The 72089-nt window shown below is 47.7% G+C and overlaps 1 protein-coding gene across 1 annotated transcript; it reads right to left on the reverse strand.

The window, feature by feature from the left end:
- Positions 1-3068: 3068 nt before the first annotated feature.
- Positions 3069-16101, reverse strand: LOC129199978 (chondroitin sulfate synthase 3-like). The gene is made up of 3 exons (XM_054811231.1): positions 15200-16101; positions 13104-13387; positions 3069-4151 (listed from the first exon to the last, which is right to left on the reverse strand). Exons 1-3 carry the CDS (start codon positions 15915-15917, stop codon positions 3921-3923), a joined length of 1233 nt encoding a protein of 410 aa, XP_054667206.1. The 5' UTR covers positions 15918-16101; the 3' UTR covers positions 3069-3920.
- Between the last annotated feature and the right edge of the window lie 55988 nt (positions 16102-72089).

The raw sequence follows: 72089 nt of genomic DNA on the forward strand, positions 1-72089 counted from the left end.
TTTCCATGAGTATTCATTCTTCCTGTCCTAGATTACACCACCTACGGTATATAATGGTATATAATTTATGTGCACTTCAAAAAATGCCCACACTGGAGACAAAGGCTAATATATTTCACACGCCCATACATCAGTATTTTTATTAAATACACATTTAAATGAATTTAATGAAACTACTTTAAAAGTCTGCTGCTAAACTTGAAAGGGAGGCATTTATATTACACTTGCGTCATTTTTTAAACAGTAGCTCATCCATTGTCAGCTGAAGAATGATGCGTACTGCCATATAAACAGTGATGTTTGACTTTACTGAAGCTGAAAGAAAGAAAACAGTAATTCTGCTTTTGGTGTACAGGCCTCAGCATTGATTCAAAGACCATCTGAATATAGTGGAAGCCGCTGCCTGATCTTCTGCTTAGTTTCATTTTGCTGGGAAAAAGATCGCTGTTTACACTAGCCAACCCATTACTGCTTACAAAACCAAGTTTTCCCGCACCCAGAAGCGAAGACTGTCCCGCTCAAACCACCAACCATTTATCAGTCCATAGCTCCGCTCTCTCAGAGGAGCAGGCAATAGAAAATGAAAAAAGACAAGCACTCATCACAACAAACCAGCAAAACTACCTGTCGCGGTGGAGATTTTGTTACAGGGCTTTGGTTTAGCAGCAATTTAGGATTTATTAATATTTTTGAGAGTGATCACAGGATTAGGTTGTGTAATTATTAACAGCACTTAATCATCAGCCACTTTAACAAAGCAATTCAATGGCATTTGTTACAATCAAAATAGCGACTCAGTTAAAGACTTGAGGGTGGCGAGTGTCACCCGAAACTTACAGCAGGGTTGCACACACAGATGGAGGTTAAATCAGGTCACACGTACAGGCAGGCAGGCAAACAATCACGAATCAAATTACACACAGACAGACAGACAAATAGTTCTGCACTTAAATACCTCCTTAGAGTGTGTGGATGAAGGCAAATATCAACCTGTTACACACAACAGTGTTGCTGTTTTATTATCTGTACTGATGAAGAGATGCCAAAAACTACTGGACATCTCTCATTACTATGTATTGATCCCCACTGAAGAAAGAACAATAATTACACTACAAAACAGAGAACAATTTTCTCGAAACTGTTTAAAAAATAACAGAGCAACACTGTATGAGTCTATCCTTGTACTAGTCATTAAAGCTTCTCTTCCCATAGAACCGAAACACTTAATCCAGCAACTATTTTTGTTACCTACCTACATGTGGTAGGGATGAAAGGGATGTAATAAGGATGAAAAGTTACTTCGTTTGTACAAGGTAGTATCTAGTCTGCAGAGAAAGACTTATTTTCACCAAGCTGATTAATATAATTATGGCTAAACAGAAACAACTCAATAAAAATCAACAAGAAAAGCACAAATCCCTTCCTTCCCCAACCCAGGGCGTCACATTTTATCTTCTTTCAAGCTTGAAAGAACACAAAGTGTACCTACACTGAAGGTAACATGGATATTAAAACTGGTGAAACCATCAGCTGGTTTGTTTTCATTGGCCACTCCACAGATTTATGGCAGAACCTCCAAATAAATCTTTTCAAAGGCCATTTCCAAGGAAAACAGTAGGTCTCCAAATGTCGTTTCGCAATGGAAAATTAGCACTGAAGTGAGGTACTAAAATGATGAGTTTAGTACTAAGCCAAACATTCCAATTAGCAAGGGCAAAGTTGTTTTAAAATGAGATGAGCGGGAAGCTCCTGCAGTTCTGGACTTACCTGCAGGAATGCTACTACCGAAGCGTATTTTTGGACACTGAAGTAGGTATCACCAATGCTTAGAAGTAAGAAAAATTTGAGAGGTCCTTTTTAATCAAGTCAATAACTAACCTACACTCAGGAACATATTTTAACATGGTTGTTCCGAGGGCCTCAGTTCAATTTTTCCCCTTCTGAACTAATGAACTATTACCAGCATTGTATCAGCAGCATACACCACTAACAGACATACTATTCAGATCAATGTGGGAGCGTAAATGGTTTCACATTCCTCAATGCACTAACAAAACACAGTCAGTAGGCGAATACTTTAGAAGGTAACTGGCATCTTTAGTAAAGACAGAATAGCGCAACACTAGATTTGCACATGGGAGTGAGGTTCCTGCAAGCCCACATAGGTCTAGGCACAGCAATTGTTATCGTAATGATCAGTCTCCAGAAACAGCTGGTAACAAGTTAATGACATGAATGTAATAGTCTTTATGACTATTCAACGCTCAAAGTGGAGCAAAAAGGCAAATGTCAATACATTGCATGACTCCTAAAATACACACACACCACCATCCCCACACATATATACACATCTACACACATACACAGAGAACACTGGCACCACATCCTTTTTAATGCACAAACTCATGAAAGAAGTCTTACTTGCGAGGATGCAACTCCCAGTCATGAACAGCTTATTTGTAGTAGCTGTTTTCTAACACGCCAAACTCAACAAAGTCAATCTGTTATTCCAACCTACCTTCTTCCAGCATTTCCCTCTCCTGCTTCTAGCATTTTGTGTAGCTAAAATAATAAAGCCACTGCTGTTCAAAATACTTTTCCAGTGACAAGTTAGGAAGCTCAGGCTGGGCTGGAAGAGTTGATAAGCATACTGAAGAAAGACCAGCCCTTACTCATTCAAGGCTCTCTGACCCATAAAGACCAGACATTTCTTACATCCCTCTACCATGACAGAGTTGTCATCTTCAAGTACACATTAAGAACAGAGTCTGAAGGTATGTTTATTCTTGGGTTTAGCACAGTAAAAACTCAGGCTAACAGGTTTGGAAGAGGGAAGTGAGCACCAACTTACCATGCCCAGGATGGAGGAAAGCCCAATGCATAGTTTCTGTACAGAATTCTTTCTTGAAGGTACAAACAATAATCAATTTTTGTAAAGACATAACAGACATGGTCTACAACTCCAAGCAAACCCCAAGCATCAAAAGCCACAAAAGAAATATACATACTTACACCACCCTCCTGGATACACTAATACTACATTTCCCAAAATTACCACAGCCAAATATTAAGAAAAAATACTTTTAATTGCTTGACAATATTTTCTATTACAGTTAGTTATTACCCTCACTTAGGTGCAATTATTTCCCCTTACCACATGGAGAAAAATATCTTCAATCACAAAAATTTAGAGTGGAAGAAAAGAAGAATCCAAAATACTAGCGCCTGCTTTTGTTCATTCTAGCAGGATAGATTTATACCTATAAAATTGTTTTAAAACAACAATTAAAATATCAATAGCACATAACAAAACTGTTTCATTTGCCGAGTTAAGCACTCTCCTAAAAGGTATGTCGTCACCTACATCTGTTCCAGTTAATTCCCTGACTTCTGGAACTGAGTCCTCATGCACTTCACGCACTTCAGAAAAGTTTGCACAAAGTTGATAAAAAATGACAGAAAAAGTCACTGTGTTTTATCATGATCAACAATAGGAAGCTGTGCAATTCTGGCAGGGTGAGAGCTGGTCCATCAGAGAGTCCCCTTTGGTGATAAAAAGTTATTATGATAATAAATGTGCTACAGTCTATAGCTAGAAAGAAAATGCTTTCAAGGAAAATAGCCAAAAAACTACGTTAAATTGAAGCTTGAAGCCAAAATGTACATACATACAGAAGAGAAATGCACAGATATAACTATGAAGAGACATGAAGAACAAGCTGAAAGCTAAATTCTTAAGCTTTACAGGAGAGATATTGCAGTAAATACCTGGAAGCACAGCTTAAAAGCTCCAAAGGACCTTCACTCATGCCCCTGGGAGCTTGGTTATCAACTAGGCACAAGCTTTAAACATATGCATATGTACGTACAAATACACAGCTCCATGCACACAGATTTACAGTGTATGCCTCGTGTAGCTGTTAAGGCCACACAGACTTCCACGGCATTGCGGCCACGTGTACAACTAAAGAAATGCTGCATTTCTCTGGTACAGCTGCTTCCATGCCATGAGGAGCTTGTTCACACACGCTGCACTCAGAAAGAGCCCAGTGAACAAACACCTCCCTGAGACCAGCAAATGCAGAGTCAGAAGGAGCATCGTCCCTGGCGATCAAGTTAACATCCTTCAGATGTTCATTTGCCCTTGAATGCTTGTAAAAAAATAATAAGAAAGAAACAAAAAGCAAAAATGTTTAGGGACTCAAATGCACCATAAAGCAGTCTTTAAAAATATAAAATCCTTCCAAGTATCAAGTGCACAAAAAAACAAGGCACAAAATGACAATCCTATTTGAAAATTATTAAAAGGAATACTTCCAAGTTTCTAAATCAAATATTTTATCACAAACTAAATATTAAAGAACCAAAACCAAGCAAACAAACCATCTGTCCAGTCAGTAGCTCAGGTTTTAATCTTCAGTATTCTAACTGCCTGGTTAAACCAGCACATTCCAGAAGAGACTTCAGACTTTTTTTTCTTTTTTCTTTTTTCTTTTTTTTTATTTTCAAATGTTCTCAGAGGTTACTTTACTGAAGGTAAAACTTCAACCAATGTGGAAAACAACTTTGGAAAATTTGTCTTGAAAGCACTAAATAAAAAATAAATGAAAAGGTAACCTTCCCTTTCCTAGGCTCGTTTCAAGACTAAGTCATACATAAAGCAGCATTCAAGAAGCCTGTATCAGTTACAAGGCTGCTTATCATCCTCCAGATTTCCTAAAATTATACCCCTAGTTTAAGATGTTCTTTGTTTCCTAAAGTATACATATGATTTAAAAGACTTCTTAAAAGCAGGCCAAAAATCTTGTCTTAGTGTGATACTCAGGAAGCCAAAAATACTGCAGCCGGGGTGGGACTACACATTTACTTGCTGCCCAGTTTCAAATGTGTACTAAAGAATAAACAACCTGGGCACTCACCTTGAGCTTAAATCATCAGCCCACACTGGTCAGATGGAATAAACTCCTCAAAGCGTAGCAGTTCTTGCTACATTTTAAATAATGTATGTATTCTTTGAATACTTCATGTTATATAATGAAATCCAATCAGTAAATAAAAGCATATTTTAGAGAATGCGTCAGAGCAGCATATACTGACAATGGCTTAATACATGTCATACCTTCTCACATAAGAACTGAAGATAGGTGGAAACTAGTTTGGTAATGAGAGCCACAGAATAAATAGTAATAAATAAATAAAGTCCGAGGACTAGCTGCACTTCACCCCTATTTGTCTGCTTCCAGAAAACTCCCAAGAAACATACAGAATTGGAGGAGAGCTTGAAAGCTTATTCTTCTAAAAAAAGAAACATATCCTATCTTTGATACCCAGTGAAATACCACGGTAAATAGAAGTACATCTAATTAGCACCTATTTCAAGTAATTTCTGTAACTCTCCTTGTTTACAACTTCCAGCTTCACTCTTTGTGAGCATTTTCCATTTCAGTAGAAGCACATCATTTGATCTCATCAAAAGACATGAATCTGGCAAGTGAAAGTCAGGAAAAAGTTATCTCTGGGAGATTTCTAAGTCAGGACAAGAAGAGATACAAAGAACAGCCCAGGAAAAGGAACAAAATCCGTCAGCTCTGGGCGTTGGGAGGGAACAGGAGGAAACAACCTGTGGACTGTCAGTGTCTTTGAGAAGACTATACACACTTGGAGCGCCTCTGTACTATTTGCTTTACCTGGTAACCTGCAACGAACACTTCATCTTCAGAAAGGCTCAAGCAGGACAGTTTAACAAAACATTTTCTCAAAGTATGACCAATAACCACAATGAAATCTGTACACGTGAAAGGGAAATTTATTTCTGAACACCTAGGAAAGACAAAATTTTGAAAATAAAGATAATTCTGTGAGTATCTATAGAAACTAATGTTTCGCATGTGGTTTGGTTTACTTGATTTTAAGGTAAAGGATCGAAAACTATTTCAGGGTAAACACTAAAAAACATTAGGGTTTCATTGTGCTTTGTTTCAGGGATTCACTTAAAGCACTGAATCCACTGTTGACCCTAAAGCCAACAAGTTCTTCACCTGTAAGTCTCTTTTGAAAAATCAAGCTTACTCCTTGTCTAACGTGACAGGCACTGTCAAGAATGATGATGTGAGGGGTTTAAATGAGATGACTCTTACAACAGTTGTGCCACAATTGTGTCATCTCATGTCAAACTGTTTTTAAACACACTTGACCAGCCAGCCTTCTGCACTAGACTTCTATGGACATACCACCTCCAATATAGCAATTGCACAAAAGTCTGGAGAAAACATTTCCAATAAAATGAGAGCAAACATGAGAAGAAAGTGAACATGGTTAGGTCTAAATTTCCATGTAGGTTGAGAGATGGTTCATGGTACCCATATGCAGAATTAAAGACATATTTTTAATAATTTAAGAACTTTTCCTAAGGTTTTCCTTTTGCTTGTCTGTGGGATGCTTTGGTAATTCAAACAAGAGCTTATTCTTAAAGAGGAAAACCTTTGAAATATTTGCTTTAAGAACATACAAACATGCAACGCAGACCAGAAAGCTGTTAGCTAGCCCACACAGTCCTGCACATAAACAGCTGCTGGCATCTTAGAGGAAAGTGCGTTAAGAGGAAGGTGTATCCACACTTTCTTTACATCATGGACATGCAAACACATCCCCAGAGTCCTCCTGCACCTCGTGAACTCAGCACCAGGAGTCAGAATTACACAGCTGTCAAACTCCAAATAGGCACAAGCAGTATTTCCTCTTGGGGCACCCAATCTGCAAATAAGCCAGAAACCTATGACAAGCTGACTCTCAGTCAGGCTGAGAAACACCCCCCTAGCTCTTGGCTCCACAGCTAAGATGCCATCATGCCAGGGACCACAGCCACGGGCTTGTGTGTGCTGGTGCACACCTCCACGGTAGCTGTGGGAATACCTTCACAATAAAAGCCCCCAAACAAGGTATCTCCAACTCTTGCAGTCCTGCTGAGCCACATGGGGAAACACTTAAGACCCTCAATAACATGTAAGTACCAGAGACAACTCTATTTCCTCACCACAAACTTCCTCAACTCCCAGCCAAGCTCATCTTGCAGGACGTATGGGGTATGGCTGAGATGGAGTTAATTTCACCACAGCAGCCCTCCTGGTGCCGTGCTGTGTATTGGTAGCTAGCAAGGTGTTGATAACACACTGGTGTTTTGGCTACTGCTGAGCAGTGCCAGCACACATCAAGGCTGTCTCTCCAACATTTCTTCCCCTCCTCAGCAGTAAGCTGGGGGTGGGCAAGCTCCTGGGAGGGGACAAAGCCAGGACAGCTGACCCAAACTGACCAAAGGGATATTCCATACCATATGACATCTGCTCAGCAATAAGAAGCTGAGAGGGGGAGGAACTGGGGGCATTCGGCTTTTTACATTTGTCTTCCAGAGCAACTGCTACGCATACTGAAGCCCTGCTTCCCGGGAAGTGGCCAGCATTGCCTGCTGATGGGAAGCAGAGAATAATCTTTTGCTTCTGCTTTGCTCCCAAGTGCAGCCTTTTGGTTTTGCTGCATTAAACTGCCTTTATCTTGACCCACAAGTTTGGGGTTGTTTTTTTCTATCTCATTTTTCTCCCCTCCCTGTCCAGCTGAGGAGGGCAGTGATAGAGCAGCTTGGGTCAACCCACCACACAGGATGAAGAAGGGGCAAGAAGACAAGGAGTCCCCAAGGACCCCAGGGCAGTCTCCCCAAATTCCCGGCGTAAAAGAGCAAATGAATAACAGGAGGTTACTTACAAAGCCAGAGAAAGAGCAAGGAGTCTGCACAGTACAGCACAACAGCTCAGATGAGACCAGAGCCGCATAGGGCAAGAGTAATGAGCCAACTTTAGCACCACAGTTACTGCAATAGGATATGCACTTAACGACTTGCATTTTATTCGGTATCCTGTACACACAGAAATACTATACTACAGTGGTACGGAAATAGAACTCACTTTTCTAACCAACTGAGAATCGTTTTGAAGTAAAAAAGCTTCGTAACTACCTTTAACGTTGCTGTGATCAGACAACTCTTAAAAACAAATAGCTAAGAGAGCACATCCCATGTCAGTAACTGGCCATTTATGCAAACGGTTCTGAGGCCTCTGTGACCATCCTGTTCCTCTCCAGATACCCTCAGAGACCCCTGCTACAATCTTAATCATCCACTCTTCCATGCATTTCTATTCTAGGGTTACTGATAGCTCGCTCTATGCTTTTCGAAAATGATGGCTGCATTTATGTAACTACCTAATGAAGCTGACCAAAACCAAGAGCTTAAGTGGGGGTGGGTACTGCTGCTTCAAGACTGACCATTCCAGTACCCAAATGAGCAAAATGCCATCTGGCCATCATCAAAGGCCAATACACCTCTAATGCTTCTGTTTGGTGGAGTGTTCTAGTCAAAGCTGAGTTGTGATCCACCAACATCTTCACCAAAGATAAAGACAAAACCTCAAATGAAAAAAATAAAATTATTATTAATTTTAAATTAATATTATTAATATTATCTGTATTTTTAAAGAAAATGTTATAGTGATGAGACTGTATTCTATGGTTGTCACAGACTTGTGACAAACCCAAAAAGGAAAACACAATGGGAAAACAGATACAAACGTTAATGTGGACTGCTGGTATGTACAAAGTGCACTATTTTCTTTCAATATCAACGTACATATTACCAAAAGATCAAAAGTATATGGGGTGTTTTGCATGAATGTAGTTTTTTGCATGAATGTAGTTTTTAAGTTTAAAATGCATGTAGTGGGTGTTGGACTTGATGATCCTTATAGGTGCCTTCTGATTTGAGATATTTTGATTCTATGATATTTTCCACCAGAGAAAGGGAAAAAAGGCTACAAAAAGAAAAGCTTTACAAACTTAACATTAGAACAAATGTCCCAAATACACTGAGGAATGATCTTTAAATCTTTTTTATGCTGCATTTGTCATTTTGCATTTTCTGAAGAGAAACCTTCTCTGACAGTCGGTATTTATACCCTGACAATGTTTGATATCTGCTTGAATTGTTATAGCCACTTAATTCATGTGTTGCATTTTAGTTTGGCCTTTTGTGAAACAACACTATTTGATCTGTTATAAACTTAGGTTACAAATTACAAAATGGTCTTCTAGACCCAGAAACATCATTCCAAAAAAAAAAAAAAAAAAAGCGTCAGGGGGACAAATAAAGCAATCAGCCTTTTTCCAAATGGCCCTCTGTAGGCAAGTCCCTCCTAAACAGCAAAGCGAGGTACAACACAGCATCTCAGGTTTTTAACTATATTTGTGCTTCCAAAGAATAAAATTAGTATGAGTCACTAAAATCAAGCTAATCTCTTCATTCATTTAAAGAAAAATGTTTCAAGGATTTAAAATTAGTGGAAGAGAAGGTGCTAACTTGAAGTACGGATTTGGAAAGCACAAAAGCAAAAGGCCCTTTTTAATCTCTACTCTTACTGATTTGGGGAAGCAGAAGTTGCTAACACCTCTCAAAACCAAAAAGGCATTTTGCAGAAATATTTTAGCCAAATTTCTCAGGTTTATTACACCTTAATCATTACAGCATCATCAAAACTGGAGGATAAATTAAGATATACTTAAAAAACGTATCAGAACAAGGATGGATCTCCTGTAGAAAGAAAATCATCCACTCAAAATACAACACTTCTAGCTGATAATTCCTCATGGAGCAAGGAACTAGATTTAGGCTGCAGTTCAGTGTTGCTTCCAGCCAATTTGAAGGTAAGCTGCTGCCAAGACAGGCAGTTTGGCACTCTCTTGCCCCTTCATTCCTGGATGAACGTGACCACCTCTTCGTTCTTCTGATGCTTGTGCTCAGCAAAGCTTTGCCGTGAGTGCTGATTCAGCTGAAGAAAACACTCTTGGTCAGGTCCAGGTTACAAGTGGATCCCACCCCTGCCCCAGCTCACCACAGGGCTGCACAAGTCCTGCAGAACAGGACAGCAACCGAAAGGAGCAACCACCCTTCAGCCAAAGCCCATATTTACGTTGGCTTAGAGCAACTGTCAAACTGCAGCCCGAGGGCAGGTTTTTATCTCCTCCATTCTGCACAACTGCTCTAAAACCCCTGTTATTAGATTCACTCGCTCAGAAATCCAATGACTAATTCTTTATTCAAAGTGGAGAAGCTCCATCAGCAGAGACCAGGAGAGACTCATCACCTCAGCCATAAGTCATTTCGTATGTGGGAGACCCAGCCTTTAGCCCCGGCCTCAAATCTGGCAGAACAAGAATTAAACTCTGGAAAGCATCAAGAACAAGAGTGGCTCATTGCAGACTTGTACACCTCTTCTTTTCCTATTCATTCTGACAAAAAAAAGTCAAAGTTGTAACCCTCTCCTTGCCAGCAAGCATATTACACATATAAACTAGCGCAGCTTACCTGCAACCTCTACAAGGCAATAGAATAAACCCTGACAGGCAGCCAGTCTTACCTACGCCAGCTGAGCCACCCAGCAAAGATCAAGCATTTCAGGTTTTCTCTTGAACTCTTTGATTGCTTTCATCCTCACCAAAAAGAGACTTTCCGTTCCAGTTCTTAGAAAAGAAGTCTAGTAAAAAATGATGCAACAGAGATTCAACTCTTCTAGATCTTTTCTGCTTCTATGAATGTCACCATCATTGTTTTCAGTTTATATTAGTCTTCAGCAACATCCTAAACACAAGTCATGCCTCTTCCCAAAAGCAGTGAAGTCCATAAAAATCTTGCAGCTCAACGAGGCTCAGTTTAATACGTAAATACAACAAGAGGACTTCAGGACAAAAGGGCAACTGCCTATGCAGAAAGTCCTGGCCCCAATCTCAGGTTTTGCACACGTGTACCTGAGGGAATAATTCCCCTTCTAGCACACAAAGAGCGCTCCTGATCTAAGGCAGGAGTGAAAAATCACACAGCAAGAGTTTCAGTGCCCTAGGAAAAAAGTCACCCTTGTCACCAATTAATTTACCAACCCACAACAAGCCAATCTGTTCAGGTACCCTACTAGATTGCTTGAAACAACCAGCTACACAACACAAACTATGCCAGAGCATGAATGCAACCTCTCTCGCCTTTCACTCTATTTCACTCCTTCCCTTCCATACACACTTAACGCTGGCATAGCATCCTAAGCAGCTTTGGCTTAGTCATCTGCATCTTCCGGAGCATCTCCTGTATCGGCCACAGAGTCAAAGATTCTTCTAACAGACGGAAATACTGATCAGAAATGAGCAGCTGCTATTGCAATGCCTAACACATTTTCTTCTTTTTCCATTCTTTATTATATAGACCTCGGGCCTTCAAGAGTAACTGACAATCAAGACTGGTGTCAGTCTATTCCACATCCCATAAAAACACATGCTTTTTCCAAAATGGTTATGCTTTCAGGCCCCAATCCTACCATGAAAAGCTGAGCTGCTGGACAGTCCTGTAACGCAGTCTCCAAAACAGAAGAAAGTAAACATAATTTTTCACTCTATCCCACTTACGCTCAGTGCCTGGAGCCAAAAACTCCTGACATTCAACATCAAAATAAATAACAACCAATGCAGTGATAATGTTATCTATTATCAGTTTTCTTCCCTTCCCAGATTTCTTCCCAAGAAGACAAACCAGAAAAACAAAACCAAAACCCCTTCCAACATGTAACTGTCAAGGCAGAATCATAATTCTGCTGATAGAGATCAGCAGGCATCACATGCCCATGAGGATGACACAGCACAAATACACCAGAGTGTCAGATTAAGCTGCCAGTGTAGCATGCGGTTTGGAAGTCTGATTAAGGACCACTAGTCCTACATCACTATCCATCTGCACGATAAATGCCTGCCCTGCTCTACCAGTGCAACAGGTGTATTATTTTACATTGGACTTATAACATTGATTGAAATAGTCTCTAAAAGCACCTTTCTACTGTGAAGTAAAAGATCCGATTTCCACCTCTAAGGTTTCTACCTAGTTAGTATCAACTAATCAAAATTTACTTTTGTTCACCTCTTTACATGCATTGTAGCCTACCAAGCCCATTTTTAAAATGGCAACCTTTCCCCTCCCCAGGTCATCCAGAAAAACACTTACCTGCAAAATCAATTATGTTTCCTGTCTTTTTGTTTTTAATAGCACATAACCTCTTTCAGTGGCCCATTTAAACGATTTTTCCTGCTGAACAAGGGAGTGCCACAAGGGCAAGCATATATTAATATTAAAGAATCAGTCAATGTAACTGAAATCCTGTTCATCACATTAACTATCACCCTTTACCCTTTCTGGCAGTTGCACGCTTAGTCTATTTTTATCTACAAAGCTAGTCTTGCCACTAATCACAACGTTTCCAGAGAAAGAGGTCTGAATTTTAGTTATGGCAGCGCAAACAAACTTTTTGGGTACTGCACCACATTTTGATTACTTTAGAAAACGATACTATGGAACGAAGTCATTTGCTCCCCAAATGACTTCAGCATAGGAAGATTTGTTACACTGCGTATGTCCTTAATGCATTTTAACACTGTTCTACACTAAGAAAAACACTAGTAAAAGTTTATCATACACAAAGACAGCGCAACAAATTTCATTTCTGTACAAGAAAAAAAACCCACAACCACTATTTCTGCTTTTGCCAGTCATGAACTCCATTAAAATACAGCTGAGTAATTAAGAAAATACAGGCAATTCTTCTTCAAACACTACAACATATTTTAAGAACCTGCAATGCAGAACAGATATGCCGCACGCTTATCCAAAAACAAGTTCATAAAAAGATCCTACCTGAAGAGCATACGTCAAATACAGCAGCATCCTGTCAAGCATTATGTGTAGAAATGCCCAAGGTGAAGCTCTAGCAACTTATAGCATAGCAATACTTACAACGTGGCTGCAGTAATTGTCAACAACGAAAATTGAAAGACAAGTAGAAATGACTATGCTTGCAGCAACATGCCGTGAACGTTTTCCTCTCTTTTTTCCTTACAGTCTGCAGTTTACATTCTGATGCATGCATTAAAACATAATTACGGTGGAAAGAGGTTGCAGATACAGTTACTTACATTGCAAGACATAAAACTCTGTAAACAAACAGCACATTGCAATTTACACTGTCACTCACCTCATATGACCAAACACACTGAGTTCCTCCAAACCTTCGGACACACCTGCCCACCTCCACGTCCTCATGAGTGGTGTACATTTCTCCAAGGCATTCACCAATATGTGGCACCATCCTCCTGAGAACCTCCCGGCTGAAGATCATTCCCGGCCCTCCCATGCAGAAATTCTCTCCAGGCTCCAGCCCAAGTTTTCCGAGTTCTTCAATATTACCCAGACCAGTCGGTCCCAAATACAGAGGTTTACTACTGTTCAGTGAGCGAAGAAACTCCTCCAATTTTTCACCTGAAAAAGATAAAAGATTACTGTTATTTCTCTGCCTAGTCTGCCAGCCATCTCTTTTCCTGTACTTCAAGCTTTTTTAAAAACGTAACAGGCACCTGAGACTGTCACAGAAAATCACTTCCAAAGCAGTATTCTGTACCTAACTGAAAACACCCTTGGACAAGTTTACCTTTCACAAGCTTCTTTTGTTTTTCTTAATTAACATTACAATGACATTTTCATTCAGCCAAAAGCCAGAACGTGATCAAAACTTCATTTTACCAGTAAACCTTGTTCTGCTCAATCAGGACTAATGGAAAGCACTTCCTTGGTAGTTTAAAACTCTCTCTAAAGTAGGACAATTTGCCAATATAGTTCCAGGCTGGGGAGGGAGGGAGGGAAGGGAAAGGGAAATGCCGGGTATTATTTTAATAGGATTAATTTTTGAAAAGACCAAAGCAAATCTCGATTAACCAAGGTAAATATGTTTAATTGCGGAGTAATTGTGGGAACAAGGTAAAACTCAGGCTCCTTCCAAACTATTTCCAGTGCTGCAATGTCTACAGACTTTTCCTTCAAACCCCTCACCTAGTTCTTTTCAGAAACTGTGATTTCAAATTTACTTGACATCAAAAGTTTCTGGATAGGTTTAACTCAGAACCTTGGAACTAGTTAAAGACAGGTTCATTGCAACTCTGCAATGAGCCCAAAGTGACAACTTCTACATCTGCAACCCAATATATATACACACAGATACACGCGTAAGTGCGCGAGTATTTCACAGATGAATGACAGCTGACAAACAAGCAGCCCATTAAACCACTCAAACAAAAGCAAGTGACAAATAGGGAAGCATACAGTTACTCCAGTTAACTTTTCACAGTGTTTTCAATACTGCAAGCAACCACGCTCACAACCTAGGCTTACAAGTTCAGTTTCTTCTTTCTTTCCTAAGAGCAGGACACTGCACGAGTAGCAGCAGCAGCAACAAGCGCAGACCAAAAGCAAGCGGGTTGCAGAACATCTTTTTTTAATGGTGCTGTAAACCTCGTGAAATAGGGCCAGTGCTTTTCAGAGACACACGCTGCAAAGAACAGCAGCTTTACAAGCAGCCTTCGGCGGCGGCGTTTGCTCAGCCCAAGTGTCAGCGAGCCAACGCAGAACTTTTGTTACTGCTCAAAACATCACTTCCGAGCAGTACCGAGTCGAAGCCTTCGGGCTGAGCCGCAACCGCGGCGGGGGCTGCCCGGCCGGAGCAGGACGCAGTCGGCAGAGCTCTTCGCCGCTCCCGCCCGCCGCCTGCCCACGGGCGGCGGGACGAGGCGGGACTGCCACCCTTGGGCTGCGCAGCCGAGCGCGGCGGGACGCGGCGCCGGCACCACCCCGCCGCTCCGCTGCCCGCCCACGGCCCCTGTCCGCCGGCCCACGGCAGAGCCTCGCCCGGAGAGCCGCGCCGCAGCAAGCGCGGGGGCCGCAGCACCGAGATCCCACGCCAGGACCGCTCACCGCGCCCGCCGCGGTCCAACCCCCCGCCTCAGCCCTCCAACGCGCCCCGGCACCGCGGCCTCCCCAAGGACGGCCCGGCCCGGCCCGGCCCGGCCCCGCGGGGGCACCTCGAGGTTCCCACCGGCACCTCAGCGCCGGGACAGCACCCCACGGCCCGCACACGGTGGCTGGAAGCAAACTCCGCCGGGGCGGTGGGTGGGCCGAGGTACCCCTTGCGCTCCGCCACCGGGCGGGAACCGACTCTCCCCACCCCCCGCGGGACCCCGCCGGGCCGCCAGGCCATCGCTCCGCTCCCTCCCTCCCGGCGGCGGGGCGCGCCCCGGCCACCTTTAATGTAGACGTCGTCGTCCGCCCGCATGAACCATTCGTACTTGTCCAGGTAGCGGTCGTGCATGTACTTGATCATCATGAAAGACTTCTTCTGCGGCGGGTAGGAGTCGTCCACGCCGGGCAGGGCGACGACGGGCAGCCGGGGCAGCCCGGGGGGCGCGGCGGAGCCCTGGCTGGAGAAGAACTCCACGCGGCCCGGCACCGAGGGCGCCCACGTCCGCTGCGCCGCCACCGCCCGGCTGCCCAGGTACTTCTGGGCCGTCATCACCCCCACGTAGAGGAAGTTGCGGGGCTTGGCGTAGCCCGGGGCGCCCCCCCAGTCCCCGCTCCCGTTGTGGCTGCCGCCGGGCCGGCCGCTCCGCTTCTCGCCGCCTTCCTCCTCCTCCTCCTCCGGCTCCCCTTCCCCGCCGGCGGCGGGGCTGGACACCATGCCCTCCGCCGGCGGCGGCGGCAGCTCCCAGGGGCTGCTCCTGAAACTCGTGCCGCCCAGCACCGCCGCTGCCTCCGGCGGCGCCTGCTGCCCGCCCGGCACCGCCGCGCCCCCGGCCGCCCCCGGCCCCGCCGAGCGGCCGTAGTAGGAGCAGAGGCTGGAGCCGCGCCTCTTCTTTTCGCTCAGCTCGGCCACTTTCGGGGCGATGAGCCAGGAGGCGGCGGTGAAACCCAGCACCAGCCCCAGCACCACGCTCAGCCAGGGTCTCCGGGACCGGGCTGCCATGGCGCGGGCGGGGCGGCTCCCGGAGCGCCGCTGCCGCCGCCGGCTTCCCCCCGCCGCCTCCCGCTGGAGGCGACCCCCGTCCCGCTGCGGCCCCGGGTGCGGCGACTCCCGCCGCGGCTCCCTGCCCCGCCGCGCCGGCCCGGGCGGCTGCGCTGCTCCCGAGTCAAACTTCTCCGGGCGTGAGGGCGGCGGCCCCTCCGCTCCGCTGGCACCTTGTCACCGCGGCGGCTGGTCCCTCCCCGCCCCTCCCACCAGCTCAGCCTCCTCCACACGGCGGCCGCGGCCCCCTCTCCGCGCTCCGCCATTCAGCCAGCTTCCTCCGCGGCTGCCGAGCGCCTCACCCCGGAGGGCGCCGCCGGCCGTGCCCGAGCCGCTCCGGGGAAGTGGCCGCCGCCGCCGCCGCCGCCGCTCCGGAAGGAAACGATTTTTTTAGGTGCCGCTCGCAGCTCCCCCGCGCCGCGGCCCCGCCACCCTCCGGCGCCCCCTTCCAGTCCCGGGACCAGGGCCGCCCGCCCGGCCGCGCCTCTTGGCCCCGGGTGCGCCCCGGTGCGCCCCGCTCCCGCCTCCGCGTCGGGAGAGGCCGGCGGCTCATCTGCGGCCGCAGCTTCACATCACCCGAGGGCGGCCACGGGACGGCGGGTGGGACCGTCCTGCCCCGGTTTCTCATCCCAAGGGTGGTCATGGAAAGACAGCTGAGGGCTGTAGTTTCAGGAGGAGGGAAGCCGTCTCCTCTGCCCCTGCTCCCCGGCCTCTTCACTTCAAACGCTTCATAACTTTCCAGCCAAGAACTGTAGCCCTCCCTGACCATGTCTGTTCCTGTGGTGTGGATTCCCACAGCCTGCGTATGTTGTTATCACCAGCTCCAAGGTGCTGGAGCAGAGCCTCTTCATCCTCCAGCCTCGGGGTGACTGCACCGTCCACAGCCCAGGATGACTGACACCTGGAATTAAACGTTCAGGCCACTGTGCCTGCAGAGATAGCTTTAATTCTGAAGTTTAAGGTCTCCCTTGTCTCCTCCATATTTATATGCATCCCTAATTTCATTGTGCAAGATGCTCATCTCCAGCAAGAGTCATAAATTGTTCATCACATCCATTTGTCATTTCACTGAAATACACCAAAGCTACTGAAGATGCAGTAGCAAATGTTTAATCATTTGTCAGCAAAACCACCCATTTTTGTAGCTAAGTCTATGGGATTTTCTGTCACTTCACACGACTTTATCAGTTGTCAGGCACATATGTCAAGGCAAGAGGAGGAGTATGGAAGCTGGTACGGTGTGATGCTAGCAGAAGTAATGGAATAGTTGTGAGAGAAAAAATTTCAAACCTTTTTCCAAAAAGACAGAAATTACTTTGCCCACCTAACGAAGAAAAAGGCCTCCTACTCTGCATAGTCTTTAGCTATGAAAGATCACTCACTGAAGTAAATTTCAGTTTTTCCTTGTGCCTTCACCACATGCAGTGAGCAGGCTGTGGGCTCTTTGTGTTTCTGAGATGTGCAAGCATCATGCTCAGGAAACATACCCTCTGGCTTCCCCAGGGCTGAGCATCCTTTCCAAAGCAGCCCATCATTAATTTCCTCTGTACATCACACAAGCTGCAGGATTTATAATGCCGAGCAGCAAGGCACTGAGTACCAGTTATTCACTCCGCTGTCACCACTAAAAACAACAGCCCGATCAATGTGTCCGGGCACATAAATGTTCTGGGAGCAACAGGGTGGCAGATTCTGGGTCTGCCTTCACGGAGCTACTAACAGGCAACAAGTGAAGGGGGAAGGCTCTCCTTCAGAAGGCTTCACCATGGCATGAGGGATTACCAGGATTAGGATTGTCTCAGATTTCCATATGAGTCTTCCATTTAAAAAATGCTGTCCCACAGTCCTTCCCCTCCACTCCCACAAACAGTTGGGGGGTGCTGGGTCCCAGCAAGTCCTGCACAGTATGACTTCCAGCAGTAAGGGCTCCTTTACACCTACACAACCTCACCATCACAGTGTCCTAAAATTTCAGACAACTTGCTGCTAAGGGGTCGCACAGGTGCAATGTCTGACGCTGCGCCACTTCCATCGCTTATGCATACACTGAAGTGACTCCGGTCAGTATCAGCTGTGCCAGCTCCTTAGGTCTGACAGTGCTTATTTTTGTCACAAAAATAGCAGGTGGGCCCATGAGAGGTGACCATAAACCTTTTACACACCTCAAAGATGAAAATGGACCTTAAGGCATTATGTGTTATCAAGACAGTTTATAAGGGAATAGAGTATAAGGATATTTGGAGCAGAAATAGTACACGTGTGTACCTGCATTTATATTTTTTAGTTCAATGCTATACCAGTATTTCAATACACCGTGGGGAAATGTGTTCTGGGTTTTTACGGACAGACCGAAACACAGGCTGGGCTGCTTCTATAGGAACAACAGTGGCATCTAGTGGTTAATAATAAGTCCCAGACCTGTGTTCAGTAAAGGAGCGACACTCAGAATGCCTTTCCAATTAAAAGAAGTATTTGATATAATCACTTGTTAAGCTGGGCTTAGTCACTTCATGTCTACATGGCTTGTTATGTGTTCGAACGCATTTGATAAGACTATTACTCCAATGTCACACTGAATGTGTTTGGAGGGAATGGGAGAGGCGAGGGCCTGGCAATTTCTTAAAAAACTTGAAAAGTAATCTTGTAGCAAAAATTGGATTGGAAATTAGAAATCCTGCCTTCTGTCCACTGTACCATGTGTTTCTAATTATAATCTCAGGGGAGTCTCTTAACATTTTTAGTTTTTCTCTTGTGAAAAAGGTGGAAAACACAATCTCCCATTTCACCATAGTCGTTTTACAGCCTCTAATCAAATTTTACACACATGTCCTTTGATGAAGAAACAGCAGAAACATAGGGCTATGATTGTCATTAGCAATACTTTTAAGTGAAAACAATGGGGCTTTAGCTCCAGAAGAAGTGGGCAATCTTTCTTACACAATGATGCCAGCAGAAGCCAGAGTTCAAACGGGTGGGTATCCACTTCTCACTCTCACTTTACTTTTTTCAGAGTCATTCTGGCCATACTGAACCCAGTCACTTTGTCTTCACCGGGCACAAAGCCCTGAACTGAAGGAGTGGTCAACACGTCTGCAGTCTCGGAGAGGAACAGAGCTGGGTCTTACTACTTTTTCTTCTCAGGTGGAAGTCCAAAGCCATCAGTGATAGGTTGCTAGGAATTCCTACTAGGTTTCAAATTCAACACTAGACAGAAAATAAAGGGTGATAAAACTTGAGTGCTTTATTGGATGTTTTCACTCAACTAGCTTGCTGAAATGCCTGAATATGATGCTGACACTTGAGCTGCACTTTACAGGTTGTACCTATTGTGTAAAGGGCATCTAAACCAAGATAGACATAACACTGTTTGCAATCTCTTCACAGCAGCCATAGGTGAAAAGCATTGACTAAAGCTAGCTCCACTAGCTAGTGAGGCTCAGGGTAAGTTGTGAAACTGTATCTTTGGGCACGGTCTCTTATCCTGCTAGTCCCATGTCTTGCGTCAGTCATCTCCAGAAGGAACACTTTAACAGCAGAGGTTGATCATCTGACACAGACATCGCCCTGGAGCAGATTAGAGCTGAGCAGGGAAGAAAAACCAAGTTAATTCCACCATCACAAAGGATCTCACTGAACTGATTTCTGTTCCAGTTTTATTTCACTCAGAAACAGATATCCTAAATAAACAAACAGGTCAGTTAGAACAGCAGCATTTATTTTGTGCATTAGTAACCAGTTGCTACAACATGCAATAAGTCAGCTGTAAAACAAAAGGAGAGGTGCCTGAGGACTGGAGGAAAGCCAACGTCACTCCGGCCTTCAAAAAGGGCAAGAAGGAAGACCTGGGAAACTACAGGCCAGTCAGCCTCACCTCCATCCCCGGGAAGGTGATGGAACAGCCCATTCTGGGGATCATCTCTAAGCATGTGGAGGAAAAGGTGGTTACCGGGGGTGGTCAGCATGGATTCACCAAGGGGAAATCATGCCTGACCAATCTGATAGCCTTCTATGATGGCATGACTGGCTGGGTGGATGAGGAGACAGCAGTAGATGTTGTCTACCTCGACTTCAGCAAGGCTTTTGACACCATCTCTCATAACATCCTCATAGGTAAGCTTAGGAAGTGTGGGTTGGATGAGTGGACGGTGAGGTGGGTAGAGAAGTGGCTGAATGGCAGAGCCCAGAGGGTTGTGCGAAGCAGCACAGAGTCTAGTTGGAGGCCTGTAGCTGGTGGTGTGCCGCAGGGGTCAGTACTGGGTCTGGTCTCGTTCAACATATTCATCAATGACCTGGACGAGGGGACAGAGTGCACCCTCAGCAAGTTTGCTGACGATACCAAGCTGGGAGGAGTGGCCGATCCACCAGAAGGCTGCGCAGCCATTCAGTGAGACCTGGAGAGGCTGGAGAGCTGGGCGGAGAGGAACCAAATGAAATTCAACGAGGGCAAGTGTAGGCACCTGCTCCTAGGGAAGAACAACCCCAAGCACCAGTACAGGTTAGGGGCTGACCTGCCGGGAAGCAGCTCTGAAGAGAAGGACCCAGGAGTCCTGGTGGAAAACAGGTTCTCCATGAGCCAGCAATGTGCCCTTGTGGCCAAGAAGGCCAGTGGTATCCTGGGGTGTATTAAGAAGAGCGTGGCCAGCAGGTCGAGGGAGTTTATTCTGTGTCCAGTTCTGGGCTCCCAGTTCCAGAAAGACAGGGAAGTACTGGAGAGAGTCCAGAGGAGGGCTGCAGAGATGATGAAGGGACTGGAGCATCTCTCCTGTGAGGAAAGGCTGAGAGAGCTGGGTGTGTTTAGCCTGGAGAAGAGAAGACCGAGAGGGGATCTTACGAATGCTTATAAATACCTAATGGGTGGATGTCAAGACCATGGGCCAGACTCTTTTCAGTGGTGCCCAGCAACAGGACAAGGGGCAATGGGCACAAACTGGGACACAGGAAGTTGCATCTCAATATGAGAAAAAGCCTTTTCTCTGTGAGGGTGACAGAGCACTGGACCAGGCTGCCCAGAGAGGTTGTGGTGTCTCCTTCTCTGGACATACTCAAAACCCGCCTGGACGAGATCAATCTGAACATGAGAAAAAACTTCTTTACTGTTAGGATGACTGAGCACTGGTCCAGGGCAAAACCCGCCTGGACGAGATCCTGTGCAACTTGCTCCAGGTGATCGTGCTCTAGCAGGGGGGTTGGACCAGATGACTTCCAGAGGTCCCTTCCAACCCCCACCATTCTGTGATGCTGTGATTTTGCGACTCTGTGATTCTGTGATTCTGTGTAATGGGCTTTAACTTCTGGTCAGCCCTGGACTGATCAGGAAGTTGGACTAGATGACAGTTGTAGGTCCCTGCCAACTGTGACTATTCTATCCTATCCCATCCCATCCTGTCCCGTCCCATCCCGTCCCATCCCGTCCTGTCCTGTCTTGTCCTGTCCTGTCTTGTCCTGTGCTAAACAAATATTTGTGAAAGCTGCTGAATGAAATGAAACCAGGAAGTCAAAATCCTCTGGAAGCTGTGGCATCTTTGGAAACCTTTGCTGTGTTTCCCACTGGCAATGCTTTCTCTTGCAGGACTTCAGCGCGCAACGCTTTGCGATCTTGTGACAGTTGTGCTCTGGGTTGTGGCCACTCAGGTCTTGAAGACCTCCAGGCTCAGGGATCCCACAACCTCTCGGGGCAACCCACTCCAATGCTTCACGATCCTCACAGGGATTTTGGGTTTCCTTCCTTATCTGCAGCCCAAACCTCTCTAGTTTCAGGAGATGCCACTGTCTCTCACCCTCCCACCAGGCAGTGCTGGGAAGAGCCTGTTGTCCCCGTCCCCTTGATGCCTTCCTCACAGGCACCAGGCCATGCTGTGAGGTGCCCCGATGACTTCTCTGCTCCATGCTGAACCAGCCCTGGCCCCACAGACCCTTCTTGCCTCCCCTGAGCCCCTCTGGCCTGTCAAGCTGTCTCCAGGACCCCAAAAAGGACGGAGTGCCCAGATGAGGCCTGATGGATGCTGAGGCAGAGGGGATCATCACCCCTGTGCCCTCTGGCTAGTGGAGAAGGCAGGAGAAAACCCCCAAGAGCCAGCCAAGTGCTTCCTGGGAAGAATCAGGGGAAAAGAGGTGTCAGCGGTGGGTTCTCTTCTAATGCAAAAAATAAGAACACCCGCCCCACGCTAGTGTCAGCTTCATTGAAAGGGAAGCCCTTTTCCTTACGTTGGATCTGTCAGCTAGTGTGTAGGCATAAAGCAGCGCGCTGAGCGCTCTTCAGCGTGAAGAAGCTTTCCTATATAACTCTGAAAAGAGAAGAGATGAATCACTGAGTGTACTGAAGGTGACGATGTAACTCTTCTCCCTGTCCCAGGCTTAAAAGAATGAAGCTAAATAAGAGAGAATGGCGACTCTTAAATCTTCAGCAGAATCCATCATTTCCTGCCTGACATTGCAAGAGACAGGTAAGGAATGCCCTGCCTCCCCTCTGCTCAGGCAATCACACCTTGGGAAAAAACGGAGTGTGAGAAGAGTCACACTCTTTGAGGTCAGTCCCTTTACATCCAAACAGGGAGGCCGACCTCTTGAGAGTGCTCTTCTCCAGCAAAGAAACTGTGCAGTCTGGTGTTGTTTGGGGAATGCTCCTCTCAAGGTAGTCCCAGGGAACTTGATGTGTGCTCAGTTGGCCTAAGGAAAAATACTGATGAGCTATACTTAGTGATTTAAGTATCAGTCGTTTTAGCATGGTAGTCACCTTTCTTACCCTGGCAGCAGCTAAAGGCTGCAATTGGGAGGGCATGGTTTATTGGATGCGGTCTTAGTTTGCACCAGCTGCTGAACAGCCGAAATCTGTGGAAAATACTGTTAAGAGAAGAAAGTTGTTAGCTGACAAATATAAGCTCTGGCCTGGAAATTCACAGTAGCGATTACTTGAATGGAAGAAGCCAGAAATAAGGATTAGTGACATAGACAGAGCGAGGGCAAAGTAATCCTGATTCCTTGCTTGCTTATTTACTATTACTGGTGAAATAAAGACAAATATAGCTAACACTAGACTTGAAGCACTGACTTTCCTGTAACAGTATCTTTTGGTGCCGATATCAAGTGGCGTTTACTGTCTATGTTGCAGGAGCCACGTGCTTCCTGGGAGGAATCGGGGGAGCCCAGAGGGCTGGCCAGCAGCGCTGGGGTGTGGGGAGAGCCTGTGGGACTTTGTCCTGCAGCCTCCCAGGGAGGCACGAGGTGTTACCAAGTGAACCCTCTTGCCGCATGTGCCTGGAGACATCTGCCATGGCCAGCGCGACCTGAGGGGGCCACTGGGGCCCTGGGAAGACACTGTGCTGAGCAGAAGACAAGAGATGGGGGGATGGAGCGGGCGGTGGCATTGCGGTAACCCCAGACGCCCGTGCTGGGGCTGCAGCGCTGCCGGGGTGAGCGCCTCGGGAAAGGATGGATGCTGTGGCATCCCCGAGCTATAGACTGTGACGTCACCAAACAATGGTGTCACCGATTCCCCGAGCGATGGGTTCTCTCGTCACCGACGGATGGCCTGAGATGTCCCCCAACGACGGACTGTGATGTCACCTAGCGATGGATTGTGACCAGGCATCCCCTGCTGCTTATATTCGGGTGCCGGGCCACACCCAGCCGGTTCATGCCCGCACTCCGGCTGAGCAGTTGGCGAGGTTTGGAGTGTTGAGCGAGGCCTTTGGTGCTGGTGTTGTGCTCGGGGAGTTGTTCTGTGCAGCTCTCAGTGCCCGACCCCAGAGCCGTCGGAGGACTCCCCCCGGCCCTGCCAGGTTCAGGCAGCCGGGGCACCCAGGAGGTGCGCTCGCAGCAGCGCAGGTGAGCTGGGAGGGGGCACCTCACCCTGGGGGGCTGCCAGGGTTTCCTCCTTGAGGGACCTGGGCATGTCTTCCACCAGCCAACGGGCCAGCCAACGCTCGTGGCCTCTCCTCCTTTTCTAGCGTGACGCCCGCTGCTGCAGCGCCGGTGAGAGGGAGCGGCTCGTCATCGCCAGCTCCCCCCAGACCACTGCAGAACATGGAGGCCATGGCCACGGAGCTGGAGGACCGCTGTCCCATCTGCCTGGGCAGCTGGGAGGAGCCCAGCTTCGTGATGCCATGCCTCCACCGCTTCTGCTACCCCTGCATCCTGCGGTGGGCTGAGACCAAGCCCGAGTGCCCCCTCTGCAAGAGGGGAATCCGCTCCATCTTGCACTCGGTGCGGGCGGACGATGACTACGTGGAGCACGTCGTCACACCACCCGTGACTCCACCAGTCGTCGTCCGCCAGGGGGGAGGAGCTCCCAGGCACCCAGCCGCCCACCACCTCCATCACCCTGGAGCACCCCAACGGTGGGCTGCAGAAGGGCTGCCCAGGCGTCCTGTGGGTGGCCTCTACACCCCAAACTGGATGAGTGGTTTGCGAAACAACTCCACGCTCATCCAGATCCTGCAGCCCCTGGTCCAACGGGAGCAGGAGATGATGTTTGCCACCCTCATGGGCACCCCGAACAACCGCGGGCTGGAGAGAGAGCTGCCGGGCCGGATGCTGGGGGTCTCCCGCCAAAACCCCACGGCGACACTGGCGCGACAGCGTGCACGTGTCGCCGTGCAAGGGCGCAGCAGAGAGGCCCACCGTCTGCTGGGACGGCGGGACGGCCGTGCTGCCGGGGGGCGGGAGGGCAGCCCCGCGGGCATCCCAGGCCCCGCTGCCTCCCAGGGAGGGTCTCTCGCCACCAGCGCAGCTCCCTCCGGCAGCCCTGCGAGACCCAGCACGGAGGAGCTGCCTGGCACCTCGTCCGCAGCCCGTGGTGGGGGTCCCGGCAGCCAGCCCTCTGCTCCCGTTGCCATCCCCGCAGAGCAAGAGGAGCCCCAGGAGGAGCCAGGGCAGGCTGTGCCCGGGCCCTCCGCTTCCAGCCAGGGCACCGAAGGCTCCCCTGAAGGGCCCCGGCGACCCCCAAAGAGGAGGACCGGCAGCTCCGACGCCTCTCCAGCCAACAAGAGGCCAGCACCGCGGCGGTGACCCAGCAGGGTGCCTCGGGGGACGGCCAGACCAGGACTGGGCCATCAGCTGGGGCCTGCACCAGCCATCAAGAGCTCCCAGCCCCCCAAATCCCAACATCCCAATAAAAGACAAGCATGAAAACTACAGAGCAAGTCTCAGTGTTTCTTTGCCAAGAGGGTGGTCAGAGGCTGCAACAGGCTTCCTAGAGAGCTGGTGGCTGCCCCATGCCTGTCAGTGCCTTACAAAGAGGTGTTTGGACAAGGCCCTGCATTCTTTGATGACTATAACCTGTTAGGGAGGGAGGGGATCCACCTGTCCGGAAGAGGCAAGGCAATCTTTGGCAGGAGGCCGGCCAACTTGGTGAGACGGGCTTTAATCTGAAGGACTCGGCGGGGGCTGGGGTCCAATGCTCGTGCCATTGCATCCAACTGGGGAATAAGCCAGCAAATAACCAGAAAGACAGGGAAGTACTGGAGAGAGTCCAGAGGAGGGCTGCAGAGATGATGAAGGGACTGGAGCGTCTCTCCTGTGAGGAAAGGCTGAGAGAGCTGGGTGTGTTTAGCCTGGAGAAGAGAAGACCGAGAGGGGATCTTACGAATGCTTATAAATACCTAATGGGTGGATGTCAAGACCATGGGCCAGACTCTTTTCAGTGGTGCCCAGCAACAGGACAAGGGGCAATGGGCACAAACTGGGACACAGGAAGTTGCATCTCAATATGAGAAAAAGCCTTTTCTCTGTGAGGGTGACAGAGCACTGGACCAGGCTGCCCAGAGAGGTTGTGGTGTCTCCTTCTCTGGACATACTCAAAACCCGCCTGGACGAGATCAATCTGAACATGAGAAAAAACTTCTTTACTGTTAGGATGACTGAGCACTGGTCCTGGCTGCCCAGAGAGGTTGTGGAGTCTCCTTCTCTGGTGAGATTCAAAACTCGCCTGGGTGCTATCCTGTGTAACCTGCTCCAGGTGATTCTGCTTTAGCAGGGGGATTGGACTAGATGATCTCTAGAGGTCCCTTCCAAGCCCCACCATTCTGTGGTTCTGTGTAAATATGTGAGTCACAAACAGTGAATTTCATAATGTCTCTCTTCACTGTAGCCCCTTCAAGTGTAAAGATTCATTCCAAGGGGAAACTATATTTTGAGTTATGTTTCAATGTGTTTAGGCTTAATAAAATTAACTTCGATATTAAAAAGAAGTGTAAAATGGACACAATTTCAAACACATCCTTTCCATAATCATGGTAAGCATGACAAGCTTAATACCATATTAATGATTTTGAACCTGTGCTTCTAAATGTAAATCAGTACTTTTACTTCATAGAATCATAGAATCTTAAGGTTCGAAAAGGCCTCTAAGATCATCAAGTTCAGCCGTTGACCCTACACCACCATGCCTACTAAAACATGTCCTGAAGTGCCACATTTACATGTTTTTTGAACACCTCCAGGGACGGTGACTCCACCACCTCTCTGGGCAGCCCGTTCCAATGCCTGACCACTCTTTCCGTGAAGAAATGTTTCTGAATATCTAATCTAAACCTCCCCTGATGCAACTTGAGACCATTTCCTCTTGTCCTTTTGCTAGTTACTTGGGAGAAGAGACCAACACCCACCTCACTACAACCTCCTTTGAGGTAATTGTACAGAGAAATAATGTCTCCCCTCAGCGTCCTCTTCTCCAGGCTAAACAACCCCAGTTCCCTCAGCTGCTCCTCATAAGACTCGTGCTCTAGACCCTTCACCAGCTTTGTTGCCCTTCTCTGGACATGCTCCAGCACCTCAATGTCCTTCTTGTACTGAGGGACCCAAAACTGAACACAGGACTCAAGGTGCAGCCTCACCAGAGCTGAGTACAGGGGCACAATCACTGCCCTACTCCTGCTGGCCATGCTATTCCTGATCCAAGCCAGGATGCTGTTGGCCTTCTTGGCCACCTGGGCACACTGCTGGCTCGTGTTCAGCCTCTTGTCAACCAGCACCGCCAGGTCAACAAGTTATCCATGAGCCATCAGAGAGCTTTATGGAATAGTAAGACATATTGTGTGAACTCAAAAAGCAGCCTTAGGGATGGCTTCAATTATGTTGTTGCAGCCACTGCAATCCATTCGAGCTCTGTTAGGAAGTTAAGAAGGAGTGATGGCGATGAATGCCATTTTCAAAAGAAAACAAAAAAGCCTTAAAAAATGGTGACAAATGGATCTGCTTGATGCAAGAGAGGAAGAACTCAAGTCTGACATATTCCTTATTGAAAGGACTGGCGCTCTTTGTATCACTAATCAGACAGGTCTCGTAATTTTGCGGTAGGGTCTCAGTCTTTGAAGCCAAAACAAAACTTTTTTCACTGCTTTTTCATTTTTGTTCTTTAAAATATCACCAGGAAGCAGGGAATAGTTCCCTTTTAGTTGTGTGAGCTCACAGAAAATTTATAGCATTGGGCTTTAAGTGGTAGACCGTTATGTGCCCAACCCCACAAAAATGGCTCATGTCAGAGCTAGCGTGACCATCTGCAAAAGACAAAGACATTTCAATTGTCTTGCAGAGGAAACTTTTGAAAACATTAAGCTTGAAATTCCCCTGGGGCATTCAGTATTACTGTAGAGGCATATACACATCACTTACAGAGCAGTAGTTGCAACTGCCAACTGTCCTTTAACATTTTCATCAGCATATATTTATTCATTGGTACATCTGGGTAATCATATGCATTAATGGTATATTAACTAAGAAATAGTTTAATGGTCTTTATTTTTATTCTTGTGTTCTAAAACCCGAGGGTGTTTATGCCAAACTTGGTATTGTTATGTGGTGCCTGCATGATCGCAACATCTGATACTATAGCCGTTTGCATTTCTACATACAGTTTGATTTTGGAAAGTAATTGTTGCTCCAAGCCATTAAGGCTCACAGCCATCTGAGGGCATTTGATTAAAGCCTTTTCTGTTGATTTTCCTGGGCACTGCACCTAGCCAGATCTTGCATAAATGTTGCCATTTCTTTCAAGAGAGCTCAGCTCCTTCTGTATATTCAGTCACATTCACACACTCATGGTCTTGCCACTGTTTCCTTGCAGAGCAATGACAGCTACTGGAGCAGGAATTTGACTGCAGGACCTTGCTCCTTCCCTACTGTCCACAGAGCCATTTCTGAAGCTCCATGTACTCAGTCCTGCTCCAAACTGAGTTCAGTGAAGTGCAACCGGCATTACTGAAAGCAAATCCTGTATATCTTACAGAATTATGTGCAGTTCTGAAAATCCAGCAGTAGCCTGAATTTTAGATTCAAGATGAGTTTGCAACATCAGCTGTTACCAACCCCATCTTTTACTTGTGAAGTGAACATATTCAATCTGCAATTTAATGAAAGATAAACGTGAACTCCGTAGTCCTGTAATTTATTTTTGGATTAAAGCCAAATTGAAATAATATGTGTGATAGGCGAGGCTGTGAAATCCATGCTTATGAAAACCCTTTCAGATTTCACCTTTGCAACGTTTATTTATGAAGAATTATTGTGACACAACTTTACATTGGCAATTTATATGTAAATTGTATTTAACCTGTTTTATTTTGCTCCTCTTGCAAGCCGTTTATTTTTTCTGTATTTTGTAGTAGTTTTCTCTCTCATCTTAGAATATAAATAAATGAGACTAAATCACACTCTCTTATGAATCCATACATGCTCCCACCTATATGTGTGTGGTGGGTTGACCTTGGCTGGGTGCCAGGTGCCCACCAGAGCCACTCTATCACTGCCCTCCTTCGCTAGACAGGGGAGAAAAAGTATAACAAAAAGCTTGTGGGTCAAGATAAGGACAGGAAGAGATCACTCACTAATTATCATCACAGCAAAACAGACTGAACTTAAAGAGAAAATTCATCTTATTTATTACTAAGCAAAACAGAGTAGAGGAACGAGAAATAAAACCAAATCTTAAAACACCTCCCCCCACCCCTTCCATCTTCCCAGGCTCAACTTCACTCCCGGCTTCAACCTCCTCCCCCCTCAGCGACACAGGGGGACGGGGAATGGGGGTTACGGTCAGTTCATCACACGTTGTCTCTGCTGCTTCATCATCCTCAGGGGGAGGACTCCTCTCATCGTCCCCCTGCTCCAGCGTGGAGTCTTTCACACGGGCTACCGTCCTTCATGAACTGCTCCAGCGTGGGTCTATCCCATGGGGTGCAGACCTTCAGGACCAGACTGCTCCAGCACGGGTCCCCCACAGGGTCACAAGTCCTGCCAGCAAACCTGCTCCAGCCTGGGCTCCTCTCTCCATGGGGCCACAGGTCCCTGCCAGGAGCTTGCTCCAGCATGGGCTTCCCACGGGCCACAGCCTCCTTCGGGTGCCTCCAGATGCTCCGGCATGGGGTCCTCCACGGGCTGCTGGTGGAATCTCTACACCCCCTCATCCTTCCTCCATGGGCTGGAGGGGGACAGCCTGCTTCACCATGGTCTTCACCACAGGCTGCAGGGGAATCTCTGCTCCAGCACCTGGAGCACCTCCTGCCCCTCCTTCTGCACTGACCTTGGTGTCTGCAGAGTTTCTTACATCTTCTCACTCCTCTCTCTGCCTGCAAAAGCTCTCTCTAACTTGTTTCTTCCCTTCTTAAATATGTTACCACAGAGGCGCTGATGGGCTCGGCCTTGGCCAGCAGTGGGTCTGTCTTGGAGCCGGCTGGCATCGGCTCTGTCAGACACAGGGGAAGCTTCTAGCAACGTCTCACAGAAGCCACCCCTGTAGCTCCCCCACTACCAAAACCTTGCCACGCAAACCCAACACAATGTGGGATATAGTAAATGGTCCTGTGTAGAGAACAGCAGTATTTACTCTCTGCCTCCTCAGGTACTGCAACAGCTGTGGACTCATACGGAAGGCAGAGTCTCAAGTGGTTTCAGCAGGTTTGGGAGATTGTGTATGATTTCTCCCCAGAGGGGCTGATCTCCATAGGCAATACTCAGATAAGTTAGGAAGGGTGCATCTTTCCCAGCATCACAGGTCCATTGCACCCTCCTGCCGTCTAACCTGTAACGCAGATATGTTTTGTAGCTCACCGCACAGGCTTTGATCCTGACATCAGATCAGGCACGTGGCTGGAGAGCACTGTGGCATCCTCCCAGTCCACAGGCATGGCATCCTCTCCTTTGAAGCCACAGGATGAGACTGTATGGTGCATGGGCAACTCTTGTGCTGACAGAGACTCTCTCACCTGGAAGCAGGGAAGCACTCTCTGGAGCCACAGCATGCAGGCACTGGTAGAGGCTGCAGGGAAAAAGACTCTTCCAAAATGCTGCAAAACCTGGAGGTTTCCAAATCTGAAGCACGGTCTGCAACTGTCATCCCAAGAAGCGTGCTTTGACCTTACCTGGGTGTTTTGGGATAATGTTCCTGAAAGAATCGTAAGCAGGGGAATCTGGAGAATGTTTCAGGGCAATTGAGGACCTGTTCACCCCGGGGGAACTGTTGGCGGAAGGAGTCTGTTTCTTAGAGGTTCTTGCACATTTCTGATACTAGAGAATGCAGTGTTGTTTCCTGAATTAACATTTTGGTCACACCTTATTGCCTACAATTCTAGCGGCAGACATAAGGATTAAGCCGAGTGATTTCTGCCCTTTGAAAGAAAGTCAGCAATGTGCTGCATCTCCCTATGTGATTAGGAAAGACAGAAAGCCATGTACATCAATGCCGGAAAAGAGGTAGCTACAATTGTAAAGAGCATGACAGAAAATCTCTCTTTTAAAGACCTCGGCAGAAACATTTGGTTCTCAATGTACTCTGGGCACCGACAGTATGCAGAAAGATTAAGATTGAAAGTAAAAGCCTTTCTTGCTTAACATAACTTCCCTACAGTATCTACAGTAGGAAAAGAACGTGTGTAGTGCTTTCTTCCACAATTTTAAAATATGTTCATAAGGCAGAAAAAGTTCTTGTTGAAATAGCTTTTACTAATTGCTGTAATACCAAAGGTAACACCACCATTTTATCAACCTGGCCACAAGAAGTCATCTTTTCCTTTTCTCTTTTTTTTTTTTTTCTTCTGGGAAACAAAAGAAACAAAAGAGGGTAAAATACCAGATTAATTTCTAATAGCAATAGCTGTATCCTCTGTACAAAAATACCTTACTGGCTAATCTGCAGGCTGAAGCAACGCATGCGAGGAAGCTGCATGGCATATACTTTGTTGTGTTGTTTTGTGAAGGCAGAGGGTACTGCTTGAGAAGTGGATGCCAAAACCTCTGCAGGTTGTTCAAGCCATTTTAAAAGAAAAATCTCACAGACTAAATAAAAATCTAAACTAAATTAAAAACAAAACCAAAACACTTAGAAGAAAACCCTAGAAAAGCAACATCAGGAAGCCTAGAGAGGTGAGCAGCTATTGCTCCCAGAGGAAGAACTGGATAGTTATCTTCCACTATAAGTCAGCCAAAACAAAAGTGACAATAAAAACATGCACACGCCCTTTTCCATGTAGTGTCACTGAAGCATGCAACATCTTAAAAGGAAAAATTAGAAGGAGAGAGCGGTGAGCCCAGCAGTCTTTTGTATAAGCTTTCTTCTGATCCTAGGCGTGTTGGTCTGGTGAGTTTCCTACAATGTTTTGTTTTATGTAGACCTTTTTTAAGAATTGAAGAGGATATTAACAAGTTTATAGCAAACTTTTTTTCCAAATTTGCTAGGAATTTTACTCAAATATCACTTTTCCTCAGGTTTAACATCAAAGGCACCTAATGGAATGTCCTTCTAGTATGCAACTTGAAATGTCAGGATGAAAAAAGTCTCACCCTTTGCGTTAAACGTTACAGCAATATTGTTCTATTGTTATATAAATCTAGTAAAACAAAGTTTTAATTTGTATATTATGTCATGTTTCCCTCCTGCTCTTAGAGATTAATTTCCAAAGTTTGGATTAAGAATATAAAGAATTGTACTGAAACATTAAAGCAAAATATCAAGAATTCTAATGACAACACACTTCTGCAGTATGTGTTTTGTATTTACTTTTGTCATGGTTTAACCTGGCAGCCAGCTAAAACAACCACACAACCATTCACTCACTCCCCCTCTGATCCCAGTGGGATGGGGAAGAGACTCAGAAAAAGAAAAAAAAAGTAAAACTCATAGGTAGAGATAAAGACAGTTTTATATGACAGAAAAGGAAGAGAATAAGAATAATAAAGATAACATAATAAACAAGTGACGCACAGCACAATTGCTCAGCATCTGCAGACTAGTGATGCCCAGCTAGTTCCTGAGTCACCATCTAAAGCCCCAGCCAGCTTCCCCCAAGTTATATACTGAGCATGGTGTCATATGGTATGGCATATCTCTTTGGCCAGTTTGGGTCAGCTGTGTCCTCTCCCAGCTTCTTGTGCACCACCAGCCTCCTTGCTGAGAAGCTGAAAAGTCCTTGACTTAGTGTAAACATTGCCTAGCAACAACCAAAATATCAGTGTGTTATCAACTCATCCTAATTCTAAAACACAGCGTCGTGCTGTGTTTTAGAATTAACTGCTAGGAAGAAAATTAACTCCATCCCAGCCAAAACCGGGGCAACTTAGAAGCAGTCTCATTGAACTTGGTAGGATTACGGATGTGTCAATTCAGCTTCTAGTTCTGATTACTAGCTGAGTTTATTAGTAATCATACTAAGATTTCTGAAAAGCCGGACGAGAGATAAGCATTATGAGCTTCTTTCTCTGGAGAAGTTTAATATCTTGTCTGCTGTAGCTAATCACGCACGGGATTAGAAAGCCTGGCAGGAGAGCTTTCAGAGGGGATTGGAAAATGGAAGAGCTGTAACTCTAGATTTCTCTTTCCTCCTCCCCTTCCAAAACATTTGCTATACAATGCATAATCTAGGCACCCAATATCATGAAGAGTATGTTTTCTGCTTTGTCAGATCAGCACCGGATGATGCTTGCTGAGAGATGGCTACATCCCTTCACGTGCACTGGTGGCATCAGAAAATCGTGTGACTTAACAATTCTGTGCCAAACAGGGGGAGGTGAGTTCCTCACCTGAAAACTGATATTAATTGGATTATTCTGTTAGCTCCATGGTAACCTTTTGGCGAAGAGAAAGATTTCCACAGAAGTAATGAATGACAAGCCATGTTTGTGCCGAGATGCCTGTTTCAAAGGGATTTGTTCAAAGGACCTGCCATTGATCAGCTGAGGAATTTTTTTTCAGCACTGAAGCTAAGGAGAGTTGGGCAAATATTCCTTGTTCGTGGCATTCCCTTATTTCTCACTAGAATCACCTCTCTGGTTTTCTAGGCGCAGTTGCCATTTGAAATTGCAATTGCAATGCCTGATGAACGGAAGTACGTCTTGCTTTTTCAAGATCACCTTTCAGAGTGGTGGCCAAAATTTTACGAAAAGAGCTACTCAACCTGTGTAGGATTGTGAAGTCCTGCAGACAAGACTGCTACCCAAATCAGTCCAAGTGGGTTCAGGTAGTAACATATCACACCAGAAAGTGTGTCCCATCTGCCGCATGATGGTACGGAAAAATTGTCAAATTCAAAACAAAGACAGAAAGGGAGGGCAGTGCACCCAGGGTAAGCTGTCCTCGAGAAACTTACGTCTGTAAAAATAACGTAGAAAATTACAAGCAATTATAAACCCGCGGTGGATAAACGACTAAATTCCCATCGAAGAGGCTGGAAAGCCGCTCGATTTCAACAAGCCTTGGGCTGGGCACAAAGGCTACCTACCTTGCTTATGCCTTCTGTGACTGCAGACAAGCAGGCTCTTTCACAGCTGCACGGGGATGTGAACCACTTCTCTGGTGGCCGAGGAAAAACGGACGTGCGTAATACGAAGAGCAATTGTGCCACCTTGTGAAACAATACTGTGGGTACAGCCTGATGGCTTCTGGCGGCATTTCATTATAATTCAAACCATCATGAGGCATCTTCGGGACCAAGTTACTATGACACCGTTTTGTTTTATTTTATACCCTTCGTTAGAAAAGCCTTTGACAGAAGCTGCTTCTCGGCTTGCTTTCTGAATTATTTGCTAAACATTCCATTAGAGTAACATTATCTTTTACCTGCTGATTTCCGGCCATATGTAGCTGGAATGAGTTGTGCAAAGAGTAGCTAGCTCTTGATGGCAGAAGGTTTTCCAAAAGAATTGTGTCTTTGGCAGAAATAGCAACCAATTTATATAAAGTGTCCTGTCCAGACTATCTAGAATTTTAAGGGGGGGTGGTGGTGATGGTGGGGGAACGACAAACAAACAAATAAACATTCTACAAGCACAGGGAATTTAAATTATGCATTTTTTCATTTTATAATTACATTCAAGAAGAAAAAAATTTTGATTTAAAAGATATGATGTTTTGTGAGTACAAGTATGTGTAGGAAATAGCACTCATGCAATCAGTTCAGCAAACTTCTACAAGGAAACTGTTGCTCTGTTTGAAAAATGCATCATATAAAATAATACAGCATGGTTTTTACCATCACTGCTTACCGATAATAGGAATAGGAGATTGGATTAGCAATGCTTGAAACCCGCATGTGGCTGAAGAGAATCCAGCAGTTAAAGAAAGAATCACCCCGCATTTCCTTTCCACCCTTCACTTGATTAACAAGTGATTTGGGGCATATTTTGACTTCTCAGTTACCCAGCAGATGGTGGCCCAAATTCAGCAGAATATATTCTTTCTGGCGTAGAAGCAATCCTGATGGAACTAGGACATTAGATTCTAGAGCTCTCAAAAGAAAAAGTGTAGAAGGTGACTGATCAGTCCCCAGCTGACCAGAAGCTAAAGCCCATTACACAGAATCACAGAATCACAGAGTCGCAAAATCACAGCATCACAGAATGGTGGGGGTTGGAAGGGACCTCTGGAGGTCATCTGGTCCAACCCCCCTGCTAGAGCAGGATCACCTGGAGCAAGTTGCACAGGATCTCGTCCAGGCGGGTTTTGAGTATGTCCAGAGAAGGAGACACCACAACCTCTCTGGGCAGCCTGGTCCAGTGCTCTGTCACCCTCACAGAGAAAAGGCTTTTTCTCATATTGAGATGCAACTTCCTGTGTCCCAGTTTGTGCCCATTGCCCCTTGTCCTGTTGCTGGGCACCACTGAAAAGAGTCTGGCCCATGGTCTTGACATCCACCCATTAGGTATTTATAAGCATTCGTAAGATCCCCTCTCGGTCTTCTCTTCTCCAGGCTAAACACACCCAGCTCTCTCAGCCTTTCCTCACAGGAGAGACGCTCCAGTCCCTTCATCATCTCTGCAGCCCTCCGCTGGACTCTCTCCAGTACCTCCCTGTCTTTCTGGTTATTTGCTGGCTTATTCCCCAGTTGGATGCAATGGCATGAGCATTGGACCCCAGCCCCCGCCGAGTCCTTCAGATTAAAGCCCGTCTCACCAAGTTGGCCGGCCTGCTGCCAAAGATTGCCTTGCCTCTTCTGGATAGGTGGATCCCCTCCCTCCCTAACAGGTTATAGTCATCAAAGAATGCAGGGCCTTGTCCAAACACCTCTTTGTAAGGCACTGACAGGCATGGGGAAGCCACCAGCTCTCTAGGAAGCCTGTTGCAGCCTCTGACCACCCTCTTGGCAAAGAAACACTGAGACTTGCTCTGTAGTTTTCATGCTTGTCTTTTATTGGGATGTTGGGATTTGGGGGGCTGGGAGCTCTTGATGGCTGGTGCAGGCCCCAGCTGATGGCCCAGTCCTGGTCTGGCCGTCCCCCAAGGCACCCTGCTGGGTCACCGCCGCGGTGCTGGCCTCTTGTTGGCTGGAGAGGCGTCGGAGCTGCCGGTCCTCCTCTTTGGGGGTCGCCGGGGCCCTTCAGGGGAGCCTTCGGTGCCCTGGCTGGAAGCGGAGGGCCCGGGCACAGCCTGCCCTGGCTCCTCCTGGGGCTCCTCTTGCTCTGCGGGGATGGCAACGGGAGCAGAGGGCTGGCTGCCGGGACCCCCACCACGGGCTGCGGACGAGGTGCCGGGGAGCTCCTCCGTGCTGGGTCTCGCAGGGCTGCCGGAGGGGGCTGCGCTGGGGGCGAGAGACCCTCCCTGGGAGGCAGCGGGGCCTGGGATGCCCGCGGGGCTGCCCTCCCGCCCCCCGGCAGCACGGCCGGCTCGCCGTCCCAGCAGACGGTGGGCCTCTCTGCTGCGCCCTTGCACGGCGACACGTGCACGCTGTCGCGCCAGTGTCGCCGTGCGGTTTTGGCGGGAGACCCCCAGCATCCGGCCCGGCAGCTCTCTCTCCAGCCCGCGGTTGTTCGGGGTGCCCATGAGGGTGGCGAACATCTCCTCCTGCTCCTGTTGAACCAGGGGCTGCAGGATCTGGATGAGCGTTGAGTTGTTTCGCAAACCGCTCATCCAGTTTGGGGTGTAGAGGCCACCCACAGGACGCCTGGGCAGCCCTTCTGCAGCCCACCGTTGGGGTGCTCCAGGGTGATGGAGGTGGTGGGCGGCTGGGTGCCTGGGAGCTCCTCCCCCCTGGCGGACGACGACTGGTGGAGTCACGGGTGGTGTGACGACGTGCTCCACGTAGTCATCGTCCGCCCGCACCGAGTGCAAGATGGAGCGGATTCCCCTCTTGCAGAGGGGGCACTCGGGCTTGGTCTCAGCCCACCGCAGGATGCAGGGGTAGCAGAAGCGGTGGAGGCATGGCATCACGAAGCTGGGCTCCTCCCAGCTGCCCAGGCAGATGGGACAGCGGTCCTCCAGCTCCGTGGCCATGGCCTCCATGTTCTGCGGTGGGCTGGGGGGAGCTGGCGATGACGAGCCGCTCCCTCTCACCGGCGCTGCAGCAGCGGGCGTCACGCTAGAAAAGGAGGAGAGGCCACGAGCGTTGGCTGGCCCGTTGGCTGGTGGAAGACATGCCCAGGTCCCTCAAGGAGGAAACCCTGGCAGCCCCCCAGGGTGAGGTGCCCCCTCCCAGCTCACCTGCGCTGCTGCGAGCGCGCCTCCTGGGTGCCCCGGCTGCCTGAACCTGGTAGGGCCGGGGGGAGTCCTCCGACGGCTCTGGGGTTGGGCACTGAGAGCTGCACAGAACAACTCCCCGAGCACAACACCAGCACCAAAGGCCTCGCTCAACACTCCAAACCTCGCCAACTGCTCAGCCGGAGTGCGGGCACGAACCGGCTGGGTGTGGCCCGGCGCCCGAATATAAGCAGCAGGGGACGCCTGGTCACAATCCATCGCTAGGTGACATCACAGTCCGTCGTTGGGGGACATCTCAGGCCATCCGTCGGTGACGAGAGAACCCATCGCTCGGGGAATCGGTGACATCATTGTTTGGTGACGTCACAGTCTATGGCTCGGGGATGCCACAGCATCCATCCTTTCCCGAGGCGCTCACCCCGGCAGCGCTGCAGCCCCAGCACAGGCGTCTGGGGTTACCGCAACGCCACCGCCCGCTCCATCCCCCCATCTCTTGTCTTCTGCTCGGCACAGTGTCTTCCCAGGGCCCCAGTGGCCCCCTCAGGTCGCGCTGGCCATGGCAGATGTCTCCAGGCACATGCGGCAAGAGGGTTCACTTGGTAACACCTCGTGCCTCCCTGGGAGGCTGCAGGACAAAGTCCCACAGGCTCTCCCCACACCCCAGCGCTGCTGGCCAGCCCTCTGGGCTCCCCCGATTCCTCCCAGGAAGCACGTGGCTCCTGCAACATAGACAGTAAACGCCACTTGATATGGGCACCAAAAGATACTGTTACAGGAAAGTCAGTGCTTCAAGTCTAGTGTTAGCTATATTTGTCTTTATTTCACCAGTAATAGTAAATAAGCAAGCAAGGAATCAGGATTACTTTGCCCTCGCTCTGTCTATGTCACTAATCCTTATTTCTGGCTTCTTCCATTCAAGTAATCGCTACTGTGAATTTCCAGGCCAGAGCTTATATTTGTCAGCTAACAACTTTCTTCTCTTAACAGTATTTTCCACAGATTTCGGCTGTTCAGCAGCTGGTGCAAACTAAGACCGCATCCAATAAACCATGCCCTCCCAATTGCAGCCTTTAGCTGCTGCCAGGGTAAGAAAGGTGACTACCATGCTAAAACGACTGATACTTAAATCACTAAGTATAGCTCATCAGTATTTTTCCTTAGGCCAACTGAGCACACATCAAGTTCCCTGGGACTACCTTGAGAGGAGCATTCCCCAAACAACACCAGACTGCACAGTTTCTTTGCTGGAGAAGAGCACTCTCAAGAGGTCGGCCTCCCTGTTTGGATGTAAAGGGACTGACCTCAAAGAGTGTGACTCTTCTCACACTCCGTTTTTTCCCAAGGTGTGATTGCCTGAGCAGAGGGGAGGCAGGGCATTCCTTACCTGTCTCTTGCAATGTCAGGCAGGAAATGATGGATTCTGCTGAAGATTTAAGAGTCGCCATTCTCTCTTATTTAGCTTCATTCTTTTAAGCCTGGGACAGGGAGAAGAGTTACGTCGTCACCTTCAGTACACTCAGTGATTCATCTCTTTTCAGAGTTATATTGGAAAGCTTCTTCACGCTGAAGAGCGCTCAGCGTGCTGCTTTATGCCTACACACTAGCTGACAGATCCAACGTAAGGAAAAGGGCTTCCCTTTCAATGAAGCTGACACTAGCGTGGGGGGGTGTTCTTCTTATTTTTGCATTAGAAGAGAACCCACCGCTGACACCTCTTTTCCACAGAGAACTGGGAGGCTTGAATAAGCTCCGAGCACTGGCAGGCAAAAATCCCTTGGGAGGTAAAGGAAGAGAAGGAGCGGTTCCTTGAAGAAACAATGCCAGGGCTAAGAGAAAAAAAATTCCCATTACGTGTGTTTCCAGCACACCCATGGTTGTGTGCAATAACGGACCAAGGTGACTTAACTGCACATTCTTTAACGCCTTAAAGAAAAGAAGGTGCCTTAGATGCAGGAAGCGGAAAATAAGTCAAATTGCTGAAGGCAAGGATGAAAATGTCATCCAGCACCCAGGGACCAAAGGGGTGCAAGATAACAACAGGTATCTGAGGTATCAAGAACTTACCCTGCAGGCACACAGAAAGTGTGTGTCAGGAAAGCCGTGATGCTGAGCAGGGCAGAGGGCGTGCAAGCGAGCACTCATTGTATCTTTCTTTCCTTTAAAAGGCCTGAACTGGGACGCAGCTGTAAAGGCAGAAGTTCTCTCAGAATAGCGAGTTTGGTGAGATGCTAAGAGAACGGAACAGGACCAACATAACTTTGGTGCTTAAAAATTGATCAATCTGCTTAACCCTGGCTTCTAGAGGGAATAACCTGAAGCAAACCCACCAATTTCTTATTATGTGAAAACATGAGCAGAGCTGAGAGGGGGAAGCTCTCCTGAGCAGGGGGCTCTCCTGAGCACAGGAGGCTGTGCTTGGCCCACCTCTCTTTGTTCTTGACAACAACCAAAACACGTCTTGAAACATTAAGGTGCCTCATAGAATCAGATTAGCATTTCTCAAAGATGACTTGGGTTCAGTCGCTCAAAAATGCAAGTAAAGCAGAGGGAATTCAAGATATTATTCTAGTACCAATTCTTTGACTCCATCCAGATTTTTCAGGGCCTCTACTGAGACTGACGTGGAAAACTAAGAGTCTGCACTGATGGTTTTATTTGAAAAGCGCTCCCCCTTAGTTCTGCTCAGGAGCTCCCATCTGCTCTCTGGCTAAGGCCAAGGGACCTCGGTTTCTCCTTCTAGTTCCGCTGGACACCTCCGCAGTACTTCTGCACTCTCCGGCACGTGGTTGAATTTTTCCAGAGACTCCTGTGGAGGTTTCTAGGTGGAGGCCCTAATGCCCTGCCAGAGCAAGTGATTTTCTGCCTTGTCCGTGCTGTACACGCCACTCTCTGACCCTGTGCAATAAAACATGCCTGTGCTCGTTTCTAGCCAGCATTTGCTGGTACACCGACAGCAACGATTTTTTTCCAAAAAGCTGTCTTCCTTGCCTGCCATTTCCCTGTCTAGGTCACAAGCGCAGTGCCTGCGAGAATATGTTTTAAGAGCAGTCTCCAAAAGGAAAGGCGCAAATAAGTTTGGGGTTTTTGAAATTCTTAGTCGAGGTGTGCAATGTCATGATGTCCTAGGAGAAAAGGATTGGGTTTCTATTTGCAGGTGTTGTTAGCAGTAAGTTTGGTCAGGGTGCATTTCATACCAAAACCAGTTTAATTCACAATGACAAAGTTAAATTATTTTGTTGAGGTGTGGGTGTGGGGGGTTTTTTCCATATAAAAAATGGAAAGATAAAATCAAAGATTAACCCTCTGAAATTAGAGATTAGCATTCTTCTCACCAGTTCTTCTGTTACTCTCCTCTCCTCCGCTCTGGCCAAAGCAGGAGGCCTCAGAAGGCAGAACCAGGCTGTAAGGCAGAACAGTCTGCTGCTACTTACTGGAAAAAATGGGACTGTCTAGTTTTTGACATACTCTGCCAGCAGAATTACAGCAGAGCACCATCCTTGTTTATGAGCATCATGCCGAATTACTCAGACCTCCTTCATTTTCTTTGTCTGGAATGGACAGTCAGTAGTTTTGTGCTTTAGCACTACCGCGTGCATGAAGTGACACACGCAAGACCAGTCAAGACCATTCACCTCTTTACAGAGTGTAAGGAAGAAAAAAGAAAAAATACGCAAACACACACACACACACCCCTTCTGCTTTCTTGTCAGGAGCAGCACAGTGATAATTAAGGCAGCGTCTCTGTGCCAGGCAGCTCTCAGCTCCCTGCTGCGTCCCTACAATTGCTGGGGAGCAGGATCCGCTCGCCCAGCATCTGAGTGAGGATTTAGCGACAGCCAGAGCCACCGACTCCCAAAGAGTCCCAACTCCCCGCTTCCCAAAGGCGCCCTGGACCGTTGCATAACAGCACCTGGTTGTCTGCATCCTGCCTCCCAGAGCATCATCTTTCAGAGCCTATATTTTCATCAGTCTTTACTCATTTGTTTTGGAGTCTGGTTATTTGAAGCCATAATGGCCACTTTTTGAGGTCTCTGGCCCTAACGCAAAGCTGAGGATAACTTTCAGCTGGCTCTTTGTTGCAGCTGCTGGTGCATCTTGCCTGCAGCTGGCAAGGCACTGGCTGAGGTGGTTCCATGTAGCGAGCCAAGCTCTAGAGAATGTCAGGTCGCCGGTGGGGTGAATACGGTGCACTGAAAAGACATGTCAGAGGGAGCTGCAAGAACGTACTGAATGATTCGGAGGCTTAAGGGTGCTTGCCGAACTGGCATACTGCCAGCGTGCAGCGTGAACACAAACTGGCTTGCGCTTAGAAGTAAGCTGTGGATGTAGCTGGCTCCGTAAAGCTGGACTTTGGCAGGTAACCAAATACATGTTGGCATACTCAGATATAAGCAGGATGGATCAGTAAGGGTGGAGATAACTTTGTGCCTTTCAGAAAGGAAACCTGAGAGGAATCCTGTAACCATCCTATAAAAGGATGATTTATCTACCAACAGCTCTGATGAAGTTATGAAGAACAACGTCCTGGGCATCCCGCCATCCTCTCTGAACATCACGTATGAAAGGAAAAATAAACAAACTCCGAAAGCACTGAACACTTTTATGAGAAGGACATTATTCAGATTCATGAGGTGGAATTCTCAGCACATGCCCCAAGTCGTTATCAAGTTGTAAAGGCATAGGTAGAAGCATAACTCCTCACAGAGGGGAAAAACAGAGAGTGGGCAGGGAAAGCCTCCTGGACTTCAGTATTTGTCAACTAAGCTTAGTATACCAGTATGCTGTTAAGGACAGAATTCAGCTCTTCTTAGGTTGTGTAACTTTATAATGAATGCCTCCTCATCATCTCATTGATCATCAACTTCCTCTAATGGATTCTCCTGATACCATCACTAACAGCTTATTCTTCAATACTTCAGAAATATGCACCAGCAGTTTATTTAAGAAGTACTAGATATGAAACTGATTATGAACGCTAAATTACTCCTGATAATTCACAGAAATATGTGCCGTTTTGACTTTGGGGAGCTTACGCTGGTTCTCACCCTTATGGTCCACACCATTGTGCTGACTAATGAAGGCAAAATGGATTAAGAAAACAACAGCAGAAAAACATTTTATTTTCAGCAAGCATTCAGCCTCCAGCCATAGCAGGTGAAAACATTTCCAGGTGGGCAAGCGAGGGGCTTTTTTAGATGTTTAAGAGACAGGATGCCATCTCTCTGGAGTGAGCTGGTCCCACCAGACGTCTCAGTGGGAGCAGGCAGAGATGGCCAACGCTGCCTGTCTGGTTTCCCCCAGGTGCAGCAGCCCCTGGCCGCTGGCTGCAGGGCTGCCCCACTCCCCAGGGAGCTGCTACAGCCTGCCAAGCTGCTGCAGCGTCCAGCTGCCCAGATCCTCGTCTGAGCTGCCTGTCCGACAGGCAGGGTGCCTGCACCCCTGTGTAGACTCGCAGCTGCATGGGAAATGCAGCTTACCATAGAATCAGAGAATGGTTTGCGTTGGAAGGGACCTTAGAGATCATCTCTTTCCAACCATGGAAACCAGGGACGCCCTCCACTAGACCAGGTTGCCCAAAGCCCCGTCCAGCCTGGCCTTGAACACTTCCAGGGAGGGGACATCCACAACCTTCAAGGTCAGACATGCGTTTATCTCCTTAGCAAATTCTTCTCTCCCTCGGCAGTTTGTTATATACTGCAATGTGCATTTCCACGCAACATTACTGCTATAAACCCTCCTTTTTCACTTTCTAGGGAAGCACCAAGTTATTTAGAAGAGAGAGACCCAAACAGCTCAACACAAAATACTGCTTCAGGCTGCACACTTCTATGGAAGTTTTCAGAATTCGGGTGTGCCAAGAGAGAAGCAGCTTTGAAAGTTGAACATTTACTTCATATATTGCACACCCGCAGGTATTAGAAAAGAGAAGTGCACCAAATCTGAAGCAAGTAAGACTGATACCCAGTAGGTTTGTGCTGTGCGTTGTACAACAACTGTGTGCTGTCATAAAACTCTGCCTTAGGGCATTTTCCCCTGTTGAGCTTCTGACTGGCAGAATATTTCACGTGTTGAAATTTACCTGTATAGTAGTTGTATGTTTAATCCTGCTGCTGTTAGATTGTCACATATATTTTGACAAGCAATCAAAAGTTATAAAAGTTAGGATAATTTGATTATATTTGTAACTTAAAGTTATAAGGTAGCTATAGAATCAGATTGGGAAAATTAGTTTGTAACCAAGGTAATAGGTAATGAAGCTAACTGACCATGGCAAGATACTATGCTGCTATGTTCCTTGTACAGTCCCTACCCAATCGGACAATAGGCCCGGGAATATTAATCTTATGAAGTAAGTTGCTACGGGTAGATGCACCTACAACAAGGGTACTGCGCATGTCTGCATGAAGGAGGTCATCCAGCAGACACAGGTGCAAGACCACTGACGACCACCAGAGACCCTTGAGGACCACCGACTCAAATCACTGAGCATGCGTGACGGGGAGGAGAATATGGAAATGATTTCCCAGAAATGATTATCATAGGACTGCCTTTTCTTGGAAATATAATGAACATGTATATTTTGATTCTATATAACCTGTGTGTTGGTGATCACCTGGCATGCACGTTGGGTGGAGCTATCCCCCGTGCATCCAGCGCTGCAATAAAGAATGCCTGCCTTTTAACACTACATTGGTGTTACGAGGTTTATTCCCAGATTTCGGTGACAGTTTTGGCGACCCAGATGGGACACTGCTTTTGAACCTCGACGGATCCGTGGGATCGCAGGACCTCCAGCCGGCACCGGGGAATTCTCGGGGAGAACCTCCGATCCCCGGACCGAAGAGCTTTGAGCAAGACCCCTGGGAGAGGTAAAGGCATTCTCATTTAATTGAAGTATGTGAAGGTACCTTAAATAAGGACCCCGTGGCTCTCCGGGACAGGCCCGTATCGGGACAGGCCTGTATCGGGACAGGCCCACGCCGGGACAGGCCCACGTTGGGACAGGCCCACGCCAAGAGCATGGGAGGCCTGCTCGTAAGGCGCGGTGAAAGCTGCGCAGAGTTGGGCTGGAGAGACGTCTCAGGTAAAAGTCTCTGCTAGGCGAAAGCCTGTGGAGCAGGGCCCAGAGGGGAGGGGAAGCCTCCAAGGCTGGGATTTCTGGTGGCAGGAGAAATCCCTGGGATTTCCAGTGGCAGGGGAAATCCCTGAGGGAGCTCTAACACGGGTTGGGGTCCCTCTGACTGAGTGCTTGTGATAGTGCACAATCACAACCACTAAGTCCCTGGGAGATGGGCACTTTTCCGAGTAAGAAACCAATCCCACGAAAAACACCACTGGGATGCATTTTGGAGCACTGGAAAGATCTGGGAAATGTTGATCCTTTGACTCGGAAACAGTTGATTGAATATTAGAATCATTGGTGGCCACTATACACTTTAGAAAATGGGGAAAAGTGGCCGGAAAATGGGACATTGCAATATAACACCATTTTGCAATTAATGTTATTCTGTAAAAGGGAAGGTAAATGGAACGAAATGGCATATGTAGATCTGTTTTTCACATTGCGAAATCATCCGGAATGGCAAAGGCAATGTGAATTGTTTTCACCTGATTCCGCGATAATGGCATTAAAGGGGCAGGAACCTGATAAAAATTTGGAAAAAGATTGCTGAGCTTGTGATAATGGTAAACGGTGTCTTAAACGTGAATTTGAAGATGATGATGTTGAACTATTGGTTGCGCCTCGCAGAAGGCTAGGAAATGATCAGAGGGATCAAAATCTGGAGGCTAACAATGCTTCTGCCTCTCCTGTGGAAGGGGAGGCAGAAGGATTCAGCCCGATTGCAGGGAGAACGAGAGGAAGAAGGGGAGGAGACGGATTAACTGTCCTCCAGGCCCCTCTTCGACAGGCTGTTGGCAATGAAGGTCCAGTAATGGTGAAAGTCCTCTTCTCAATAACTGATTTGAGGGCATGGAAGGAGACTGCGGGCACCTATCGGGACGATCCTGAAAGGGTTGCCAAGGTAGTGGAAACAATAATTAGAACCCAAAACCCCGATTGGGAAGATTTACAAGTAATATTGGATACATTGTTGGAAAGTACTGAAAAGAAAATGGTATTAAATCCAGCCAGGAAAGAAGTGGAAAGATCCCATGCTAACGAAAATATACAAGGGACAGTGGACCAGAATTTTCCATCCACAAATCCCGAGTGGGACCCTAATCAGCCGGGACCCAGAGGGATGCTGACTAGGTACCAGAAGTGGATTTTATTTGGTGTTAGACATGCAATGCCAAAAGCAATTAATTGGTCTAAATTATATGAAGTAAGACAAGAACTAAACGAATCCCCTTCGGCCTTTATGGAAAGACTGAAGGTGACAGCTAGAAAATATACTAATCTGGACCCAGAGGAACCTGAGGAGGCTATACAATTGGCCTCTATATTTATGGGACAATCAGCCCCAGACATCAGGAGAAAACTTCAAAAATTGGAAGGAGCTGAGTCCAGAGATTTGGGCAAAATGCTTGAAATAGCTTGGACCGTGTATAACAATAGAGAAAAAGAAAGAAAAGTCAGACAAATGCGAAGGGATGGGAAAATTCTGGCCATTTTGACTGAGAATAATAAGGGGGGCATGGGAAAAGGACGAGGAATGAATATCGTCGACTGGGGGCTTGGGAGGGGAAGAGTGGTCCCTAGATTGGCGAAGGATCAATGTATGGTTTGTAAAGAGCGTGGACATTGGAAAAAGGATTGTCCCAAAGCTGGGGGATTAAATTCAACACTCCAGGCTATTAAATTGATGACTTTGGATAATGAGTCATGAAGGGGACCGGGGGAATCAACCCTAGCTGAGCCCCTGGTTACATTAAGGCTAGGGAATGAAGAAATGGAATTTTTAGTAGATACAGGGGCTACATATTCAGTATTGAATACATGTAAAGCAAAACTCAGCCATAAATCAGCAGAGGTCGTTGGTGCAATGGGGCAAAAGGAGAACCGGCCTTTCCTGAAACCATTAAAATTTAAGTTGAGAAAACAGTGGGTTACACATCAATTTTTGTATATGCCCGAATGTCCGTTGCCTCTATTAGGGCGAGATTTATTAAGCAAATTAGATGCACAAATAATTTTTAAAGATGGAGAAATCAGATTACTAATACCAGAATCAAAAGCCATAGAGGCGAGAGTGTTTATGTTACAGGACTCCTCCAAGGAGGAACAGATTCCAGAAGTGGTGGACAATGCAGTAACCCCTTTGGTATGGGCAAGTGAAGCTCCAGGACGATCTAAACTGGCGGAACCAGTAAAGGTGACTTTAAAACCCGGAGCCAAACCGGTAAGACAAAAACAGTATCCTATTAAGTGGGAAGCCCAAAAGGGATTAGAGGAATTAATTACAAAATTCTTAGAATATGGACTGTTAGTAGAATGTGAATCAGAATATAATACCCCTATATTACCAGTGAAGAAATCAGGAGGCAAGGAATACCGACTGGTCCAGGACTTAAGAGCCATAAATCAAATAGTTCAAGATATACACCCAGTAGTGGCTAATCCATACACTTTACTGACATCTTTGAAGGAGGAACATAAATGGTTTACTGTACTGGATTTAAAGGATGCCTTCTTTTGCATACCTCTGGATGCAAAAAGTCAAAGCATATTTGCTTTTGAATGGGAAAGTCCTAATACGGGACGAAAAATGCAACTAACATGGACTGTACTTCCACAAGGATTTAAAAATAGCCCCACATTATTTGGAAATCAATTGGCAAAAGAGTTAGAAATGTGGAAGAAACAGAATCAAGGAGACGGTATATTATTACAGTATGTGGATGACATTTTGATAGCAGCAGAAAGCAAAGAAACATGTTTTGAAATGACCATCAGTTTACTGAATTTCCTGGGCCAAGGAGGATACAGAGTTTCCAGAAACAAAGCCCAGATAGGGAAAGAAGCAGTGATTTATTTGGGATTTGAGATATCTCAAGGACAGAGACAATTGGGAAATGAAAGAAAAGAAGCCATTTGTCAGATCCCTGAACCTAACAGCCCAAAGGAATTGAGAGCCTTTCTGGGAATGATTGGGTGGTGTTGACTCTAGATTTTAAATTATGGACTGTATGTGAAACCCCTATATGAAGCCTTGAAGGAATCCAAAGACCGATATTTGATTTGGACACCTGAATGCCACAAATCATTTAAAGAACTCAAAAAGGCATTGATGACAGCCCCCGCATTGGGTTTACCTGACTTAACCAAACCTTTTGAGCTGTTTGTTCACGAAAGGCAACATTTGGCCCTTGGAGTACTGGCGCAACGGCTGGGATCCTGGAAGCGACCAGTGGGATACTTCTCTAAACAACTTGACAACGTGAGTAAAGGATGGCCGGGATGTTTGCGTGCCGTGGCAGCGACAGTGCTGCTGATCCAGGAAGCCCGAAAATTAACCATGGGCCAAAAGATAGTGGTATATGTACCACACATGGTTATAACTGTCTTGGAACAAAAGGGGGGTCACTGGCTATCCCCTAGCAGAATGTTGAAATACCAGGTTGTCCTATTGGAACAAGATGATGTGGAATTAAAAGCCACAACAATTGTAAATCCAGCAATGTTCCTGACAACAGAAAATCCTACTGAGAAATTGGAACACGATTGCTTGGGAACTATTGAACAAGTTTATTCCAGCAGACCGGACCTGAAGGACGAACCTTTGAAGGATCCTGATCTGGAATTGTTTATGGATGGAAGCAGCTTTGTGCAAGAGAGAAGGCGAATAGCCGGATATGCTGTTGTTACCACTGACAAGGTATTGGAGTCAGGGACACTACCTGCAAATACATCAGCGCAGAAAGCAGAATTGGTGGCGCTGAAGCAGGCTTTACGGATGGCAGAAGGGAAAAGGGTAAACATTTGGACGGATTCTAAATATGCATTTGGTGTGATCCACGCTCATGGAGCCATCTGGAAAGAAAGAGGACTGTTGTCAGCCCAGGGCTCACCTATAAAATATAAAGAGGAAGTTCTTCAACTTTTGCAAGATGTACAGAAACCAAAGGAAGTGGCTGTAATGCATTGCAAGGCTCATCAGTTTGGTCAAACTGCTATAAATATAGGTAATCGATTGGCGGATAAAGCTGCAAAAGAGACTGCAGAACGAGGTATCCTTGCATTAATACCAGTAAAACAGATAAAAATTCCAAATTTAAAAGCAAGATACAGTAAGCTAGACGAACAACTAGCAGAGAACTTAAAGGCATCCCAAAATGCGGAAGGATGGTGGGTAACACCAGAGAATCAGGTAATAGTGACCCCACAAATTATGACAGAGCTTGCAAAGGAAGAACATGAACAGACACATTGGGGTGTGGATGCTATGGTTACAAATTTGAGAACATCTGTAGTGTGTGTAGGAATGACAGGAATAATTAAATCAATAATAGCTAAGTGTCCAATTTATCTTAAAAATAATCCCTTAAACCAGAGGAAAGCACCTTTAGGAATAACAAAGCAGGGTAATTTCCCAGGAGATTATTGGCAAGTCGATTTCTCTGAGTTACCTAGACAGAATGGATATAGATATTTGTTGGTATTGATTGATACGTTTTCTGGATGGCCGGAGGCTTTTCCTTGCCGCACCAACAAAGCAAGAGGAATGGTCAAAATATTACTAAAAGAAATAATACCGAGATTTGGGGTACCATTGGGCGTATCTTCTGACAGAGGACCACATTTTGTAGCGGAAATAGTCCAACAAGTAAGTAAAATCCTAGGGATAAATTGGAATTTACATACTCCCTGGAGACCGCAATCAAGCGGGAAAATTGAAAGGATGAACCAGACCTTGAAAAGACAAATGAGTAAAATTTGCCAAGAAACATCTTTGAAATGGCCACAGGCTTTGCCATTAGCTCTGTTAAGAATAAGAATCCAACCAAGGTCTAAAGACGGTGTAAGTCCATATGAAATATTATATGGCAAACCCTACCAAACTCCCTTAATCCCAGGGAACATGAGGGTAACAGGGGAAATAGATTTACAAACATATCTGATTTCTTTAGGAAAGACCCTTGAAGCGCTTAGAAGATATATTGTGCTGACCAGGCCGCTTGCTCTTGATACGCCTGTACATCCATACCAGCCGGGTGACCTTGTGTATATAAGGACATGGGGTTCTGAACCACTCCAGGAGAAGTGGAAGGGACCTTTCCAGGTACTGTTAACAACTTATACCACAATCAAGGTAGAAGGAGTGGAGCCTTGGATTCACTACACTTGAGTAAAGAAGGCACCGCCAGATCAGTGGACATGTACGCAAGAGGGACCTTTGAAACTTAGACTGTGTAAAAATTCTAAGGATCAGTTTCTTTAGCCTGTTATCTATTGAATTATGAATATTATGAATTGTTTGATTAGACTGATAACACTTTTTTGTATTTCATCACTAATTTGTAGCCAAAGAAATACAGAATGGCCATGGTCCCAAGCTGTTGTCCAATATACCTGGAGTGTGGGACCATATCCCAAAGACCGTTCCCCAAATTTAGCCACTGTTATAATGCATGAGTCTGAAGTTTACCACCCACCTGAGTGGGCATGGGACAGAAAGGACTGGGTCCGTGTCTTGACTGAAGCAATTGGGGAAAGAATTCAAGTAGGATGTAAAAAGATGGAAAGATCTCTTCATGAGAAAGCTTCCTCAATTACCATCTCCGGAAATCTATTAGAACCTAGTTCTAATATTACAAGACTCTGTCCCACCACTGAATGGAAATGTAACAAACAAGATTCTCTCATTACGTGTTGCCGCCAACAGAATGTCGGTCACTACTCCTTAGACCCTAGTACCAATAATGTTGAAATCACCAAATCCTGTATTAAGGAACAAGGAGATTGTTGGCATAATTTTACTTTAACTAAACCAGTTTATGTGGTGTGCAATTGGCGACCTAATCCATTGACAGGAGGACTGTCAGGTCTTACATTTAAATTCAAAATAAATGCTGTAACTAAACCCCTAGTGATGCTTGTTGCAGTAGTCACGCACGCTGATACAGATACTCTCTTTACGTTAACTAGTAAAGGTGAAGTCACCCCCTCTTTTATGGTACCACAAGGAAATGACATCACAATAAGACACAGATTAATCACTGAATCTCGCATTGAACCTATAAACAGTTATGAAATTGGACCACATGGCCCTATTTTGTGTAAAAATCAAAATTTAGACTGTTGGTTAAATTTGACTGCTGTACAATACTCCCATAAAGTAATATGTGGTAAAAATAACACCAAATACTGGGGAGAACTTAAAATAGATGTCATAATACCTACTACCCAACCAATTGTCGCGCTTAATTCGAAAATCTTTGAAATTGGACCGTATGTGATTAGAAATACAGGCTTGCAACAAATGTTGTTTAACCCGGCATGGTCTCTCAAACGAGTTGAATTGTCAGTGCGAAACAATATTTCAGATATTCAACCAGCTTGTTCACCTTTCTTAAAAATTTCATATGAGGGATGGACAACCTGGCTACAGAAACGAACTCTTACTATGAAAAGGACACGGAGAGACTTGACCGGTGTTTTGGGAACAGGATTGGGAGTTTTAAATAGCATTGATTCAGAAGTAATAATGAACCTCAATTAGTGATTTGGCTAAATTACAACAACCCTTATGATCTTCTTTATTGACTCTAGGAACTAACCAGTGGCTGTTGTCAAATATATTACCAACGTGGGAAAGAGTAAATGTAAGGGACCACGAATTAATTACAGACGCACTTGGGGTGATCCAAAATAACCTCTCTTTGGCTCTGAGTTGTATCCAGGCTCAATTATGGATGCAGTCGGTAGCTGCCTCAGTTATAAGAGAAGGTGAAGAAAGCACTCTCCCCACTGAAATTAGGAAAATAGTTTGGGACAGTGCTACTGATTTTGAGAAAGAACTCCAGTCCTGGTGGAGCCTGGTAAACTTTACTTATGATCCCGTTACAAACACAGCTACAACTTTTGTGCTCACTATATCTAATGCTACTATATACCCAATTCATCCCATTGTTGCATTAGGGTTGAACCACAACGGAACTATACTCTATCCTTCCGAGCATAGAGTATGGGCCCGAAAGATGAATGAAAAATGGCAAACTGTTAATTTGGAATCTTGCATCGTGCGAGAACAACAAGGATTTGTCTGCGAAGGTAATGCAATTGAGGCACAAGATATTTGCCTGGATACTGAACAAAATATTTGCCATTTGGAGGTTCATCCTAACGAGAACCCTAAAACAGTTATTATATATATTGGTAAGGGCTGTGTATGTTTAAGGACTGTTTGTGATTCTTTATATGTAGATAAGATAGTCGTAGAGATTAAAAATCATTCAAATTTTTGTGTTTGTAATTTTACTAAGATTGATGGATGTGACTTTTCTTATTCGACCCCAGTCACATCTCACCAACTTTTGCAGTCTAATTACATGTTGATTCATGAATTATTACCCATACCCATTGGAAGGAATCTCACTTTAGTGAAACAGTTATTACAACACAAGGATTTGATTGCAATTCTGGAAAAAATTAAGGAAAATGGACAAAAAAACCCTAATAACTGTTCATCACAATGTGAAAGAAATACACCGAGTTTTTGAAAGAGCGCAGAGAGATGCAGAACTTAGATGGTGGGACACACTTTTCGGATGGTCACCTACTGCTACAGGCATCCTAAACAAGTTGTGTCACCCCATCGTGATTCTCTTAATATTGGTTTTGATCAGTTTGACCTTGTCAGCAATATTGTATGTCATGGCCTGGAAAATGATGAATCGGTTAACATATCTGAGAAAGCAAATTACTCGTGAAGCTTCTTTCACTCATATGATCGTCCAAGCTGTTGCAGAACAGCAAAAGAGACAAACAATCCCAGAGTTTCCTCCAACATAGAAAATGATTAATATAGTGAAAGTATTGAAATAATTTTCAAAACTTTCAAAGGGGGGAAATGTCACATATATTTTGACAAGCAATCAAAAGTTATAAAAGTTAGGATAATTTGATTATATTTGTAACTTAAAGTTATAAGGTAGCTATAGAATCAGATTGGGAAAATTAGTTTGTAACCAAGGTAATAGGTAATGAAGCTAACTGACCATGGCAAGATACTATGCTGCCATGTTCCTTGTACAGTCCCTACCCAACCGGACAATAGGCCCGGGAATATTAATCTTATGAAGTAAGTTGCTATGGGTAGATGCACCTACAACAAGGGTACTGCGCATGTCTGCATGAAGGAGGTCATCCAGCAGACACAGGTGCAAGACCACTGACGACCACCAGAGACCCTTGAGGACCACCGACTCAAATCACTGAGCATGCGTGACGGGGAGGAGAATATGGAAATGATTTCCCAGAAATGATTATCATAGGACTGCCTTTTCTTGGAAATATAATGAATATGTGTATTTTGATTCTATATAACCTGTGTGTTGGTGATCACCTGGCATGCACGTTGGGTGGAGCTATCCCCCGTGCATCCAGCGCTGCAATAAAGAATGCCTGCCTTTTAACACTACATTGGTGTTACGAGGTTTATTCCCGGATTTCGGTGACAAGATAACTATGCTGTCCTAAAGATGATGTTGCAGCACGAGGTAAAAATTGCCTTTTCCTGTGTAAGGGCAACATGCCTGATTAGCTGGAGAGGGAATGTGCTGTATTGCATGATCACATCCCATGTGCAAAATGCTAGCCGTTGTTCCAGGTCTACTTGTACCTCCTAGCAGACAAATGACTACGAATAAGACTGACTTCATCTCACAAAGAGCTTAATCACACATGATGTTAATCATTGAGGGCTTTCATTCCAACTAAAGGAAGCAATTCAGTGCACTTACAGGAAAGTTGCCTTTTGGTCTTTCAAACTGATACTCTGTGATTTTCCATTTTCTTTTTTGACATTGGTCATTGTGAAATTACTGCAACTAAACGTGTAAAACCTTTTTTCCAAAGCTTTAGGAGGAGGTACACACTCAAGGGATGAACAAACCCAATTAGTTGCCTTGGAATACAGATCACATCAGTTACTATATTGTGTGTTTATATACAGACACACGTGTATGCATGCAGAAATAAGCAGATTCTTCTTGAGCAAAAGAATAAAGTAATTTTTTTCTGCAAAAACCTGTGCAATATGTCATTACATAATAATCTATTTTAGCAAACCGATCGCTTTAGAAATAAATAGTCATTAAAGTGGCAGGCACTGTCTTTTGGATGATTTAGAAGCTCGCACAGGAATTTCCAGAGCGGAAGCTGTCTTTGCAAGTGAATTTACCACTAGCAGAGGTTATTCTCTATGCCGCTGAAAAATGGAATTGTAGCCAAGATGCAAGGAACGCTGTTGTTTCCAAAGAGTTCAGAGGACAAGGCCCTGACCCAGCGGGTGACACGGTGCCGGCAAAGCCCTGCAGCGGTGAAGAGCGGGGAGGGGTGGGAACATGACATCTGCAGCTTGCACGTCCGCATGATCAGCGCTGAAGACAGAAGGCGAGGAGACGGAAGGCGAGACTGTGAGATGTTGTTAGTAGGCAGAATGAGGGTACCCGAGTGGATGCTCACTTGAAAATCTCTTGAGAGAGAGAAAGAAGAACTCCGTGGAAGTGTCTCGCCGTCTTGTCCCATGGAGGGGAGAAGGATGTGACAAAGTGAGAGCTTGAAAGAGGAAAGCAGAAAGTAAGAAAGAAATGCGGTCCCCTAGGAAGGGATAAAACCCAAGTATGTCTAGTGTGGGGTGAAATGTAGAGCTTTGGGGCAGGGCCGTGAAGCTGAGGGCTTTTGACCAAATGGTGTTAGAGTTGGAAACAGGGGGAGGCTTTGCGTGACTGTGCGTGTCTTGCTGCCAGCAGAGGAGATCCATTTGGGGCTCTCGTAAGTAGGTGAAGAAAGGATAAGGTGGAAGGACTATTCAGTGCTAATAACGTCAAAAGGCAGTCAGTTTCAAACATCATGGTAATGGAGATGGGATGTTCTGAGTGAAATTAAAGCTCCACTGGTTAAGCCCTGATCTGTGTTTGGCAGGAGTAGCTACTGTGCTCTTTTTCTTTAGAAGAGCCAGTTTATTAAGGGTTTACACCTGACATAAAGGAAACTTGAATGAAGGGTTTAGTCGATTGTGGTTTTAATAACAAAAAGTCCTCCCTGAGTCTCTTTAACAAATTGGGCATTTCTTTACAGCCCTCCAGGTTTAGTTTATTTTGGGGGGCGGGGTGTTAATTTTTTTATATTATTTTTACAGCAGAGGTGCTGGGCACCCAAATCAGCACAAGATGAATAGAGCTGTACAAAAAAGCAATGATCCGTGAATGAAAGGGAAGTGTGGGAGTCACTTTAAATGTGTGCAGGTATGGTTTATAGTGATTTGCCACTGCTGCTGTTTTCCTCTTTGTTGTTCTGTTTTTTCCAGCTTAATGGATTAGTGTTGTCACTCAGGCGTTCTTGGTCTGTAAATTCTTGGGACTGTAAGTCCCCAGCCTTTCACTATTAGCAGCAACAAGAAGAAGTCACGTCAGAGTCTGTGCGGTAGGCTGATGATGCTGTTCATCTTCTTCACTTCCAGAATGCACACGCGTCTCTTGTCTACTTGTCGAGTGCTGGATTGAAACACCCGGTTGTAGCACCCGATTGCTTCCCCAGTTAGGTCAGACAGAGCTGAGGGTGTCCGTTCTAATAGGTCTGCCTCCACTTAGGAACCAAATCTTTTCTTCTGTAAAATTTCATGGTGTGGGTCCAGTTTAAAAGGGCAGCAGGGGGAAAAAAGAAGTCTGAACTTGCAGACTGAGCCTGACTCAGGCTCCTTCCAAACTATTTCCAGTGCTACAATGTCTACAGACTTTTCCTTCAAACCCCTCACCTAGTTCTTTTCAGAAACTGTGATTTCAAATTTACTTGACATCAAAAGTTTCTGGATAGGTTTAACTCAGAACCTTGGAACTAGTTAAAGACAGGTTCATTGCAACTCTGCAATGAGCCCAAAGTGACAACTTCTACATCTGCAACCCAATATATATACATAGATACACGCGTAAGTGCGCGAGTATTTCACAGATGAATGACAGCTGACAAACAAGCAGCCCATTAAACCACTCAAACAAAAGCAAGTGACAAACAGGGAAGCATACAGTTACTCCAGTTAACTTTTCACAGTGTTTTCAATACTGCAAGCAACCACGCTCACAACCTAGGCTTACAAGTTCAGTTTCTTCTTTCTTTCCTAAGAGCAGGACACTGCACGAGTAACAGCAGCAGCAACAAGCGCAGACCAAAAGCAAGCGGGTTGCAGAACATCTTTTTTTAATGGTGCTGTAAACCTCGTGAAATAGGGCCAGTGCTTTTCAGAGACACACGCTGCAAAGAACAGCAGCTTTACAAGCAGCCTTCGGCGGCGGCGTTTGCTCAGCCCAAGTGTCAGCGAGCCAACGCAGAACTTTTGTTACTGCTCAAAACATCACTTCCGAGCAGTACCGAGTCGAAGCCTTCGGGCTGAGCCGCAACCGCGGCGGGGGCTGCCCGGCCGGAGCAGGACGCAGTCGGCAGAGCTCTTCGCCGCTCCCGCCCGCCGCCTGCCCACGGGCGGCGGGACGAGGCGGGACTGCCACCCTTGGGCTGCGCAGCCGAGCGCGGCGGGACGCGGCGCCGGCACCACCCCGCCGCTCCGCTGCCCGCCGACGGCCCCTCTCCGCCGGGCCGGGCCGGGCCGGACCGACCCTCTCCGCCGGCCCACGGCAGAGCCTCGCCCGGAGAGCCGCGCCGCAGCAAGCGCGGGGGCCGCAGCACCGAGATCCCACGCCAGGACCGCTCACCGCGCCCGCCGCGGTCCAACCCCCCGCCTCAGCCCTCCAACGCGCCCCGGCACCGCGGCCTCCCCAAGGACGGCCCGGCCCGGCCCCGCGGGGGCACCTCGAGGTTCCCACCGGCACCTCAGCGCCGGGACAGCACCCCACGGCCCGCACACGGTGGCTGGAAGCAAACTCCGCCGGGGCGGTGGGTGGGCCGAGGTACCCCTTGCGCTCCGCCACCGGGCGGGAACCGACTCTCCCCACCCCCCGCGGGACCCCGCCGGGCCGCCAGGCCATCGCTCCGCTCCCTCCCTCCCGGCGGCGGGGCGCGCCCCGGTCACCTTTAATGTAGACGTCGTCGTCCGCCCGCATGAACCATTCGTACTTGTCCAGGTAGCGGTCGTGCATGTACTTGATCATCATGAAAGACTTCTTCTGCGGCGGGCAGGAGTCGTCCACGCCGGGCAGGGCGACGACGGGCAGCCGGGGCAGCCCGGGGAGCGCGGCGGAGCCCTGGCTGGAGAAGAACTCCACGCGGCCCGGCACCGAGGGCGCCCACGTCCGCTGCGCCGCCACCGCCCGGCTGCCCAGGTACTTCTGGGCCGTCATCACCCCCACGTAGAGGAAGTTGCGGGGCTTGGCGTAGCCCGGGGCGCCCCCCCAGTCCCCGCTCCCGTTGTGGCTGCCGCCGGGCCGGCCGCTCCGCTTCTCGCCGCCTTCCTCCTCCTCCTCCTCCGGCTCCCCTTCCCCGCCGGCGGCGGGGCTGGACACCATGCCCTCCGCCGGCGGCGGCGGCAGCTCCCAGGGGCTGCTCCTGAAACTCGTGCCGCCCAGCACCGCCGCTGCCTCCGGCGGCGCCTGCTGCCCGCCCGGCACCGCCGCGCCCCCGGCCGCCCCCGGCCCCGCCGAGCGGCCGTAGTAGGAGCAGAGGCTGGAGCCGCGCCTCTTCTTTTCGCTCAGCTCGGCCACTTTCGGGGCGATGAGCCAGGAGGCGGCGGTGAAACCCAGCACCAGCCCCAGCACCACGCTCAGCCAGGGTCTCCGGGACCGGGCTGCCATGGCGCGGGCGGGGCGGCTCCCGGAGCGCCGCTGCCGCCGCCGGCTTCCCCCCGCCGCCTCCCGCTGGAGGCGACCCCCGTCCCGCTGCGGCCCCGGGTGCGGCGACTCCCGCCGCGGCTCCCTGCCCCGCCGCGCCGGCCCGGGCGGCTGCGCTGCTCCCGAGTCAAACTTCTCCGGGCGTGAGGGCGGCGGCCCCTCCGCTCCGCTGGCACCTTGTCACCGCGGCGGCTGGTCCCTCCCCGCCCCTCCCACCAGCTCAGCCTCCTCCACACGGCGGCCGCGGCCCCCTCTCCGCGCTCCGCCATTCAGCCAGCTTCCTCCGCGGCTGCCGAGCGCCTCACCCCGGAGGGCGCCGCCGGCCGTGCCCGAGCCGCTCCGGGGAAGTGGCCGCCGCCGCCGCCGCCGCCGCTCCGGAAGGAAACGATTTTTTTAGGTGCCGCTCGCAGCTCCCCCGCGCCGCGGCCCCGCCACCCTCCGGCGCCCCCTTCCAGTCCCGGGACCAGGGCCGCCCGCCCGGCCGCGCCTCTTGGCCCCGGGTGCGCCCCGGTGCGCCCCGCTCCCGCCTCCGCGTCGGGAGAGGCCGGCGGCTCATCTGCGGCCGCAGCTTCACATCACCCGAGGGCGGCCACGGGACGGCGGGTGGGACCGTCCTGCCCCGGTTTCTCATCCCAAGGGTGGTCATGGAAAGACAGCTGAGGGCTGTAGTTTCAGGAGGAGGGAAGCCGTCTCCTCTGCCCCTGCTCCCCGGCCTCTTCACTTCAAACGCTTCATAACTTTCCAGCCAAGAACTGTAGCCCTCCCTGACCATGTCTGTTCCTGTGGTGTGGATTCCCACAGCCTGCGTATGTTGTTATCACCAGCTCCAAGGTGCTGGAGCAGAGCCTCTTCATCCTCCAGCCTCGGGGTGACTGCACCGTCCACAGCCCAGGATGACTGACACCTGGAATTAAACGTTCAGGCCACTGTGCCTGCAGAGATAGCTTTAATTCTGAAGTTTAAGGTCTCCCTTGTCTCCTCCATATTTATATGCATCCCTAATTTCATTGTGCAAGATGCTCATCTCCAGCAAGAGTCATAAATTGTTCATCACATCCATTTGTCATTTCACTGAAATACACCAAAGCTACTGAAGATGCAGTAGCAAATGTTTAATCATTTGTCAGCAAAACCACCCATTTTTGTAGCTAAGTCTATGGGATTTTCTGTCACTTCACACGACTTTATCAGTTGTCAGGCACATATGTCAAGGCAAGAGGAGGAGTATGGAAGCTGGTACGGTGTGATGCTAGCAGAAGTAATGGAATAGTTGTGAGAGAAAAAATTTCAAACCTTTTTCCAAAAAGACAGAAATTACTTTGCCCACCTAACGAAGAAAAAGGCCTCCTACTCTGCATAGTCTTTAGCTATGAAAGATCACTCACTGAAGTAAATTTCAGTTTTTCCTTGTGCCTTCACCACATGCAGTGAGCAGGCTGTGGGCTCTTTGTGTTTCTGAGATGTGCAAGCATCATGCTCAGGAAACATACCCTCTGGCTTCCCCAGGGCTGAGCATCCTTTCCAAAGCAGCCCATCATTAATTTCCTCTGTACATCACACAAGCTGCAGGATTTATAATGCCGAGCAGCAAGGCACTGAGTACCAGTTATTCACTCCGCTGTCACCACTAAAAACAACAGCCCGATCAATGTGTCCGGGCACATAAAAGTTCTGGGAGCAACAGGGTGGCAGATTCTGGGTCTGCCTTCACGGAGCTACTAACAGGCAACAAGTGAAGGGGGAAGGCTCTCCTTCAGAAGGCTTCACCATGGCATGAGGGATTACCAGGATTAGGATTGTCTCAGATTTCCATATGAGTCTTCCATTTAAAAAATGCTGTCCCACAGTCCTTCCCCTCCACTCCCACAAACAGTTGGGGGGTGCTGGGTCCCAGCAAGTCCTGCACAGTATGACTTCCAGCAGTAAGGGCTCCTTTACACCTACACAACCTCACCATCACAGTGTCCTAAAATTTCAGACAACTTGCTGCTAAGGGGTCGCACAGGTGCAATGTCTGACCCTGCGCCACTTCCATCGCTTATGCATACACTGAAGTGACTCCGGTCAGTATCAGCTGTGCCAGCTCCTTAGGTCTGACAGTGCTTATTTTTGTCACAAAAATAGCAGGTGGGCCCATGAGAGGTGACCATAAACCTTTTACAGACCTCAAAGATGAAAATGGACCTTAAGGCATTATGTGTTATCAAGACAGTTTATAAGGGAATAGAGTACAAGGATATTTGGAGCAGAAATAGTACACGTGTGTACCTGCATTTATATTTTTTAGTTCAATGCTATACCAGTATTTCAATACACCGTGGGGAAATGTGTTCTGGGTTTTTACGGACAGACCGAAACACAGGCTGGGCTGCTTCTATAGGAACAACAGTGGCATCTAGTGGTTAATAATAAGTCCCAGACCTGTGTTCAGTAAAGGAGCGACACTCAGAATGCCTTTCCAATTAAAAGAAGTATTTGATATAATCACTTGTTAGGCTGGGCTTAGTCACTTCATGTCTACATGGCTTGTTATGTGTTCGAACGCATTTGATAAGACTATTACTCCAATGTCACACTGAATGTGTTTGGAGGGAATGGGAGAGGCGAGGGCCTGGCAATTTCTTAAAAAACTTGAAAAGTAATCTTGTAGCAAAAATTGGATTGGAAATTAGAAATCCTGCCTTCTGTCCACTGTACCATGTGTTTCTAATTATAATCTCAGGGGAGTCTCTTAACATTTTTAGTTTTTCTCTTGTGAAAAAGGTGGAAAACACAATCTCCCATTTCACCATAGTCGTTTTACAGCCTCTAATCAAATTTTACACACATGTCCTTTGATGAAGAAACAGCAGAAACATAGGGCTATGATTGTCATTAGCAATACTTTTAAGTGAAAACAATGGGGCTTTAGCTCCAGAAGAAGTGGGCAATCTTTCTTACACAATGATGCCAGCAGAAGCCAGAGTTCAAACGGGTGGGTATCCACTTCTCACTCTCACTTTACTTTTTTCAGAGTCATTCTGGCCATACTGAACCCAGTCACTTTGTCTTCACCGGGCACAAAGCCCTGAACTGAAGGAGTGGTCAACACGTCTGCAGTCTCGGAGAGGAACAGAGCTGGGTCTTACTACTTTTTCTTCTCAGGTGGAAGTCCAAAGCCATCAGTGATAGGTTGCTAGGAATTCCTACTAGGTTTCAAATTCAACACTAGACAGAAAATAAAGGGTGATAAAACTTGAGTGCTTTATTGGATGTTTTCACTCAACTAGCTTGCTGAAATGCCTGAATATGATGCTGACACTTGAGCTGCACTTTACAGGTTGTACCTATTGTGTAAAGGGCATCTAAACCAAGATAGACATAACACTGTTTGCAATCTCTTCACGGCAGCCATAGGTGAAAAGCATTGACTAAAGCTAGCTCCACTAGCTAGTGAGGCTCAGGGTAAGTTGTGAAACTGTATCTTTGGGCACAGTCTCTTATCCTGCTAGTCCCATGTCTTGTGTCAGTCATCTCCAGAAGGAACACTTTAACAGCAGAGGTTGATCATCTGACACAGACATCGCCCTGGAGCAGATTAGAGCTGAGCAGGGAAGAAAAACCAAGTTAATTCCACCATCACAAAGGATCTCACTGAACTGATTTCTGTTCCAGTTTTATTTCACTCAGAAACAGATATCCTAAATAAACAAACAGGTCAGTTAGAACAGCAGCATTTATTTTCTGCATTAGTAACCAGTTGCTACAACATGCAATAAGTCAGCTGTAAAACAAAAGGAGAGGTGCCTGAGGACTGGAGGAAAGCCAACGTCACTCCGGCCTTCAAAAAGGGCAAGAAGGAAGACCTGGGAAACTACAGGCCAGTCAGCCTCACCTCCATCCCCGGGAAGGTGATGGAACAGCCCATTCTGGGGATCATCTCTAAGCATGTGGAGGAAAAGGTGGTTACCGGGGGTGGTCAGCATGGATTCACCAAGGGGAAATCATGCCTGACCAATCTGATAGCCTTCTATGATGGCATGACTGGCTGGGTGGATGAGGAGACAGCAGTAGATGTTGTCTACCTCGACTTCAGCAAGGCTTTTGACACCGTCTCTCATAACATCCTCATAGGTAAGCTTAGGAAGTGTGGGTTGGATGAGTGGACGGTGAGGTGGGTAGAGAAGTGGCTGAATGGCAGAGCCCAGAGGGTTGTGCGAAGCAGCCCAGAGTCTAGTTGGAGGCCTGTAGCTGGTGGTGTGCCGCAGGGGTCAGTACTGGGTCTGGTCTCGTTCAACATATTCATCAATGACCTGGACGAGGGGACAGAGTGCACCCTCAGCAAGTTTGCTGACGATACCAAGCTGGGAGGAGTGGCCGATCCACCAGAAGGCTGCGCAGCCATTCAGCGAGACCTGGAGAGGCTGGAGAGCTGGGCGGAGAGGAACCAAATGAAATTCATCAAGGGCAAGTGTAGGCACCTGCTCCTAGGGAAGAACAACCCCAAGCACCAGTACAGGTTAGGGGCTGACCTGCCGGGAAGCAGCTCTGAAGAGAAGGACCCAGGAGTCCTGGTGGAAAACAGGTTCTCCATGAGCCAGGAATGTGCCCTTGTGGCCAAGAAGGCCAGTGGTATCCTGGGGTGTATTAAGAAGAGCGTGGCCAGCAGGTCGAGGGAGTTTATTCTGTGTCCAGTTCTGGGCTCCCAGTTCCAGAAAGACAGGGAAGTACTGGAGAGAGTCCAGAGGAGGGCTGCAGAGATGATGAAGGGACTGGAGCATCTCTCCTGTGAGGAAAGGCTGAGAGAGCTGGGTGTGTTTAGCCTGGAGAAGAGAAGACCGAGAGGGGATCTTACGAATGCTTATAAATACCTAATGGGTGGATGTCAAGACCATGGGCCAGACTCTTTTCAGTGGTGCCCAGCAACAGGACAAGGGGCAATGGGCACAAACTGGGACACAGGAAGTTGCATCTCAATATGAGAAAAAGCCTTTTCTCTGTGAGGGTGACAGAGCACTGGACCAGGCTGCCCAGAGAGGTTGTGGTGTCTCCTTCTCTGGACATACTCAAAACCCGCCTGGACGAGATCCTGTGCAACTTGCTCCAGGTGATCCTGCTCTAGCAGGGGGGTTGGACCAGATGACTTCCAGAGGTCCCTTCCAACCCCCACCATTCTGTGATGCTGTGATTTTGCGACTCTGTGATTCTGTGATTCTGTGTAATGGGCTTTAACTTCTGGTCAGCCCTGGACTGATCAGGAAGTTGGACTAGATGACAGTTGTAGGTCCCTGCCAACTGTGACTATTCTATCCTATCCCATCCCATCCTGTCCCGTCCCATCCCGTCCCATCCCGTCCTGTCCTGTCTTGTCCTGTCCTGTCTTGTCCTGTGCTAAACAAATATTTGTGAAAGCTGCTGAGTGAAATGAAACCAGGAAGTCAAAATCCTCTGGAAGCTGTGGCATCTTTGGAAACCTTTGCTGTGTTTCCCACTGGCAATGCTTTCTCTTGCAGGACTTCAGCGCGCAACGCTTTGCGATCTTGTGACAGTTGTGCTCTGGGTTGTGGCCACTCAGGTCTTGAAGACCTCCAGGCTCAGGGATCCCACAACCTCTCGGGGCAACCCACTCCAGTGCTTCACGATCCTCACAGGGATTTTGGGTTTCCTTCCTTATCTGCAGCCCAAACCTCTCTAGTTTCAGGAGATGCCACTGTCTCTCACCCTCCCACCAGGCAGCGCTGGGAAGAGCCTGTTGTCCCCATCCCCTTGATGCCTTCCTCACAGGCACCAGGCCATGCTGTGAGGTGCCCCGATGACTTCTCTGCTCCATGCTGAACCAGCCCTGGCCCCACAGACCCTTCTTGCCTCCCCTGAGCCCCTCTGGCCTGTCAAGCTGTCTCCAGGACCCCAAAAAGGACGGAGTGCCCAGATGAGGCCTGATGGATGCTGAGGCAGAGGGGATCATCACCCCTGTGCCCTCTGGCTAGTGGAGAAGGCAGGAGAAAACCCCCAAGAGCCAGCCAAGTGCTTCCTGGGAAGAATCAGGGGAAAAGAGGTGTCAGCGGTGGGTTCTCTTCTAATGCAAAAAATAAGAAGAATACCTGCCCCACGCTAGTGTCAGCTTCATTGAAAGGGAAGCCCTTTTCCTTACGTTGGATCTGTCAGCTAGTGTGTAGGCATAAAGCAGCACGCTGAGCGCTCTTCAGCGTGAAGAAGCTTTCCAATATAACTCTGAAAAGAGAAGAGATGAATCACTGAGTGTACTGAAGGTGACGACGTAACTCTTCTCCCTGTCCCAGGCTTAAAAGAATGAAGCTAAATAAGAGAGAATGGCGACTCTTAAATCTTCAGCAGAATCCATCATTTCCTGCCTGACATTGCAAGAGACAGGTAAGGAATGCCCTGCCTCCCCTCTGCTCAGGCAATCACACCTTGGGAAAAAACGGAGTGTGAGAAGAGTCACACTCTTTGAGGTCAGTCCCTTTACATCCAAACAGGGAGGCCGACCTCTTGAGAGTGCTCTTCTCCAGCAAAGAAACTGTGCAGTCTGGTGTTGTTTGGGGAATGCTCCTCTCAAGGTAGTCCCAGGGAACTTGATGTGTGCTCAGTTGGCCTAAGGAAAAATACTGATGAGCTATACTTAGTGATTTAAGTATCAGTCGTTTTAGCATGGTAGTCACCTTTCTTACCCTGGCAGCAGCTAAAGGCTGCAATTGGGAGGGCATGGTTTATTGGATGCGGTCTTAGTTTGCACCAGCTGCTGAACAGCCCAAATCTGTGGAAAATATTGTTAAGAGAAGAAAGTTGTTAGCTGACAAATATAAGCTCTGGCCTGGAAATTCACAGTAGCGATTACTTGAATGGAAGAAGCCAGAAATAAGGATTAGTGACATAGACAGAGCAAGGGCAAAGTAATCCTGATTCCTTGCTTGCTTATTTACTATTACTGGTGAAATAAAGACAAATATAGCTAACACTAGACTTGAAGCACTGACTTTCCTGTAACAGTATCTTTTGGTGCCGATATCAAGTGGCGTTTACTGTCTATGTTGCAGGAGCCACGTGCTTCCTGGGAGGAATCGGGGGAGCCCAGAGGGCTGGCCAGCAGCGCTGGGGTGTGGGGAGAGCCTGTGGGACTTTGTCCTGCAGCCTCCCAGGGAGGCACAAGGTGTTACCAAGTGAACCCTCTTGCCGCATGTGCCTGGAGACATCTGCCATGGCCAGCGCGACCTGAGGGGGCCACTGGGGCCCTGGGAAGACACTGTGCCGAGCAGAAGACAAGAGATGGGGGGATGGAGCGGGCGGTGGCATTGCGGTAACCCCAGACGCCCGTGCTGGGGCTGCAGCGCTGCCGGGGTGAGCGCCTCGGGAAAGGATGGATGCTGTGGCATCCCCGAGCCATAGACTGTGACGTCACCAAACAATGATGTCACCGATTCCCCGAGCGATGGGTTCTCTCGTCACCGACGGATGGCCTGAGATGTCCGCCAACGACGGACTGTGATGTCACCTAGCGATGGATTGTGACCAGGCGTCCCCTGCTGCTTATATTCGGGCGCCGGGCCACACCCAGCCGGTTCGTGCCCGCACTCCGGCTGAGCAGTTGGCAAGGTTTGGAGTGTTGAGCGAGGCCTTTGGTGCTGGTGTTGTGCTCGGGGAGTTGTTCTGTGCAGCTCTCAGTGCCCGACCCCAGAGCCGTCGGAGGACTCCCCCCGGCCCTGCCAGGTTCAGGCAGCCGGGGCACCCAGGAGGTGCGCTCGCAGCAGCGCAGGTGAGCTGGGAGGGGGCACCTCACCCTGGGGGGCTGCCAGGGTTTCCTCCTTGAGGGACCTGGGCATGTCTTCCACCAGCCAACGGGCCAGCCAACGCTCGTGGCCTCTCCTCCTTTTCTAGCGTGACGCCTGCTGCTGCAGCGCCGGCGAGAGGGAGCGGCTCATCATCGCCAGCTCCCCCCAGCCCACCGCAGAACATGGAGAGCATGGCCACGGAGCTGGAGGACCGCTGTCCCATCTGCCTGGGCAGCTGGGAGGAGCCCAGCTTCGTGATGCCATGCCTCCACCGCTTCTGCTACCCCTGCATCCTGCGGTGGGCTGAGACCAAGCCCGAGTGCCCCCTCTGCAAGAGGGGAATCCGCTCCATCTTGCACTCGGTGCGGGCGGACGATGACTACGTGGAGCACGTCGTCACACCACCCGTGACTCCACCAGCCGTCGTCCGCCAGGGGGGAGGAGCTCCCAGGCACCCAGCCGCCCACCACCTCCATCACCCTGGAGCACCCCAACGGTGGGCTGCAGAAGGGCTGCTCAGGCGTCCTGTGGGTGGCCTCTACACCCCAAACTGGATGAGCGGTTTGCGCAACAACTCCACGCTCATCCAGATCCTGCAGCCCCTGGTCCAACGGGAGCAGGAGATGATGTTCGCCACCCTCATGGGCACCCCGAACAACCGCGGGCTGGAGAGAGAGCTGCCGGGCCGGATGCTGGGGGTCTCCCGCCAAAACCCCACGGCGACACTGGCGCGACAGCGTGCACGTGTCGCCGTGCAAGGGCGCAGCAGAGAGGCCCACCGTCTGCTGGGACGGCGGGACGCCCGTGCTGCCGGGGGGCGGGAGGGCAGCCCCGCGGGCATCCCAGGCCCCGCTGCCTCCCAGGGAGGGTCTCTCGCCCCCAGCGCAGCCCCCTCCGGCCGCCCTGTGAGACCCAGCACGGAGGAGCTCCCCAGCACCTCGTCCGCAGCCCGTGGTGGGGGTCCCGGCAGCCAGCCCTCTGCTCCCGTTGCCATCCCCGTGGAGCAAGAGGAGCCCCAGGAGGAGCCAGGGCAGGCTGTGCCCGGGCCCTCCGCTTCCAGCCGGGGCACCGAAGGCTCCCCTGAAGGGCCCCGGCGACCCCCAAAGAGGAGGACCGGCAGCTCCGACGCCTCTCCAGCCAATAAGAGGCCAGCACCGCGGCGGTGACCCAGCAGGGTGCCTTGGGGGACGGCCAGACCAGGACTGGGCCATCAGCTGGGGCCTGCACCAGCCATCAAGAGCTCCCAGCCCCCCAAATCCCAACATCCCAATAAAAGACAAGCATGAAAACTACAGAGCAAGTCTCAGTGTTTCTTTGCCAAGAGGGTGGTCAGAGGCTGCAACAGGCTTCCTAGAGAGCTGGTGGCTGCCCCATGCCTATCAGTGCCTTACAAAGAGGCGTTTGGACAAGGCCCTGCATTCTTTGATGACTATAACCTGTTAGGGAGGGAGGGGATCCACCTATCCAGAAGAGGCAAGGCAATCTTTGGCAGGAGGCCGGCCAACTTGGTGAGACGGGCTTTAATCTGAAGGACTCGGGGGCTGGGGTCCAATGCTCGTGCCATTGCATCCAACTGGGGAATAAGCCAGCAAATAACCAGAAAGACAGGGAGGTACTGGAGAGAGTCCAGCGGAGGGCTGCAGAGATGATGAAGGGACTGGAGCGTCTCTCCTGTGAGGAAAGGCTGAGAGAGCTGGGTTTGTGTAGCCTGGAGAAGAGAAGACCGAGAGGGGATCTTACGAATGCTTATAAATACCTAATGGGTGGATGTCAAGACCATGGGCCAGACTCTTTTCAGTGGTGCCCAGCAACAGGACAAGGGGCAATGGGCACAAACTGGGACACAGGAAGTTGCATCTCAATATGAGAAAAAGCCTTTTCTCTGTGAGGGTGACAGAGCACTGGACCAGGCTGCCCAGAGAGGTTGTGGTGTCTCCTTCTCTGGACATACTCAAAACCCGCCTGGACGAGATCCTGTGCAACTTGCTCCAGGTGATCCTGCTCTAGCAGGGGGGTTGGACCAGATGACCTCCAGAGGTCCCTTCCAACCCCCACCATTCTGTGATGCTGTGATTTTGCGACTCTGTGATTCTGTGATTCTGTGTAATGGGCTTTAACTTCTGGTCAGCCGGGGACTGATCAGTCACCTTCTACACTTTTTCTTTTGAGAGCTCTAGAATCTAATGTCCTAGTTCCATCAGGATTGCTTCTATGCCAGAAAGAATATATTCTGCTGAATTTGGGCCACCATCTGCTGGGTAACTGAGAAGTCAAAATATGCCCCAAATCACTTGTTAATCAAGTGAAGGGTGGAAAGGAAATGCGGGGTGATTCTTTCTTTAACTGCTGGATTCTCTTCAGCCACATGCGGGTTTCAAGCATTGCTAATCCAATCTCCTATTCCTATTATCGGTAAGCAGTGATGGTAAAAACCATGCTGTATTATTTTATATGATGCATTTTTCAAACAGAGCAACAGTTTCCTTGTAGAAGTTTGCTGAACTGATTGCATGAGTGCTATTTCCTACACATACTTGTACTCACAAAACATCATATCTTTTAAATCAAATTTTTTTTCTTCTTGAATGTAATTATAAAATGAAAAAACGCATAATTTAAATTCCCTGTGCTTGTAGAATGTTTATTTGTTTGTTTGTCGTTCCCCCACCATCACCACCACCCCCCCTTAAAATTCTAGATAGTCTGGACAGGACACTTTATATAAATTGGTTGCTATTTCTGCCAAAGACACAATTCTTTTGGAAAACCTTCTGCCATCAAGAGCTAGCTACTCTTTGCACAACTCATTCCAGCTACATATGGCCGGAAATCAGCGGGTAAAAGATAATGTTACTCTAATGGAATGTTTAGCAAATAATTCAGAAAGCAAGCTGAGAAGCAGCTTCTGTCAAAGGCTTTTCTAACGAAGGGTATAAAATAAAACAAAACGGTGTCATAGTAACTTGGTCCCGAAGATGCCTCATGATGGTTTGAATTATAATGAAATGCCGCCAGAAGCCATCAGGCTGTACCCACAGTATTGTTTCACAAGGTGGCACAATTGCTCTTCGTATTACGCACGTCCGTTTTTCCTCGGCCACCAGAGAAGTGGTTCACATCCCCGTGCAGCTGTGAAAGAGCCTGCTTGTCTGCAGTCACAGAAGGCATAAGCAAGGTAGGTAGCCTTTGTGCCCAGCCCAAGGCTTGTTGAAATCGAGCGGCTTTCCAGCCTCTTCGATGGGAATTTAGTCATTTATCCACCGCGGGTTTATAATTGCTTGTAATTTTCTACGTTATTTTTACAGACGTAAGTTTCTCGAGGACAGCTTACCCTGGGTGCACTGCCCTCCCTTTCTGTCTTTGTTTTGAATTTGACAATTTTTCCGTACCATCATGCGGCAGATGGGACACACTTTCTGGTGTGATATGTTACTACCTGAACCCACTTGGACTGATTTGGGTAGCAGTCTTGTCTGCAGGACTTCACAATCCTACACAGGTTGAGTAGCTCTTTTCGTAAAAGGTGATCTTGAAAAAGCAAGACATACCGTTCATCAGGCATTGCAATTGCAATTTCAAATGGCAACTGCGCCTAGAAAACCAGAGAGGTGATTCTAGTGAGAAATAAGGGAATGCCACGAACAAGGAATATTTGCCCAACTCTCCTTAGCTTCAGTGCTGAAAAAAAATTCCTCAGCTGATCAATGGCAGGTCCTTTGAACAAATCCCTTTGAAACAGGCATCTCGGCACAAACATGGCTTGTCATTCATTACTTCTGTGGAAATCTTTCTCTTTGCCAAAAGGTTACCATGGAGCTAACAGAATAATCCAATTAATATCAGTTTTCAGGTGAGGAACTCACCTCCCCCTGTTTGGCACAGAATTGTTAAGTCACACGATTTTCTGATGCCACCAGTGCACGTGAAGGGATGTAGCCATCTCTCAGCAAGCATCATCCGGTGCTGATCTGACAAAGCAGAAAACATACTCTTCATGATATTGGGTGCCTAGATTATGCATTGTATAGCAAATGTTTTGGAAGGGGAGGAGGAAAGAGGAATCTAGAGTTACAGCTCTTCCATTTTCCAATCCCCTCTGAAAGCTCTCCTGCCAGGCTTTCTAATCCCGTGCGTGATTAGCTGCAGCAGACAAGATATTAAACTTCTCCAGAGAAAGAAGCTCATAATGCTTATCTCTCGTCCGGCTTTTCAGAAATCTTAGTATGATTACTAATAAACTCAGCTAGTAATCAGAACTAGAAGCTGAATTGACACATCCGTAATCCTACCAAGTTCAATGAGACTGCTTCTAAGTTGCCCCGGTTTTGGCTGGGATGGAGTTAATTTTCTTCCTAGCAGTTAATTCTAAAACACAGCACTACGCTGTGTTTTAGAATTAGGATGAGTTGATAACACACTGATATTTTGGTTGTTGCTAGGCAATGTTTACACTAAGTCAAGGACTTTTCAGCTTCTCAGCAAGGAGGCTGGTGGTGCACAAGAAGCTGGGAGAGGACACAGCTGACCCAAACTGGCCAAAGAGATATGCCATACCATATGACACCATGCTCAGTATATAACTTGGGGGAAGCTGGCTGGGGCTTTAGATGGTGACTCAGGAACTAGCTGGGCATCACTAGTCTGCAGATGCTGAGCAATTGTGCTGTGCGTCACTTGTTTATTATGTTATCTTTATTATTCTTATTCTCTTCCTTTTCTGTCATATAAAACTGTCTTTATCTCTACCTATGAGTTTTACTTTTTTTTTCTTTTTCTGAGTCTCTTCCCCATCCCACTGGGATCAGAGGGGGAGTGAGTGAATGGTTGTGTGGTTGTTTTATCTGGCTGCCAGGTTAAACCATGACAAAAGTAAATACAAAATACATACTGCAGAAGTGTGTTGTCATTAGAATTCTTGATATTTTGCTTTAATGTTTCAGTACAATTCTTTATATTCTTAATCCAAACTTTGGAAATTAATCTCTAAGAGCAGGAGGGAAACATGACATAATATACAAATTAAAACTTTGTTTTACTAGATTTATATAACAATAGAACAATATTGCTGTAACGTTTAACGCAAAGGGTGAGACTTTTTTCATCCTGACATTTCAAGTTGCATACTAGAAGGACATTCCATTAGGTGCCTTTGATGTTAAACCTGAGGAAAAGTGATATTTGAGTAAAATTCCTAGCAAATTTGGAAAAAAAGTTTGCTATAAACTTGTTAATATCCTCTTCAATTCTTAAAAAAGGTCTACATAAAACAAAACATTGTAGGAAACTCACCAGACCAACACGCCTAGGATCAGAAGAAAGCTTATACAAAAGACTGCTGGGCTCACCGCTCTCTCCTTCTAATTTTTCCTTTTAAGATGTTGCATGGTTCAGTGACACTACATGGAAAAGGGCGTGTGCATGTTTTTATTGTCACTTTTGTTTTGGCTGACTTATAGTGGAAGATAACTATCCAGTTCTTCCTCTGGGAGCAATAGCTGCTCACCTCTCTAGGCTTCCTGATGTTGCTTTTCTAGGGTTTTCTTCTAAGTGTTTTGGTTTTGTTTTTAATTTAGTTTAGATTTTTATTTAGTCTGTGAGATTTTTCTTTTAAAATGGCTTGAACAACCTGCAGAGGTTTTGGCATCCACTTCTCAAGCAGTACCCTCTGCCTTCACAAAACAACACAACAAAGTATATGCCATGCAGCTTCCTCGCATGCGTTGCTTCAGCCTGCAGATTAGCCAGTAAGGTATTTTTGTACAGAGGATACAGCTATTGCTATTAGAAATTAATCTGGTATTTTACCCTCTTTTGTTTCTTTTGTTTCCCAGAAGAAAAAAAAAAAAAAAAAGAGAAAAGAAAAAGATGACTTCTTGTGGCCAGGTTGATAAAATGGTGGTGTTACCTTTGGTATTACAGCAATTAGTAAAAGCTATTTCAACAAGAACTTTTTCTGCCTTATGAACATATTTTAAAATTGTGGAAGAAAGCACTACACACGTTCTTTTCCTACTGTAGATACTGTAGGGAAGTTATGTTAAGCAAGAAAGGCTTTTACTTTCAATCTTAATCTTTCTGCATACTGTCGGTGCCCAGAGTACATTGAGAACCAAATGTTTCTGCTGAGGTCTTTAAAAGAGAGATTTTCTGTCATGCTCTTTACAATTGTAGCTACCTCTTTTCCGGCATTGATGTTCATGGCTTTCTGTCTTTCCTAATCACATAGGGAGATGCAGCACATTGCTGACTTTCTTTCAAAGGGCAGAAATCACTCGGCTTAATCCTTATGTCTGCCGCTAGAATTGTAGGCAATAAGGTGTGACCAAAATGTTAATTCAGGAAACAACACTGCATTCTCTAGTATCAGAAATGTGCAAGAACCTCTAAGAAACAGACTCCTTCCGCCAACAGTTCCCCTGGGGTGAACAGGTCCTCAATTGCCCTGAAACATTCTCCAGATTCCCCTGCTTACGATTCTTTCAGGAACATTATCCCAGAACACCCAGGTAAGGTCAAAGCACGCTTCTTGGGATGACAGTTGCAGACCGTGCTTCAGATTTGGAAACCTCCAGGTTTTGCAGCATTTTGGAAGAGTCTTTTTCCCTGCAGCCTCTACCAGTGCCTGCATACTGTGGCTCCAGAGAGTGCTTCCCTGCTTCCAGGTGAGAGAGTCTCTGTCAGCACAAGAGTTGCCCATGCACCATACAGTCTCATCCTGTGGCTTCAAAGGAGAAGATGCCATGCCTGTGGACTGGGAGGATGCCACAGTGCTCTCCAGCCACGTGCCTGATCTGATGTCAGGATCAAAGCCTGTGCGGTGAGCTACAAAACATATCTGCGTTACAGGTTAGACGGCAGGAGGGTGCAATGGACCTGCGATGCTGGGAAAGATGCACCCTTCCTAACTTATCTGAGTATTGCCTATGGAGATCAGCCCCTCTGGGGAGAAATCATACACAATCTCCCAAACCTGCTGAAACCACTTGAGACTCTGCCTTCCGTATGAGTCCACAGCTGTTGCAGTACCTGAGGAGGCAGAGAGTAAATACTGCTGTTCTCTACACAGGACCATTTACTATATCCCACATTGTGTTGGGTTTGCGTGGCAAGGTTTTGGTAGTGGGGGAGCTACAGGGGTGGCTTCTGTGAGACGTTGCTAGAAGCTTCCCCTGTGTCTGACAGAGCCGATGCCAGCCGGCTCCAAGACAGACCCACTGCTGGCCAAGGCCGAGCCCATCAGCGCCTCTGTGGTAATGTCACCGAAATCCGGGAATAAACCTTGTAACACCACTGTAGTGTTAAAAGGCAGGCATTCTTTATTGCAGCGCTGGATGCACGGGGGATAGCTCCACCCAACGTGCATGCCAGGTAATCACCAACACACAGGTTATATAGAATTAAAACATACATATTCATCGTTTTTCTCAGAAAGGGTAGTCCTATGCTAATCATTTCTTGGAATCCATTTCCATATTCTCCTCCCTGTCACGCATGCTCAGTGATTTGAGTCGGTGGTCCTCAAGGGTCTCT

Source organism: Grus americana, chromosome Z (genome assembly GCF_028858705.1).
Source record: "Grus americana isolate bGruAme1 chromosome Z, bGruAme1.mat, whole genome shotgun sequence".
NCBI lineage: Eukaryota > Metazoa > Chordata > Aves > Gruiformes > Gruidae > Grus > Grus americana.

What these genes read in the sequence shown, in the direction of transcription:
- LOC129199978 (XM_054811231.1), bottom strand. Translation starts at nt 15,917, where the DNA reads ATGGCAGCCCGGTCCCGGAGACCCTGGCTGAGCGTGGTGCTGGGGCTG. An exon ending in CGACGACGTCTACATTAAAG is followed by an intron (nt 13,388 to 15,199) that starts GTGGCCGGGGCG and finishes TATCTTTTTCAG; the next exon opens with GTGAAAAATTGGAGGAGTTT. An exon ending in AGTGTGTTTGGTCATATGAG is followed by an intron (nt 4,152 to 13,103) that starts GTGAGTGACAGT and finishes TTTTTTTACAAG; the next exon opens with CATTCAAGGGCAAATGAACA.